Below are 72,089 nucleotides of genomic sequence, written 5' to 3'. Positions count from 1 at the left end.
CCCAGTCATTTTTGTTCAAACGCGAGAAGTTAAAAGCCCCAAATTGCAAACCCAGCCATGATAGTAAGAGCAAAGGTAATAAGACAATACAGCTCACCGCGGATGTCCTGCTCAGGCACCACGTCGAGCACCTGGAGCCGCTCCGTCCGCTGCGTGCTGGCAGTGTCGCTGCTCCCAACAACCTAGAAGAAGAGCAGAATTCGTGTTACGATCAACTACTGGTGAAGTAAAGTTGAGGCATAAAACTAACCCGTCAGTTTGTTTCATGTCTGGCATTTCTTGGGCGGCCTTGTCCTGATCATCGCTGCCACTGTTGTTGCCAGTCGTCCGCACACCGCCGATGAGTTTCAGCCTGTGTTGGTCGGAGGCGGAGGACCCGGCCACGCCGCTACAGTGGTGGAGGTAGGATAGTGGCGACGGGAAAAAGTCCTCCACCAGCGGACGAGAGGACGCAGCACGGCTGGCGACAGCGCTGCGAGTTGACGTGATTCCCGCCTCCTCCCCATCTTCCCGTCCTCCTCTAATGCATGGGGTAGTTTCCAGATCATGAAGATTAAAAGATATAATGCAAATGATGTATAAAATCTAGTGTTCTGACCCAGGTAAACTTTGCATCCTCCGTGCAAGCATGAAAGCGGCCATCCGAGAACCTTGAATAAACTGCAGGCCCAGAAATTCTAGTGCATATTTTTGGTGCATACATGAGCTGAAACAAACATTATATTAACGGTACGTACAGATAATATATACCTTTACCAGTTTCAGAACTATAGAATGCGTTAAAAGAGTGTTGTGCCTGACCAACTAATAGTCTAAGAAGTATGACAATGAATAAATTTAGGAAAGCATCGGTGATGTGTATTCATCAGATGAGTTTACTGGTCTCGCAAATTACTAACCATTAATTGAGATATTTATAGGTGTGGTAATAAAAATAGCAGAGCTATCCAACTTGCTTTATGGGCTGTAACACATAATTGGAAACCAGACCACTGTGATAGTTCACTCTAGTTTCCTGACTCGAGAATTTGCCAAAATTTTAACTCACGCAATTATGCGGGAGGAAGTACATGTAGAGCTTCTTACAGTAAAGATAAACATCTAGAGCTTCCTGCTTCAAAGTTCAACCACAAGATATTCCCACATTTGTCATACTGGATACCAGTAGATCCATATAACCAGCGGCGGAGCTAGGAAAAAACGATTAGGGGGGCCAAATGCGTGACCGTATTGATGAGAGGGGCCAAGTATTAGTAATCGTCACAAAATTTCTTAAAACCTGAAGGAAAATAAGGGTATTATGCTATACTTCCTGGGTCATGGGGGGCGCCATGGCTCCTGCCAGCCCCCCCTAGCTCTGCCACTGCATATAACATCTTTCTGTAATATTTGCTGATGTATAAATAGTTACCAAACTGGTAGCATTGGCGCACATTATCTATTTTGGCTAAATGCCTCACAAAATTGTCCAGCACCTGCATTGGAAAGAAAGAGTATGCATATCCAATTCATGAACTCAACAGGACATAACTGTCCAAATGGTTGAGAGAAGAAGCGAGTGTCGTATTTATACGAGTCAAGATTCTGAAAACCCATTAACTAAATCTATTTATATCAGAAAACAAGCAACCATTTAGACAGTTAGGATAGCCTTTTGTGAAATATACCTTAATGACAAAGATTAGTTTTACCGAAGTTTAGGGAAGTGGGTGCACGGCCACCCGACTGAACCAATAAGACCATGCAGAGTACAGGGAGATGACGCAATATTACTTTTTCCATTTCAGAGATATGCAAGAGATCATCATCAAGTAATTCAATGGTCCAAAATAACAAAAGGTCTAATCATCTTATTTCTTCCATTCCACTAAGAAAAAAGAATTATGAAGCAAGAAGTACAAATTAGAGGGATTATGTGACCTTCATGGGAAAGAAGAAGACACGAAAAGAGAAAAGGTAGTGAGCAATTTTACCATCGCCACGAGGCTCGGCAGGCCAACATTGGTTGGACCAATCTGCATCGCCCTCCATGAACAACATCGCCAAGATGTCTAGCTGCTTGTTCTAGCCGAAGAACCGCAGGTTCAGACCATGCCCTTCGATCCGCTGATGCCCGCCATCGCTGCCAAGACGGAGGCCAAACCACCTACCATGTCGTGTGCACGGCGGACTCGTTCCGGCCAATACGTAGTAGGCCCAACACGCGCGCGGTCGCCACGCGTGAGGTCGTCAGATTCAGATCCCCATCGGTCTAAGCATGTCCTCGCTCCTCCCCTAGCCCGGGCTTGAGAATTTAGAAGGAAGGGGGCGGCGAGGACTTGGACGTGCGGTTCTTGAGGTAGCCCCAGGACGAACGATGGGGAGGAGACAACCGCGGCCGAGTCAAGCGAGGAAGCAGGAGCCCGACTGCAGAGATTTCTGTGGGGAGAGACACGGGATCGACATGGAGGTGGTTTGGATTTGGAGGTGATGGGGCGTGGGAGTGGATCGGGTGGGACGTGCGTCCGAGGGTCTTTTTTTTTCTTTCGCTGGCCTCGAACGTGGGACGTTGTCTGCGATCTTTTTTAGCGCGGGGTGATAGGAGATGAAGGTCGAACCATCACGACGTTCGATTCTCCTTTAAAAAGCAGGATCGAACGTCGTGATGGTTCGACCTCCCTCGTACAACCCCGCTAGAAAAGATCGCAAAAGCAGCCCACGTTCCCTCGTGGACTTCCTCCACGCGATTTAGAAAAAAAAAAATGACCCACTCCCGTCCCACGTCCCACGTCCCCTCTCCCAGTCTCCCCTCACCTCTCGATCCCTCTCGATCTCGTGAGAAAAAACGCCGCCGCCGCCACCCCAACACTCGTCTGTCCCGATGAACTGCCCATCTCCATCGCCGTCCGACACTCGTCTCGGTCGCCGTCACGCAGCCCATGCACGCCGCCCTTGTACAATCTGCTCGCCTTCGCCACCGCAACAGCCTGGGCCGATCCCCTTATAGAGCCCATCTGATGGCAGCGCTGACCCATCTTTTGATGCTGCATGCGGCGACAATGGCAAGGCAACATCTTATTGAGCCTCCGGGAGATGGGAAGCGGGCCCGTCCTTCAACGAGGAGGTGTCACCGGAGGTCCCATCTGCCTCTTCCCTTCTCCTAGGCACCCGCCGACCCGGCTGACCCATTGTTAACCAGTGGAGGTGTTCGAGGAGTTCGTCCCGGGCCTGCACGTGGAGCATGTTAATGGCTCCATGCCAATCCTGCTGTTACTCAACATCGACGGCCGGCTGGGGGTTCCCTCTTGCCGTTGAGGCCTTCCACGACTGAGTCCACCGTGCCACCTGCTTTGGCTGGATCGGGGGTACAAGTATAACTACCAATAAGCTCTTTTTCTTCCCTCTCTCTGAAATTTTGTTTAGTTCTCTTCTTGATTTGGTTCCTAATACAGAACTCGAGCCCGATCTTGATTTCTTGGTTATGACCTGCACTCTTATTGTTGATACAAATTCAACGAATAACTTCTAATGGGGACGGAATAATAATTATATTGTTCTTCTATTCCACGACTTACTGTGATTTCTTCATGGTTTGTGCCAAGTACTGTGCAGGTTCATGTGCCCCTGCTAACTGTCGTGTTTTTCAGGATCAAGAAAAGGTATGAGCATGGACCTATAGTATTTATCTATACATTTGACATTTTGATTATTTCTCAAAAAAGAAAGTAAATCCATCATTGCTGATATGTAGATGTAGTAGCTTTTTTTTTTCAGTTTTGTTACGCCATTCTCTACATAGTCTTCTTTTTGTGATGCATAGGCCACAGGGGCAACAATCGGAGGAGAGTTTGGCAGATGGGGTGGGTAACTGACGAGGTTACACGGATGGCTCTAGCGGTATATCAGACTTTACTTCATATTTCTCGCTGACAATAATTTCCTCTTTGTTTTGGTTTTGCTCAGTATCCCATGTGTTAGTTCTGCATGTAATTTTATTTGGTTACTGAAACTAGGAGCAGTAGTACATCAGAGAGTTTACTGAAAATACTCCTACTACACGAGGTATTCCATATGGTTTTGGCAGAGAATGCAACTTATTTTTCTGATTTTTATCTGATATCCATATTTGTGTTTGTTGTAACAGCGATTCAATTTTTTGGAAAGGTAACAGCGATTCAATACCAAGGTCAGGATAAGGTGGAAGACTGTGTAAGCTCCACAATGCCGAAACTTTTGGTAACCATCTGTTTACTTCTTCCGACTATTCAGTGACCAATATATCCTGAAAATTAGCTATTATGATGTACTAAAATGCTGCTCAATCGATAGCTTTCTGTACACACACCTATCTAATATCTTTGTGTTGCTACTTATGATGATGTTGGATGTAGTACATGCCTTTTTGTTAATTCCAGCCTTAAGATGTTGCTCTCAAATTTATATAAAAAGTGAGTTCTATAAAATTGTTATGAAGTGTACTTTACTTGATCATAATAATTTCTACAGAGTATTTTAATGTTTTCAAATAAAAAGTATGTGTTGAAAGTAATAACATTAAGTATCTTTAGATTTTATTCAGTAAATCACTGCAGATAAACGTATGCCTATTTGTAGCATTTTATAGTGAGGTAGTGACATAGGCAAGTATATATGAGATGTACCTTGTGTTCACATAAACTTTTCCCAAGAAGGAAAATACTACAAAGGTCTTAGTGCTACATCATAGTTATTTTATTTATATTCATTATATACTCCCTCTGTCGCAAACTAAGTGTCTCAACTTAAGATAAAGTTGAGATACTTATTTTGGGACGGAGAGAATAGAATACATCTCATGCCTTGCAGGCTTGGCTCCTTCAGTATCAATTGAGTACTTCCGATTGTTCCACTATAACTATATTAGAGTCAAACATAATGTTGATATACCCGTGATTGATAAATTTAAGAAAATATGAGAGACCTGCACCCGCAATAATCAGGTTGAATTGGCTTTTGAGAAAATCACTGGAAAGTGGAAACCATGATGCTGATATACCTGTGACTGATAGTTCATGTAGTGCTGCATATTAGTACATCTATATGCTCTTATATTTCTTTACAGAGGGACTACCACTTTAGTATTCACTAAAGAGCACAAAAATCTACATTCTTCCAACTTAGGTTTATCTTCACTATTTGTTTTCTGGTTTTATTTTTTAGATTATAAACCACTTCTTTGGTTCGAAGGAAGAAATTCCATTGCTGCTTAGGACTTGGTGGTGAGTAATTTAAAAGGGCATGGTAACTATGACTATACATAACTATGCATGGCTTATTTTTGTTTTGAAACTACAACTACATATTAGATCTCATATGGATATACATGCACAAAGTATTTCATGTCTCCATTGTTAAAATAGAAAAACATAAAAAATGATGTTAAGTTTTGAATAGAACACACAAACTCAACCAAGTACATCCGTGAAATCCTATGCAGAAGCGAATATATTTTCATTTAAGCTAGGTATGCCGATGAACACCTTGAAGAGGATTGCTCTCACATTTGAAAAGTTTTACCAGTCCACTGTTGATGGGATTCTGAAGGAAGGTTTGTTCCAACATCTATCTCTGTCATTGGGCTGAACACGGCAGACCTAAGGGAATATTATATTTATAACCTTGGTCAGAAGCTTGGGAAGGGCCAGGTTGGGACGGCATACTTCTGCAATGAGATAAGTACATCTGAGCTGAAGGTTGTAGAGCTTGCAGGAATTGTCGTCAGTGCTTTGCCTATGTGCCATTCACAAGAATATTTTGTAAGTAAAAATATTCTAGAGAAATGATGTGATTCGTTAAATTTCAAATTTTTAAATACCTACTCCCTCCGTTCCGGAATAGATGACCCAACTTTGTACTAAAGTTAGTATAAAGTTGAGTCATCTATTTTGAAACGGAGGGAGTACTTTAAAGTAGGTTGCTGAAAGCAAGGAGTAAATGAAGCCGTCTGCGTGTGGCCAAGGCATGATACCGTTAGAAAGTGCATATGTATTATTCGACGTATGTGTTCAAGTGACTATTATTCCATTTCCAATCATGTGCTTTTGTCGAAATAAGTGGAGGGAGGTTAAGAAGATCATTGTCATTATGTCAGTAAGGTGATGAAGAGGGTGGATAGCGGTCTACAGATATAGAAGAGTGAAACATGTTTATCTTCTTTCAAAGTCATTTTCTGAATAAAAAAGTATTCATATTCTTTATTCCGTGGCAACGCACTGGCAATCATGGTCATTTTAACATATGGTTTCAGAAAATGTAGAGCAATATGAGCTTGTCATAGCAGATTTTTAGTTGGAAGAAACCATAGATTGAAGATGGACATATCAGATTGCCTGCTTGATAGGATACTTATTTAGTTATGTTGATGCAGTGATGCTTCCTTTGATGTGGATATGGGTTCTTTTTTTGTAATATTTGCTTACTTGCTTCTTAAAGTGAAATTTGTAGCGGAGGGAGTACAATGTATAGAGAAGAAGGTATCATACTATTTTGTGGGGTGAGTGCATTAAGGAGGGGTTGTCAGGGCTGCAAGAGGGCTTATCGTGGGTTCATTGATAACAGTGAGCAACTAGCAAGATTGGATATAACAATGGTGAATGGATGTTCCGTGGCAACACACGGGCATTCAGCTAGTAGTATAGATATCTCTACTATTAAGCGGATCGAACGTCATGATGGTTTGGCCTCCCCTCGGTTCGACCAACTTGTTCGATCCCCCTGCCTCCACCTCGTTCGATAACCCAACCCTCCACCCCTGCTCCTCCCACGATCCCACCCATCCCCGCACGAAAGAAAAAAAAAAAGAACAACCCATGTACGCACGTCCCACCGCCCACTCCCCTTCCCCAAATCCGTCTCCCTCGATCCCGTGGCCCTATCGCCGCCGCGGCGACCGGCGCAAGCTTCAGCCGGTCGTCCGGCCACAATCGTTTCCCAAAGAAAAAACACTCCGCACCCACTCTGACCCAGCAGCATCCGTTCCTTCCCATCTGTCTCGATCCCACCGCCCCCACACCCCGGAGGAGAGGCAGCGACCGACGGGATACGACGTCGATGCTGGTGGCGTGAGGACGGCCCAAGCACCACCACGACGGCAGCTCGCCGCTACGGTGGTATGTACTGGCGTCCCATCTCCAACTCCAAGATATGAGTAGGCGCCCGTGATTCCCACCCCTCCCCTCCCCTAAATTCCTAATCCCCCTCCCGTCTCGATCCCGCCCACGTTTTGATCCAGAGGCTATTGCAGCACTGGCTGCTTGGCGATGGAGGATCAGCATCCTGCACCACGAGAGCAGATTGGGTGTTGCTATGCCCGATTCCATTGCTGGATTGCTTGTGCTCTCCACGGCCACTGGGGTGGGTAGCGGGTGAGTTGGAGTTCGATTTTGTTATGGATGCGGCCTGTGGTCACAATTAGGGAGAGGTATTTAATCTGTGGGCTAGGATCTGCATTGGGATCTTGAGAATTATGTGTCACCAAAGCGGTGTATAGTTGTCAATCAATTCCGTGATTTGAAGTTTGCCCTTAATTAGAATCCTGAAACTCAAGAACGTGGGTTTATGTATTTTATCAGCCTAAATGAAATAAATCAGTTACTTTGCACAACCAAGTCGATATTGTGTTTAATTAGTAATTAGTGAAAAAATACTGCATACATAGTTAAGAAGTTTCATGAGCAGGTTCCATTGTCAAGACGAGGGCATTGTGGCATACAAACACAATGCTCTGAATATTCTGTTGCTTACAAGCTTGTATGTACTGCATGCACCAGGAGGGAAGGAACGCTGTGTGTGGAGTTATATATGATGGTACTTTTTTGGATTGTTCAATCAGCGGACTCTGGTTTTAACTCCTGACAAATTCTTGAAATCTTTAATCATGAGTATCATTTATCTTTTACACTCTTGTTTTCCTCACTTATGTCTGTCCAGGAGTATAGTCGATCAATTTGCTTGCTTACATATCTTTACGTAGGAATTTCAGTGTTGCTGGTATTACAACTTCATGCTATGGGGTGGGGATACAAGTGTGAAAACCTGGAGATCAATAAAAGGACAAGTTGTTTAGCATTTATCTACACTCTCGGCAGCGATCGCATAACATCGCCGGCAGGTTCTTCGTCAGTTCTAACTCCCTGGTCTGACATGAGATGTATATGTGCTTGGCAGTTGGCACTTGACCCAGCTGACATGTATGCCTGTGCAGATCTTTGGTGTCTGCGCCATATGCTGCTGGATGGCACAAGAGGTGTTCAAGCGAGTGAATGACATGTACGCCGTGGCGGCACAACCCTGTTTCAGGGAGAAAAGGACTGAGGCCCTATAGGTAACAACACATCATTCAGCCACGCGAAACAAACTTGTTAAGTACCTCATTGTTATACTGCACACACTTTCTGTAAAACTTAGCCATAACTATAAACAGCTGTGGGATAAATTGTTCTTGTACAAACAGGGGGTGGCTTTTTTATACAGTTTGGAGAAGACCCTTCTGTTAAAGAAGGTTATGATGGTACAGAGCACTCCGGAAACATACCAGCCGCAAACATGCTTTGATTGTCCAGTATATTTGATGCTGCAAAATCTGAAAGCTGCAAATGTAATGTTGAACTTCTCATTTCAAAGTGTTATGTAATGATGTTTTTTTCTCTTTTAACTTTATATTCTTTATCTCTTAATAAATGCCACGGTTATTAATTTAACTTTGGGATAAGAATACGATTTTCTGTCTCACTTCGTACATAGAAGCTTGAGCCTTTTCCCATTTGTGTTCTCGTCCATTTTTATCTTGCATAAATTTAGGATCGTTGTTTTTCCCTTGCTAAGCTATTTTGTACAATTTCATGCTTTAACCAGTAACCACTAATTCTTCTCATGCAGATACGTGGTGAAATAAATTATATTCCATGGCCATTGAATTTGATAATTATACAGGTTTCATCTTTTGACTCAAACATGTAGGGGTTCAAGAATGTTTTTTTCTAGATTAATTAGTACATATATTGTTTGAAAGCATTAGGTTTTTTGACTGTTAGAAAGTAGATATGAAGGAATATTAGTGGGTAGTTCAATGTGTTCTGATTGTAAGACTAAACTATATACCATCTACATATCTTTATTTAAACAAATAAATGCATTTGGATTGTATGATCCTCTAACAAAAGGAGAACTATTTGGATGCAGTTTTGGTTGAGTTGATTCTTGATAGTATCACCTCAATATGTCACCCATGCATACATGAGGTTTTTCCCGTTGCAACGCACGGGCACTCACCTAGTATGAGCTAATTGCAGCACGGGTACACGATGGAGCTCATTGCATCAATCAGTACTAGCTTAGCACCTCAAGCTTTGCATGCTAAATTTCTGTGGGTGGGGGACGATCCCACCGGCGCGTTGTCGTCGCCTGGATGACGTCCCCGCCGATTCCATGGCGGTCTTCGTGTCTAAGAGCACTGGCGCCGATGTCATCAGCGGCGTAAGGATGGCCGCGGCTGGCAAAGGTCTCATGCGCATAGTTCTCAATCGTAGTGAAGCGATGAAGACGGTGCTCGGACGGCCGTGCGTCTTGGAGCCATCCACTGAGTTTGATCAGGGCGAAGCACAAGGCCACAAGCGCTACATCACCCCTCTGGACGCACAACCATTTTATACGCGCCTTTTCTGCAACCGTGAGGTATGAGATTGCCTACGATTGCAAAACTGAATTTGCCAGTCCTTCGTCGTTTCTAAACTCCTAGCGAGCAACAGATTTGGGTCGGCGCGAACAGGGACTGGATGGCCTATCTGCAAGAGAACGGAGGCATCCAGTTGCACAACGTATGCACAGGAGATACGGTCCAGACGCCACCTTTTGAAGCCATAGGCCTTGTCAACGCGGAGGCACATGTCATACGAAATTTCAAATACGATCTCATAATGGCTACATTGAAGAAGATAGCCATTGCGCATCCACCCACCAGGTGGGACGGCTTCAATGGCTACTTTCTCATTGCCGTATTTGACAACATGATTGCCATCACCGGCTCCGAGATTAGCTCCAACGCAAAATCCTGGTATATGCTGGCCCCACCACATCTTCCTCCTCGTCGCTACCAAGATGCCGTCAACCATGCTGGGCGGATCTTTGCGGTTATGGACGATGGAACTTGTTTCACGTGGGATCCTCGTGCAAGCGGTAAGCAAATCCCTCCGTACTCTAGCTTCTTCAATGTTATCGTCGCTAAGGCGGTCCTTGTTCAAACACGCAGGTTCCATGCAGCCTCCTCTCGAAATTCAATCACCACATCTCAACCAGGACATACCCTACCAGATGAATGGAATAGTTGGATAATAGTTGGATTGTCGAGTGGCACCTTGTCCCCGATTGCAGAAGCTTAAGCAACATGCTTCTCGTGGAAACTGTTGTACAAGTGTCTGGAGGAGCGCCTGTCGTTCCTTACCTGGGTCGGAAACTGTGTGCGTACACGACGTCGAGCTGCGTGGTGTACAAGATGGATGGATGGGCTAGGGACCTCCGCGGGGTAGAATGGGAGCCGATCAGCGACGTAGGTGAGTACTCCATCTTTGTAGGGAATAGCTACCCCCGCATGATACATATATGTATCATGCGGGGGTTCATTCCAGCATGGCAGAACCGTCCATGAAAAAGCGACCGAGATCGGTTGTCCTCTCCATGAAGTGCGCCATGCGCCGGGCGATAAAGACGCAACTATGCTTAAGGAACGGCAAGTTATCCTCTCCATGGACGGCGGGTCGTATATGTATCATGCGGGGGTAGCTATTCATGGAGAGGACAACCGATCTCTGTCGCTTTTCCATGGACGGTTCTGCCATGCTGGACTCTGAAATGCCAAGCTGCACTTTCGGATGCGATACGGCCGCGCTTTGGATCGTGCCATCACTGCGCAACTTCGATGACCGGAACGAACCCATGGACAACGTGGACGCGGACGTGCTTTAATTCGCAGTAGGCTACCCAATGTAATAAGGACTATGTGTGCTTGTACTAAATTAAAGAATTGCGTACCAATATACCAATATGTATTTGAACTTATGGTTTATTTGATTAGTTTTAGGAGCCTTGGTATGTATCACACGCTTTCATCCGACGGCGGGTCGTATATGTATCATGCGGGGGTAGCTATTCCCTACGAAGATGGAGTACTCACCTACGTCGCTGATCGGCTCCCATTCTGCCCCGCGGAGGTCCCTAGCCCATCCATCCATCTTGTACACCACGCAGCTCGACGTCGTGTACGCACACAGTTTCCGACCCAGGTAAGGAACGACAGGCGCTCCTCCAGACACTTGTACAACAGTTTCCACGAGAAGCATGTTGCTTAAGCTTCTGCAATCGGGGACGAGGTGCCACTCGCCAATCCAACTATTCCATTCATTGTGGTAGGGTGTGTCCTGGTTGAGATGTGGTGATTGAATTTTGAGAGGAGGCTGCATGGAACCTGTGTGTTCGAACAAGGACCGCCTTAGCGACGGTAACATTGAAGAAGAGTACGGAGGGATTTGCTTACCGCTTGCACGAGGATCCCACATGAAACAAGTTTCATCGTCCGTAACCGCGAAGATCCGCCCAGCATGGTTGACGCATCTTGGTTGCGACGAGGAGGAAGATGTGGTGGGGCCAGCATATACCAGGATTTTGTGTTGGAGTTAGTCTCGGAGCTGGTGATGGCAATCATGTTGTCAAAGACGGCAATGAGAAAGTAGTCATTGAAGCCGTCCCACCTGGCGGGTGGATGCGCAATGGCTATCTTCTTCAATGTAGCCATTGTGAGATCTTAGTTGAAATTCTGTATGGCATGTGCCCCCGCGTTGACAAGGCCTATGGCTTCAAGAGGTGGCGTCTGGACCGTATCTCCTGTGTACACGTTGTGCAACTGGATGCCTCCGTTTTCTTGCAGATAGGCCAGCCAGTCCCCGTTCGCGCCGACCCAAATCTGGTGCGCCCTAGGAGTTTAGAAACGACGAAGGACCGGCAAATTCAGTTTCGCAATCGCAGACAATCTCATACCTGACGGCTGGAGAAAAGGCGCGTAGGAAGCGGTTCTGCGTCCAGAGGGGTGATGTAGCATTTGTGGCCTCGTGCTTCGCCCTGATCAAACTCAGTGCATGGCGCCAAGACGCACGGCCGTCCAAGCACCGTCTTCATCGCTTCACTTCGGTCAAGCACTATGCGCATGAGCCCTTTGCCAGCCGCGGCCATCCTTGCGCCGCTGAGGACGTCGGCGCCGGTGCTCTTAGACACGACGAACGCCATGGAATCGGCGGGGACGTCATCCAGGCGACAACGACGCGCCGGTGGGATCTTCCTGCCACATGTGCATCCCGTCCTGCTTATGAACCCTCTTAACATCCCCAGCTCCGGGCGCCATTTCTACCTCGCCATTGACCGCCTCCAGTTCAAGATGGTGCGTGTCCAACATCCCTGTTACCATGCATTTTTGGGTTCCTCCCAGCTGATACCTGTGTCCAGTTAAGCATCCACAGATTGTGCGCATTGAACAAGATTTTTATTCTTGTGAACCTGTGGTTGTTTTTGGTGTGCATAGGACACTACTGGAGCTCCTAGGTGTTGTCTCTGACCGCCATGGCCCGGTGCCCATTGCCATATGTGTTTCATCCCGGGATGAGCTAGATGCTGTCTGTGTTGCTGTTGCCAACCTCCCCTTCGTGTCCTTATCACCGCTGGTATGCTCAAGTTGGTTGGGTGCCAACTTCCATGTTCAGTTCTCTGATATACTTTGCGGTTGCATCATTGACTATTGTGGGATAACTAAGTGTATGATATACACAATTTGCACTGTTAATCGCTTAATTCTTCAAGGGAAAACATTGATAATATTGACACCTTCGTCTAGGAATTATGATTGTGCAATTGCAGATATTTTTATATTTATCCAACGAGCCCAGGCTTTCTTGCTTTTCCGTTACCCCTGCTATAGTAATATGAACATTGTTTCAGGTTCTCTTGATTGTTCATGATCCTTGCTGTGAAGTACTTTTGCTACTCCCTCCGTCCCACAATATAAGATCGTTTTTAAAGCTATGGTACCTTGAAAAACGATCTTATATTGTGGGACGGAGGGAGTAGTTAATAATATCAATCTGTGGATTTGTGTACACAGTACAGCGATCAAGATGAAGCTGAGCGTGCATCTGTTCTTGAGAAATCCCGTCGGGCAGCAATACAGCGAAATCAAATTGAAGATACTTCTATTGATGAAAGTCCCAAGCCTGAAAGTGTGGTCTTGAAGCAAAATATTACAGTTGTAACAGATGCTTGCTTGCCTTCGGCGGTGATGGGAGAGGCTCCCCTTATGTCTCGTGTGCTGATAAACTATGAATTGCCTACAACGAAGGTGAGCAGTCCTGATTTTTCATGATACTTTACCTTCAGGACTTCTGTGGCCCAAATACCCTTAGCTGTTTATGGTAAATTTTACCTTTCAGTGCTATCATGCTTTCATGCTGTTTCGTTGTGCACCATTGGTTCTAATCTGTAGATCATTTTGTCTTACCTGATGTTTGTGTCCGAATTTTTCAGGAGGCTTACTTAAGACATCTATCAGCATGCTTGGCAACAGGTAACTTAAAAAAATATCAATTGATCCGCCTTTTGGAAGTGCTGATGTAGTTGATGTACTATGATTGTGCAGATGGAATCGTGATTAATATGGTGGTTGGTGGTGAGGTGGCTCTTCTAAAGTCTCTGGAAGAAACCAGTGGATTTGTCATTGCAGAGATGCCAATACATGTAAATAAACTCTTCTTTACACTTGAAATCTGTTTTGCTAGTAATACAGTGAGCTCTTGTGGCCTAAACTGATTTTTTTTTTTTGCAATGCAGGTTTCCGAGATATTATGAGAGTTTCAATCCGCTTCAGAAATTACTGTTACACGTCAGGACTAACTACTCCAGTTTCTATTGGTGCTACTTTGACTTGTGAGATTACTCTTTGCTTGCTTCATATGTGGATTAGTCTTAAAATTAGGTTTCAGAATAATAGGATTGATGTTTATTACTTCTATTTACTGAGAAATGGACCCTTCTCTTTTACTTAAAAGTCCTTATCTGTCTATATACTTCTATTTCGTACATCGTTTCTATGTGCTTGTCAATTATTTATGGAATGAAGGTTTTCAGACTAGTACTACAATCAAACCTATTCGTAAGCAGTGGAAAATTACTTGCACTAACATCTGTTGGTATTGCCGTGAAATGCTGCAGCTATGTTAGAATTGGTGTGGCTTTGTTATATTATCCTTTCGAAAAATACATGCTATTGTCTGTTACTCCCCCCTAAAAGAAATATAAGAGCATTTAGATCACTACTTTAGTGATCTAAACGCTCTTATATTATGGAGGGAGTACAATTGAAAACACTAGATGTTGAGAGGGATCTACTCTTACAATTCACCATTATCGTTCATAATTTATTACTCCCTCTGTTCATTTTTATAAGTCATTTCAGACAACTGAAAATAGGCTGCTTTGCATGCTGTCTGAAATGTCTTCAAGGACTAATAAAAGTGAACAGAGGGAGTAATATATTTCAGATAGTATTCTTCTGGTGTTGTATTTTTCAATATATTCCTGTAAAAGATGAATAGAGTGGGCCCGTGCATCCATCTTTTATGTTTGTTCATTTGGCATACTCTGGAGGTGTATACTGTTGGTTAAATGTTATAACTAAAATCGATGATGTTTACTCTGCTTCCACCATTTTTTTTACGCAATAATACATGGAAGTTGGATAGGGAACACCTCAGATTTTCCTTCAAGCTGTCTAATAACGGAATATGGCATTGTTCATTTCAACGTGGTGCCTAGTGGTTGCTCTGCCCTCTACTGCAATTCAACGGAACCTGCTGGTGCCATTTATATTACTCCTGGAGTACCTCATTTTGTTTCCCGCTGTAGTGTACTGATGACTAAATGGCAGGCTGGAATTTTTTTGGTTTTGTTTGATGATGTTGCACAAACGATATGCTACTTCGTGCTAGATTTTTCTTTCGTGAGGAGCCATTCAATACAAATCAACACTCAGTCCACACTTGACCCTTGAATCAACTAAGTCACATACTATCTGCAGCGACGGCCTTTCGGCCAGACATTCAAGCATGTCAGTCCCAGGACATACTTGACTTGCTTGTCAGTTCCAGGATCGTCTGATTCCATAGGCATCTTCCATAGTTTAGAAAAACAATCAGCAGCAACAAGTAGAGAGGATGGCATGGAACTTGTGTGCAGGATCACCTATCTTGGTCGAACATTTATCAAATTGGCAAAGTCCATAGCTCAAAACCAAGTGTTGTACTATCAGATCGAAATGGACATTAAAAGTTAATATGCTCTGAAAAAACATGGGTGCAAAGGGAAAACACAAAATGCCTAAGAACCATATGGATTGGTTTATCCCGTCTACAAGACTGCAATGCGATAAGTTAGCTTAGCCTAATGAAATGAAACACAGGGTAACCTCAGGACGAACAAACTATGACCATGTAAAAGTATACTTTAATTATAGTGTCTGTGACTAAAATTGACAGCAAGATCTAATAAGTTGAGAGAAATTGGATGGACCAATCTTTTCAACAGATTGACATTAGTCACAAATTTATCACTGATTAACTCATGCGGAACTTTGTCTGAACAAAGCAATTTCACAGGTCCCAGCTTGTCATGCAAACATACTTTTGTATGAAGAGCAATCTGCAGGATTCTATTATGCGAGAGATAACATTCAGGATTATGATTTGAATGCAATCAAGGATGCATCATGGAAAACGTGTTTATGAAGTTGCCTTTTCATGGTCCTCGAGTAAATATTTTGCCACACCATCTTTTTTATGAAAAATAATCTCAAGATTCATCTTTGGAACTAAGGTATGCTCTTTCTCAACATTTCCCAAGACAAAAGAAATGAATGCCGACTTTGGCTTTGGATAAACATCGTAATACAACACAGTTTGATATTTATTACTTACCATAAGAAACAAGATTTGATTTGTCGTTTCCGTACCAAAGACATTATCTGTTGAAGAAGCTGATACCATCAATTGTCTCAACAAGTGTAGAAACAATCAAGTTATATGTCAAATGGTGGTTGTGGGAAACTGTGAACCACACCTGATTGTGTTGTTTGGCCAGCACTGATATCTCTATGGCGACGGTGCGTAGGCGAGATTTTCTGTTGTCTTTGCCCCCCTGGAGTTAGGTGGCCAAGGTTGCCAATGCCCGCCGTCACCGTTTTCTGTCTCCATGGCCTCCTCTCGGCAAGTTAACCCTCAACTAGGAACCACTAAACAATCAGAACTAAGCAAGCCATCCTCAAACTCATGGAAGCTTGGTGACATCACATACACGAAGAACATACACCAGAAATTATCTACATATGAGAACCAACTTGTGATTGGATGGTTAGGGGGGCAGTTGTACCCCTAGCACACCAGGGATCAAACCCCAGGTTTGGCACTTTGCTTCTCACAAAGGCAGAATATTTTCATAGTGGGAGATGCCTGTGGTGACTTCGTCAACGCAATACCCATCGGCTCAACCTTTTAGATATGCTCATAGGGGTATGGTGTGCGTATGTGCACTCATTTCGGGGTGAGTGTTTTGAGAATACGACAATGGAAGAGAAGGAAGCCAGAAAGAAATGGCACCATTATCAACCCAAACCTAAGCAGGCTTGGGTTCTCATGTGCATAGTTTAAGGGTATTTTATGGGTTCCGATAAATTCTTTTCTCCTCAGTGTCCGTTCTATATTTGGTTTTCATATCCAACACTATTTATATTTTGCTCTGTTTTTGCCCATACTATCAATGTCCCCCAGTCCTGATCTCCTCCCATGTCGCCCTCCAACCTCTAGTGTCGTCCCCACAAGCCACATATCCATATCCAACACCATGCTCCCCTATGAATTCCAAGTAGTTTTAGTACTACTTATGATATGATCAAATAGTTTTAATTTGCCAAGTTGAACCTCAAACCGTAACTAATCTCAGAATGCATATATTGTCGAGATGACATGGTCTAATCTCTAATGAGATGCTATACAAAGCAAAACCACCACATAAATTTTTGCAAAGTTGATGTTTGGAAGTTCCGCAAGAAAGATTGCGAGTTCGTTGCTAAGACCAAGCTAGTCACATCAAGCCTTAAAACATCCAAATCTGGATACATAGCATGGGCATAAACTGTAGTATGAGTACAGAGACCTATTAACTGCCGAAAATGGTGAGTCGTAGTTTCTGCTAGTCCACTCTCTTAATCACTAGCACTTTATATATAATGGTTATTATTCATTTTGTTTCAAATAAATCTGCTCAAACTTTCATAGCCCCAAACCTATAATGTGATCATCCTCATCCCTCCCTCTCAAGCTAGTCTAGTTCCGGGAAGTGAAACGTTATTTTGTCTACTTTCTCAAATACCGCTTAGCTTCATTTGTGAAGAGCTAGAAGTACTAAGTTGTCATAGTTTTATAATGCATATAGAATATGCTCATATGGCACAGGAGAGATCATAGTGAGTTGCCCCTGCGACATGAGCCACATGATTATCTGAAGATGGTCCACATTGTTGGGGAACGTAGTAATTTCAAAAAAATTCCTACGCACACGCAAGATCATGGTGATGCACAGCAACGAGAGGGGAGAGTGTTGTCTACGTACCCACACAGACCGACTGCGGAAGCGTTGACACAACGTACAGGAAGTAGTCGTACGTCTTCCCGATCCGACCGATCCAAGCACCGTTACTTCGGTACCTCCGAGTTCTTAGCACACGTACAGCTCGATGACGATCCCCGGGCTCCGATCCAGCAAAGCGTCGGGGAGGAGTTCCGTCAGCACGACGGCGTGATGACGATCTTGATGTTCTACCGTCGCAGGGCTTCGCCTAAGCACGGCTACAATATGGTCGAGGTGGAATATGGTGGCAGGGGGCATCGCACACGGCTAAGGAACGATCTCAATGATCAACTTGTGTGTCCTAGGGTGCCCCCTGCCTCCGTATATAAAGGAGCCAAGGGGGAGGGGGCGGCCGGCCATGGAGGGCGCGCCAAGGGATTCCTACTCCCTCTGGGAGTAGGATTCCCCCCCCCCCCCCAATCCTAGTTGGAATAGGATTCCTTGAGGGGGGAAAGAGAGAGAGGGGGCCGGCCACCTCTCCTAGTCCTAATAGGACTAGGGGAGGGGGAGGCGCGCGGCCCACCTTGGGCTGCCCCTTTCTCCTTTCCACTAAAGCCCACTAAGGCCCATATAGCTCCCGGGGGGTTCCGGTAACCTCCCGGTACTCCGGTAAAATCCCAATTTCACCTGGAACACTTTCGATATCCAAACATAGGCTTCCAATATATCAATCCTCGACCATTTCGAGACTCCTCGTCATGTCCGTGATCACATCCGGGACTCCGAACTAATTTCGGTACATCAAAATGCATAAACTCATAATAACTGTCATCGTAACGTTAAGCGTGCGGACCCTACGGTTCGAGAATAATGCAGACATGACTGAGACACATCTCCGGTCAATAACCAATAGCGGGACCTGGATGCCCATATTGGCTCCCACATATTCTACGAAGATCTTTATCGGTCAGACCGCATAACAACATACGTTGTTCCCTTTGTCATCGGTATGTTACTTGCCCGAGATTCGATCGTCGGTATCCAATACCTAGTTCAATCTCGTTACCGGCAAGTCTCTTTACTCGTTCTGTAATACATCATCTCGCAACTAACTCATTGGCTGCAATGCTTGCAAGGCTTATGTGATGTGCATTACCGAGAGGGCCCAGAGATACCTCTCCGACAATCGGAGTGACAAATCCTAATCTCGAAATACGCCAACCCAACATCTACCTTTGGAGACACCTGTAGAGCTCCTTTATAATCACCCAGTTACGTTGTGACGTTTGGTAGCACACAAAGTGTTCCTCCGGTAAACGGGAGTTGCATAATCTCATAGTCATAGGAACATGTATAAGTCATGAAGAAAGCAATAGCAACATACTAAACGATCGGGTGCTAAGCTAATGAAATGGGTCATGTCAATCAGATCATTCAACTAATGATGTGACCTCGTTAATCAAATAACAACACTTTGTTCATGGTTAGGAAACATAACCATCTTTGATTAACGAGCTAGTCAAGTAGAGGCATACTAGTGACACTAAGTTTGTCTATGTATTCACACATGTATTATGTTTCCGGTTAATACAATTCTAGCATGAATAATAAACATCAAATATGCCCTAGAGGCAATAATAAAGTTATTATTTATTTCCTTATGTCATGATAAATGTTTATTATTCATGCTAGAATTGTATTAACCGGAAACATAATACATGTGTGAATACATAGACAAACTTAGTGTCACTAGTATGCCTCTACTAGACTAGCTCGTTAATCAAAGATGGTTAAGTTTCCTAACCATGAACAAAGAGTTGTTATTTGATTAACAAGGTCACATCATTAGTTGAATGATCTGATTGACATGACCCATTCCATTAGCTTAGCACCCGATCGTTTAGTATGTTGCTATTGCTTTCTTCATGACTTATACATGTTCCTATGACTATGAGATTATGCAACTCCCGTTTGCCGGAGGAACACTTTGTGTGCTACCAAACGTCACAACGTAACTGGGTGATTATAAAGGAGCTCTACAGGTGTCTCCAATGGTAGATGTTGGGTTGGCGTATTTCGAGAATAGGATTTGTCACTCCGATTGTCGGAGAGGTATCTCTGGGCCCTCTCGGTAATACACATCATTTAAGCCTTGCAAGCAATGCAAACAATGAGTTAGTTGCGGGATGATGTATTACGGAACGAGTAAAGAGACTTGCAAGTAACGAGATTGAACTAGGTATTGGATACCGACGATCAAATCTCGGGCAAGTAACATACCGATGACAAAGGGAACAACGTATGTTGATATGCGGTCTGACCGATAAAGATCTTCGTAGAATATGTAGGAGCCAATATGGGCATCCAGGTCCCGCTATTGGTTATTGACCGGAGACGTGTCTCGGTCATGTCTACATTGTTCTCGAACCGTAGGGTCCGCACGCTTAACGTTACGATGACAGTTATTATGAGTTTATGCATTTTGATGTACCGAAGGTAGTTCGGAGTCCCGGATGTGATCACGGACATGGCGAGGAGTCTCGAAATGGTCGAGACATAAAGATTGATATATTGGAAGCCTATATTTGGATATCGGAAGTGTTTCCGGGTAAAATCGGGATTTTACCGGATTACCGGGAGGTTACCGGAACCCCTCGGGAGCCATATGGGCCTTATTGGGCTTTAGTGGAAAGGTGAAAGGGGCTGCCATGGTGGGCTGCGCGCCTCCCCCCTCCCCTAGTCCTATTAGGACTAGGAGAGGTGGCCGGCCACCTCTCTCTCTCTTTCCCCCTTGGGAGTCCTATTTGGAATAGGATTGGGGGGGGGGAGTCCTACTCCCGGTAGGAGTAGGACTCCTCCTGCGCCCTCCTCTTGGCCGGCCAGCCCCTCCCCCTTGGATCCTTTATATACGGGAGCAGGGGGCACCTCTAGACACACAAGTTGATCATTGAGATCGTTCCTTAGCCGTGTGCGGTGCCCCCTGCCACCATATTCCACCTCGACCATATTGTTGTAGAGCTTAGGCGAAGCCCTGCGTTGGTAGAACATCAAGATCGTCACCACGCCGTCGTGCTGACGGAACTCCTCCCCGAAGCTTTGCTGGATCGGATCCCGGGGATCGTCATCGAGCTGTACGTGTGCTAAGAACTCGGAGGTGCCGAAGTAACGGTGCTTGGATCGGTCGGATCGGGAAGAAGACATACGACTACTTCCTCTACGTTGTGTCAACGCTTCCGTTGCGATCTACAAGGGTACGTAGATCAGACTCTCCCCCTCGTTGCTATGCATCACCATGATCTTGTGTGTGCGTAGGAAAATTTTGAAATTACTACGTTCCCCAACAATATTTCCTTCACACATGGCCTGGTTTTATATGCTTACAGCTATATCAATGCCACTGGCAACTTCTAGGAAGAGGGGATATGAAGCCAACCCACTTGTTGGAATCTCATACAATGTAGATATTTCAAATAATCAGACATTCATATTTATAGATAGTGAAAGAGACAAAAAAAGCATATAAGCAAATTATAATATATTTAAGTGGCAAGTTATTTTTAGATGGAGGTAATTTTGTTTATACTCAATTTAGATTGAGAAGTAATTCTCTTTAAAATAATGGCCTAACTAAACTTGAAAATTAACAAACTTTCTATAACAAAATATAGGTCTCGTGTCATAGATATATATTTCTGATGAGAGATGTTTCAGTTATACTTTGAGATTGAACAATGTGAATATGCATTATGTCATTAAAATACAATTAAAATGTTAACATTATATGATAATCATATTGTATTAATAAAAAACTAGTTTTAAATTTAATGACAATCGTATACAAAAAACTAAAAATATTTAGTATAAATGGTTAATAAATATTTATTTTCGCTCGTATAAGATGTATGATTGTATGGATAGTTACCGACCCAAATATATGTTTTTTCAAACTATAAACAAAAAGTTGGCTTTTGGTTTATAGTTATCACTATAGTTTCTATATTAAAGAAAGTCAAAAAATAGTTTTCATAAATTAAGAACCAAATAAAATTGGTATTAAGAGACAAACAACAGGAACAAGTGCACATAACCCATTATTGACAAACTCTTCAACTTGGAGAAAGATATCTCTCGGATCGTGGAGGTTAGATATGAGTGTAACTAGAGTTTAAGTAACTGACTCATCCAAATAGCTATGATCTTCAAGTACGCCGTCAAATCGTTCTCGCTGGGATTTTTTTTGTCGATTTATGCATTTTTGTGGTGCCGGGGCTACTCATTTGACATGTGGTGTTGCAGTTTGCAAATTGGATTAAATGAATTTACATCTAACTATTTTGTCTAAAAAATTCCCTGTGTCGAACCCGAAATGGACGCACAGGTATGATTATTTTTAATTGTTCTATATATGATATACAGTGAAATGATGAATTGCATTAGTTTCTTGAATCTGTGATTCGTCAAGGCAAATTGTGTGGTAGCAAATACAATGTGCAGACAGATATGAAGTGAAAAATTGTCTGATAACTCACTTGTGTCATATAGACTTTTGTGTCATGATAACAAACATCATTGCCTATGTTTCTCTACCTCTACCATCTCAATCTTCTTTTCACTTGTAAAATTGTAGTTTTTGGGTAGAGCCAATCAAATATTTATAAAGCTTACAAAAAATGGTTAGACATTATCCTGTTAACGTCGGTATTCATCGCTGAAGGATTTGATGTGTGCGGTGTTCTACAAAATTCTTGCTACCCTCTGCAGCTGCTCTTTTCATGTTTTCTACAATATCAAGAGCGTAAAGGTTGTTTGTAACAGGAGAAATTATTAATTCGGTGTTTCATTTACTGACCTGAAGGAAAGAATAGGAGCATATGAAAGGTATGCTATCTATGAATCAGTAGATTAAAAAGAAAGCATGCCACCTACCTATTTGGTATCACTAACAATATTCTAATTCTTTTCTGTAGGATGGGATAGAATAACATAGTACAGATACACGTGTTCATATATACGCGTATACACTCACCCCTATGAATGCACACATGCACACCCTATCAATATGAGCACCTCTGAGAGACCGAGTCGCCATATTATCTTGAGATTTACGAAATCACCATAGGCGCCTTGTAGTCGATGGGAATGTCTTCTCCCATTGAACGCGCATCGCCAAAAATTCCGAAATAAATTCAGAAAAATGTGAGCACCGGGACATGAACCCTGGTGGGCTGGGGATACCATTTTCTTCCTAATAACCATCCAACCACAGGTTAGTTCGTGATTGGATAGAATATAGTTTCTATTGAGCACAAGTTGAAACCTGTAACAAGTTAAAGGATTAGAGAGCTTAGAGCATCTACAACCTGATAAATATAATTCGGCTCCTCAAACGCATGTGGATGTGTCCGGATGTGTCCGCGGGCAGTGACCGGGTACCCCTCATTTTTCCTTCGCTCATCTAACTACCTTATATTTGATACCTCATATCTATGCAAAGCATAAAAATAAAATCTACATACTACATAGATAACCTATAAGCTAGGCTACACTACTCATCGTCGGAGATGTCAATGACCTCTGTGCCGGCAGTGCCGGATGGCCCTGCCTTTGGGCAGATGGTCGCCGGCCTCACCTCGGACTCCTCGTCAGACTCTATCTCAGTGAGCTCCGCTCCCCGCTAATGGAGGACGTGGCAGTTTTCCTCCACCTCCGCATCCGACTGGATGGAGTCGAGGATGGCATGCTCCTCTGCCGCCTCCACCGCTTGGGCCACCTCTAACTCCGCTAGCGCCTTAGGCATGACGAAGCCCGCAACTGGAGGCACCATATCTGCCTTGGTTGTATCCTCCTCATCCTCCGGCTCAGCATCCGCCATGGCCCCATCCTGCTCCTCCTGCTGCTGCTCCTCCTACTCCTCTGGCTCCAGCGAGTATGGAGGTAGGCCGACTATGAAATAGGGCTTCGCGCCTAGCCCGGATCTACTCAAGCAGCTCCAGCCGCCGTTTGATTCGGCGTCGGGGCATGGCTAGCGGTGGATGACGAGTTGATTGGAATGTGGCGGTGGCGGATGGGAGTGGAAGGAAATGGGACAGTGTATGGTTTGGGTGCCAGCGTCCAGCTTAAATAGTCAGACTAGGGCCCAGAATCGCATCCACCATGTACTTCTTTCCAGTCATGCTCATAAGTTTATTGATGTTGGCGGTATGCTTCAGGATTAATTCTTTGCTGTCACGATCCTTGAGGCACCAGAGCGCTATCTGGGAAACCGTCCTATTATTGTTATCAACCACAGAAGCTGCAGCATAGTGTAAGCACCCCTGTGACACTCCAATCGTAGCAACTCTTTGGCCATACGGCACACGGATAGTCTTCCACACTTTCCCCTCCATGTCCACCCCATGAGCACGTACTCGTTGTTCATGTCCATTAGGCTGCCCATCACATACATCATACGGCCAACAAAGACATATTTACCACGGAAGAACGGCGCCACTTTCTCAACCATCCCACTATCCCTGCGAGTCCAGGCTCTTGCCCGCGACGAGTAGATGTTCACTCCTGTGACGTAAGCTTCGTGAAGGGCCTGCTCGAAGTGAAGAACATTGAAATGGGATGAGTCCGCCGGATCAAAAGCCAGGCCTGCGGTACAGCTATATCTGTTATTTTCTGGCGCCTGCAGCGTAGGAGGCAGCTCCACCCACCTCCCAGTGAGAGGATTGCACACGACAAAACGGAAATCATCCTCTGCCCAATTGAAAGGGGATAACTTCTCGTTGCAGCCACAGTAGAGGAGGAGGCCATTGCAGGCGTCCACCTGGACCATGTCCATGTACTTGTTAGGCTGTAGGGAAGGATCGAACGTGGCTGCGCCGTGGCCGGATATGCTGGCGAAGTGGTGGCCGCACCCGCTGCTGTTGACGGTCATGTAGAGAAAGCCGGCGAGGGTCTGTGGCAGCTTCGGATCCGGATGCCTGTCCAACGTCAACATCGTGTTTCTCTCGAAGATCTCCCCCTTCTCTTCCTCCTCCATGGTCAGGGTCTACGTCGTCGGGTCGATCTGCAAATGGAGAGAGAGAGGAGATGATCACCGGATGGGCGGCGACCGGTGATCGCTGCCGGCCGTGGTGAGTCGGAAAAGGTTCCTTGGTTTAGGTTTAGGGCGTCGACGACGGCGGTTGGCTTCTCGGAGGGCTGGAACAGGACGGCGTTTTCTCCCGTTCGCGATAGATCGCTACAGGGAGGAAAAATACCGGACCGATCGCTACAAAAAACTGAAGCTACAAATATCTGTGTTCTTCTACGAACTCACAAACACATTAGTCCCTCAGTCAATTTTGTCTTCAATACTTCAAAACCAACAAAGGATGGCACTAGATGCACTTACACTCTCCTTAGCATGAAACGATAAACAAACCACTTGTTGTTGTGACGATGCCGGCAAGCACTTTGAATCGAGCAACTGCTTAGTCCAAGCCACAGTGGCGAGCAACCGCGGCAGAAAGCATGAGGATGGCCATGGATACGGCCTTGGAAAACCATCGATACGGTATTAAGGACGCTCCTTATTACCCCCATTAAGCATGTAGCTGTGAACTACCCTTTGGATTGTGGAACCTTGTTCAAGTTAGGGAGGGGGCCGTAACACTATTTTTTGTTTGATAAACTAGATTCCACCCGTTGCGCCGCTGGCACAAAAGACAAACGAAGGCCATGTATTATTTGATAAATATTTATAATATAATTGTAGCACCAGGAAGGGGGGAAAGTTGGACCATGAGATAAATGAAGCTGAAAGGAATAGCATATGGGTATATCTTTCATTGGATAGACATATTAATAAGGGTATATCTTTGCAGCTTCGTTTGCTTGCCTTTTGCTCGCCTCTTCTCTATTCAGTAACTTGTATGCTTTCAACAAGGGCTTCTTTCATATGCGTTTCTTATGAACTACTTGATATGCCCATAGCTCATTCCATCTATCGACAAAAAGGCCCGACTGAGCCTTAGCATCAGGTTCCAATGAGAGAATTGTGAATTGATAAAGAATGTTCACTGTTCACACAAAGTTTCTTCGTGATTCCAAACATTACAAAGGGGATTGGTTCATCAAGCACCAGTCGACGCCGTACAACAAGCATAATGAGTTCATATTTTCCAAACACCGAAAAAAGCTCCTCACTACCAAAATTGTATAGCTTCAGTGGAGAGTCGCCCGCGCAATCTCTACGCTAAGCTATCGTATGCGCAAAAACAAAACAACAAAACTGCAGTATAGTCCTTGTAAGTACGACGGTGGATCAGTTGGCCGAATATTTCTTTGACAATGCGTCGAAGTGCTTCCTTTGCTGCGACCAAGAATAGCAAGAGATGTAAAGCTCGTGGTATACATTATATATACCAGTAAAACCACAGTGAAGTACTATCCTAAGATCAACCTGTTGTCGGCATTTTTACTGTACCTGTTCTGATACCGAGGGCTTTACTTTAGACAGAGCATGCTCAAAGTGCCGCAGTTTAATCTTATTAGTCAAGTCAGTACTCATCGACGAGTCCCCTTTAGCCAGGAATTCGCACCTCTCTTCCAATGCTGCCATGGCTGCTTCGTTCACCTGAACAAGGACGGCATGCTCAAATAGGTTAGTTCCATTTTGCACCTTCCTTATGCAAGATGACCACTTCTATTGATCCAGATATTCAATTGAGCTTGGAAAGCATTCACCCAAACAAAAGCAAAGCAAAGTACTAGTGCAGCTTTCGCAAACTCAAACAGCAGGGGAACTCCTTGAGGAAAAAACAGAAAGCTTACCAGTGATGCCAGGTCAGCACCAGTGAGATTATTGCACTCCTCTCGGCGTGCAATTGCGTTCAAATCAACATTTTCCGAGAGAGTTTTCTTTTCAGTATGTGCTTTCAGTATTGCAACCCGCTCATCAGCACCAGGTAAAGGTACAAAATGTTTCTTCCCAAATCTACCGGGCCGTAGAACAGCCTCGTCTATAACATCAATTCTGCAGCAGAAATAAAGCAGTACGTGGTATCAACCTTCCACTCAGGTATAAGCATGCACAAAGCAATCAGTAGCTGACAGTACCTGTTCGTAGCTCCAATAACATAAACACCATGACGCTGATCAGCACCATCGAGTTCAACAAGTAACTGCAAGCAGAGCATTTTGATTTTTGATTAACACAAAACAAAGAAAAGAGAAAAAGGAAGAGTTAGAGAATCTCTGTATAGCAAACATAGGTGACCAAGACAATGTTCAAACCTGGTTTAGGAGACGTTCAACAACCCATCCTCCCTCTTTCCCTCTTTTTGTTGTCAGAGCATCTATCTGCCAAATCACATGGAATTGAACACTTCATTCGAGCACAGTATAATTGGAAAAGCACCTTTACACCCAACAGATACAAGTCGCTTGACTACATGCTGCAAGTTGCTAGATAACTTCACAGTAGCTAGATGTACCAAGTATGCATATTTGTTCTAAATTAACTACCAAGTTTTCCTTGAAAGAATAAATACACAGGCAAATGACTAACGAGAACTTTTACCTCGTCAAAAAATAGGATGCATGGGGAGTTAATCCTTGCGCGGGTGAATATTTTCCTTACTTCTGATTCACTCTCCCCAACATACTTGTTCAGTAGCTCAGGTCCCTAAAGTTCAGGGAGAAGAAACATATTAGCAATATATACACAAAATAAATTAGAGAATATGGAAATCCCAAAATTAATTACCTTAATGTGAATAAAATTTGCCCCTGCATCATGTGCAACTGCTTTTGCTATTAGTGTTTTCCCACAGCCTGGAGGTCCAAACAGCAAAAACCCAGCTTGCATGTTCACTCCAAAGTCCTTGAAAGGCAGACAACAAAAGAGAACATGATGACAAAATTAAGTAATTTTTTTCAGGTGAAAAAATTAAGTATTTAAAGCACTCGATGAAGTGCTACAGCTTATAAAATCCAAATAAGAGCCACAGATGTCTATGAACTACCTTCAGTACGAATTCAGAAGTAGCTTAAACTTTTAAGCTGTGAATTACTATGATGACCCATTGACCAGATAACACGTAACAGACAGAAGAATGTAGTGTAGAACACAGCCCATGTGATTACCTTATAAACTTCAGGGTGCTTGATACAACGAACAATGCACCGGTCAAATTCTTTCTTTAACGAATCCAGACCTCCAACATCTCCCCATGTGACATCAGGCACAGAAGAAAATCCTTCCCTTCTCAATGATGGTTGAACCATTGTGGCTGCTTCCTTCAGGGATTGAAGTAAGAAAGCGCGTCAAAGATGGAACACACTATTAAAAAGCTAATAGCAGAGGACAAAAGGACAGGAAATATGGCAGACAACAGACAATGAAAACAATATAATGTATGATCAGACAGCAGGTGGTTAATAGAAGAAAGAAAAAATGACCACGTATGGCTTACCTCAAAGTCATCCATAGTGATACATAGGCTATCCATCTCACCTTCACTCCAAGGATGTCTCCACCAGTCCTGCTTGTTGTTTAGATCACCCCCACCACTCTGTTTTTTTCTTTCAACAATTATTCTCTTCATTGCCAGATTCCCTGCTTTATCTACTAATGCCTTCAAGTCTGCGCCAACAAATCCTGGTGTAGCCCTTGCTATCTTGAACAGGTCAAATTGGTCTTTCTCCAATGTTAGGTTCTGAGTAAGCATCTTCAAAATCTGTTTCCGTCCAATCTCATCTGGAACACCAAGAGATATCTCTCGATCGAACCTCCCTGGTCTCCGAAGCGCTTGGTCAACAGCATCAGGCCTATTGGTAGCTCCAATTACAATGACATAGCCAGGCTTCTTTTCAGATGATTGTGAGTCCAACTCACCACCATCTGATCCAACATTCTGGTGGAATTCATCCATGCATGTCATTAACTGTGTAACTATCCGTCGCTCCATTTCACGTTGCAAATTCTCCCTCTTGGATGCAATTGCGTCTATCTCATCTATAAATACAATTGAGGGAGCAGTTCTGTACGCCTTCTTAAACAAGACTCTGATATTTTCCTCAGAAGCTCCTGCACGAGTACAAGGGCTATGAGGCCAACTTCTAAATTGGTCTGACAGATAAAATTTATCTAGTAGCAGAACTGAATATATAACTATTGAAGACAAATGAGAAACAACTTAGAACAGTGGATGTATGAACTCCTTAAGTGTAAATTTCACACTCAGATCATGAAGCAGTAGTACTTGGGTAGTCGATGGTTGCAAATTATACCCTATTGATATGCACATACAAAAAAAATCCTCGCTTCTCAGGAGAGCATCAAAGCACCTCTGAAGAATTATGTTTACTTAATCCTGACGGGTGGGAAGATGGATCATCACCATGTATCTAAACCTTGAGGTCTTGCACTACCTCTTTAAGTACAATGCTTTGATGAACACTATATATTTCTTGAGAAAATATCTGTCCAACTATTGGCAAATGGCAATGCATAAAGCAAAGCTTGGCCAGGTGCTTCACTTTCTCAACTTTTTTTCTTATGAGGGAGCTTCACTACCACACCTAAGTTTAATCATTCAAACCAGCAAAACCAATTTCACAATAGGATATAAGATATCTAACTGAATTAAAGATCACTCGCACACAATACTAACTCGATCGCTAGCTATTCATGTGTCAGCAGTTCCAATTTCTAGGTGGAATACACTGAGGAGTTTGCATTACACAATACTTTAACATCTATAGAGTTCATCAGTTAACATGTATGTATAAATTTTGCTCATTGATCGAGGATGGGCTGGTATTCTGCAAGTTGAACCCCAAGAGAAACATTTCCAAAATCATCACTCCTTAAATACTGTTGCATTTCACTTGTTTCAAGCATGATACATGATGGGTAAATATCAAAGTAATTTTCATATGCATACACAAAGCTTCAGAACTTCTGCAAATTATAGTGCAAGGAATCAAATCAGATAGCATACCAGAGACACCAGATACGACTTCCGGCGCCGATATCTTGTAGAATGGCACGCCGGTCTCGTTGGCGATTGCGTGGGCGAGCGTGGTTTTCCCGCAGCCCGGCGGCCCGTGCAGCAGAATCCCCGCCACAGGCCGAACCCCAAGCCGCAGCGGCAGCTCCGGGTGGCACAGGGGAACCACAACCTCCATCATTAGCTCGTCAATCACGGACTCCATCCCCCCGAGATCAGAAAACCTGGGCCCCTTCGCCCCTCCGCCGACGCCCCCTTCGCTGGCCCCTGCCTCCTGCTTGGGGTCGCCGCCGCCGCCGCCGCCATCAGTCGTGACGCGCCGGCGGGGCTTCTCCGCGTTGAGCTCGATCTCGAGCTGCTGGCTGGCGGCTGCGGCAGGCTCCTTCCTGGGCGTGAGGGAGGCGTAGCGCGTGCGGAGCATGGCCTTGGTGACGTCGAAGACGGGGGGAGGCGAGGGGGCGCGGGCGTCGTCGTCGTGCTCGGAGTAGGAGGTGGAGGAGGAGGCGGTGGCGTGGGCGTCGTGGCGCCGGCGGCGGGAGGAGGGGGAGGAGGCGCGGGAGTCCATCTCGGAGTCGGATTCGTCACCAGGGGCGGGGGCGAGGGGGACGGTGAGGAGGGCGCGGCGGACGGCGGCGACGAGCGGGGCGTGCTGCTTGCGGCGCAGGTCCGGGTGGCGGGAGCGGAGCGCGGCGGCGACGTCGTCGGCGCAGCAGCCCGGCACGGCGAGCCCGGCCTCGGATATGACCCGCCGGAGGTAGGACTCGAAGGAGTTGGACCGCACCGCCCGGAAGTTGCGCGGGCGCTTCGCCATCGGCGGCGGCGGCGGCGGCGGCTAGGGTTTGGGATGGGGAGGCTCGGGTGGTCTGGCTGGCGCGGCCAAGGGGGAGGAGGAGACGGAGCTGTGATGTCCAAGGGAGAATATCATCAAAAGCCCCCTCCCTTTTGGCAAAATACCACTGTGGACCTTTTTGTACTTGATTGCGAACTTCTTTGTGGCACAGGGACTCGGAAGCAAGAATGGCGCAACTTTTTATTTTTAATTTTTTTTATGTGGTGACATGTTAACTAGGGCTCCTTTGATTCAAGCAAATTGTACAGGATTTTTGGAGGATTGAAATTCTTAGGAATTTTGCCTACATTGGTCCTTGATTTTTATGATTATATTCCACTATTGAAAGTGCTCATGCGTTGCACCGGGTTGCATTTTTTATTTTTGGATTATGAATTTTGTGTTTGAAAAGTCTCACATCATTTCCTCCGTTGACATCTACTTCAGCTCCGCACCGCTATCGAAGTGTAAATAGAGATGCAAACATAGGAAGTTTCAACAGATCGAGTGAAACTCCACACAGATTTGTCTCGAAGAACAATTTATAAATACACCAAGTTGAGAACAACATCCACAGGTTCCGTTAATAGCATGAGACAGTCAAACATGTGCAATTTTTTTACAATATCTTCCTAATTTATTGAAGAACTTTACAAACTAACCATATCAGTCTGTTGTCAAGAATAGCACATTAAATGCAAGTGATGATGGTTGTAGTTGCATAGTAAAAACCACAAAGCCTATGTTTGAACAATACCCTCAGTCCAAGTATATATGACATATAGTTACTCATTTCTTAAAGCGAACTAAAAAATAATGTATGTATCTTCCGAATCATAACTAAAGTTTAGCAAACACCAAAACTTATAAGTCTTTCGGATCAACTGTTCCCTGCTTTGACCTCGCCTTTTAATTTGACTGAATATCTACTTACACTCTTCAAGATTGTTCCTGTGAGTTTCTTTAAAATCTATTTGCGCACCCAGCTAGATCTATAGTTGTTAATGTATGGAATTTTTTTTATTGGATCTGTTTATCTCGGGGCTCTGACGCGTCGGCTTCATTTAGACAATTTTTAGAGCCAGCGTTTACTCCAGGGAATACTCTGTATATTGTTCAATCTCGGTGTAGGTCCAGTTTCTCAGAAACTGTTTCAATCAATGTTGGGCCCAAACACCTTAAACTTAGTAAGTAGCATTCTTCCTTTGTGAAATCTCGTACCATTGACGATGTATTGCGCTGCGTGTTGGTTAAGATGAAGCAAGGAGAAAATCATTGACGATGTATTGTGCTTCATGTTTCGGTCAATTTGTTGGATAACTGTACACGTATGTGTTTTCTCAAGCCCACTGATTTCAGCCTCTTTGTTTTCTTCAAACCTCGTGAGTAATTAATTGGTTGACTGAACATACTATCTGAGAAGGGATAAGGGAAGAAACCTCAACTATTCCCCTTAGTTCATGTTGTCTCTACAATTTACTATTGTATATGTAGTGCTACCTTAATTAAATTCTGGCAACTAAGCTCATGTTGTGCTTAAGATTAAATGCGATAATAATGGAAATGCAGGTGAAAAGTTCAGGGATATTCTTTAGAGTGCCTATTATGTGTGGCTTCGGAGGTGCTGAAGGAGATATATGGAGTCGATGATGGCATATGGAGTGCTGGAGTTATAATCTACATTCTGCTCTCTTGCGTTCCTCCTTTCTGGGCAGCAGGGCAGGTGCGTTTTGTGGCTGGTTATGTCGATCAATTTTGGGGCTGTGCTGGATGCAGAGCCTGTCAGATGAATATAATTATCCTACAGGAACCCTCGGTGTCTCCTTTTCTCCCTTGGTTTTAATTATATGAGAATGAGGAAGGTATATTTGATTTGTTCTTCAAGGTTCTATTCGTTTCTCATTTGATCCCTGGCCATCAATTTCTAACATGGATAAAGAATTACAATGAATGGGAGAATCAGACATATCTCTGTTACGTGAGTAGAGAATGCGAACGCGTATGCTGATTGGGGAAGGTCAACATGGTTCAGTTAGCATAATAAGCTCTGATGGAAACAAGTTTTCATGAACTGAATTGATTGAATGCCCTTAGCAAGTTCTCATTAGAATTACCTCTTCTTACAAGGATAAGAAACTTAAGTGTTCTTCATTTATTTTGTGCAGATCCACCTGTGAAGCATAAATTTCATTGTATCCAAGGAGATATCTTCTCGCAAAAAAAAGGAGATATCTAATGCTGTAAACATGGGACTCAACATGTATAGAGTCGGAGACACTGCTAAACTGTCATTTATGGGCGTCTACCAAATTCACTATCAGCCACTATAGTAGGACCAGCAGTATATTGAAAATTATTTGGTTTTATTAGTCCATCTAGAGATGCTATGCTCAGCTCTAGATTTGACACTTACGATATCCAATTACACTCCCGTGGCTTGTATGTTGCTGGAAGATGCTCATAATTCTGGTTGGGAACATTAACCTTTCTCTTAGAGACCATATTTGAAACGGTACTCTATCTACTAGTATATGCTAAGCTGTGTACAGATGTACAGATATCTGATTTTGTTCATTCTGCATTAGGTTGGGAGGATGTAGACTGAGAGCTATATGATGATTGAACAAAAGATAATGTGGAAGACATGAGAACTTTTAGGATGCTACAGTATAAAAATAATCGAATGTGCTCCCTTTTTTTTGGTTCTAGGATGCTATATAAAAATGGTCGAATAAGCTTGAAAAAAGGCAGCATGCTATTTCTCAGTATGATTTTAAAGATAAATATGGCTATCTGATTGTAAAGAGCAAGAGAATAAAATAATACATTTGTCAATGGGTCTAATTGGACTATAAATTATTGCCTATATACTGGGACCAAGCTGAGCAGGCCATCAACATCCTATTCCTGCTTATCTTTGTTCTCTTTGTATTTGTATTATTAATCTTGGTTTCAACTGCGTGTTGAGTGCAATCTTTACACAATCAACTTTTTATTGAAGGTTGCATTTGATGGTTTATTGGTTCTTCTGTGTTTCTAATTAACTTTATTAATTTTTAGGGTGGAAGAGCTTTTGAATTTAGATGGTAGTTGGAGGAGTGGGCCAGGTACTTAGCAAAAGCTTTAGCTGCTTCTTTTAGAACAGAGATGGAGCATGGGTGACCGACAAGATCCGACACAGAACATCAAGTAGTGTGATTAAGTCCAACAAGGAATAAAATGCTAGAGAGGGGGACCAGCCAAAGGGTGAGTATCTTGTGCACATGGTCCTTTTGTTGGCATCCTTATGTTTTGTGAGAAAACATCTGGAGCAATAAATATGGCTGACATTCTTAATTTTTTTGAAAATAATCTAAAAAATATACAACTTAGATGAGACGGGCCATATTTGCAAGATGGAACACCGGTGTCACAAAATTGAAGTTAAATTCATAACATGGTTCAAGAAAAAAGATGAATTCGATATTACACAACATTAGTTGGGTTTAAATTTGGTCCATTACCATTGTCGGCACTATTTTTGTTTTTCGAGTTGGGTCTCAAAAGGTACTTAATTTTTGTGACAATCGGTTCATTTTATGCCTGTCTGTGGACCTTTTCTCATTTTGTTTGAGATGTTTTTAAGTACAAACCGATGTCGGGTGCACTAAAAACCTGTTGCACTATATACTTACCAATGGCCGCAGTTCGCTGTCCAAAATAAACAAATTACCAATGGCCGCAGTTAACAATTTGGGCCTAATACTTGACATGAACTTAAACAATTTGCAGTGTGTTATTCGGGCTGATTGTTGCTACGAAGAATGGAATGATCATGCTATTGATAAAGAACACTCTCGGAAGTTGGATCTCTCATTTTGTGTTATTATGATTGCTGAAATTAATAGGCACATTACAAGGAATTGACGGGTTTTGTGTACCTTGTAATACTGACACACGCATGCACGTGTGAAGTTGAGTGATATTGATACTGTTTAATAATGGATGCTATAAGTTCTTTGGTGGCGAGCGATTTTCTGGTTTAGGAGACACCGAAACCGTCGAGAAAGAAAAAAGCCGAAGAGAGTTCGAATTTGTCGCTGTTTGATGAAACCAGATGCCACGGTGCTTAACACGTATTTCTGAATTAAAATAACAATTTGATAAATGTGTATATTTCTATTGTTTCATAGCAATGCACGGTCATCCGGCTTTTGCCCGCAGCAGTGCATGGGCATTCTCCTAGTCCAACTTGCTGCAGAGTGGTTGCTGATTCTCAACATCGTTTTATGTCTTTTTTAGGATATATAATAATATAATAATAAATCTGTTTAATGTCTTGGAAAACGAAACACACTTTAAAAAGAAGAAAAAACAAAGTTCTACTAGTATTTGAGTAGTGCTCGGACGAAAACTGCGTGACGTCCCGTGGTCTCGGCCTAATCTAGACTCTGAAATTTTGAGGTCTCATCCTCTGAGAAGCCAAGCGCCGCCGCCGGCGTCCCCATCAACCGTTGCCGACGTCGCCCTAAACCCAGGTACCCATCACCGATCACCACCCGGGTCGATTTTTCCTAGCCAGATCCATAATTTCCTCTCTCCATCTGCAGTCGTCGTGATCCCGGTGTCGCCTGCCTACGCCCTCCCATGGAGGAGAAGGAGGGGACCTTCGAGAGGAACACCAAGCCGAGGCTAGACGACCATCCCGGGGCGATGGCGGCCAGCCTGCTCACCGACGACCTCATCCTGGAGATCCTCTCCCGCCTCCCCGCCAGATCCCTCCACCAATTCAAGTGCGTCTCCGTGCCCTGGCGCGACCTCATCACCGACCCCACCAACCGCAGGAAGCTGCCCCAGGCCCTCGCCGGCTTCCTCTACATGGCCGTCAGCAACAATCGTCGGATCCACCACCACTTCGCCAGCGTCTACGGTGCCGTGGCCCCGTTCGACCCTGCACTCCATTACCTGCGCCCTAACAAGGACGAGGGCATAACCCAGGTGGACGCCTGCAATGGCCTCCTTCTCTACCGCCGCTACAAGAAGAACAAGGCGACCCCTTGGATAGAGGACGCTTGCCATTTTGTGGTGTGCAATCCCGCCACCGGGAGGTGGGTGGAGCTGCCCCATCCACCTCAACCACAGGAGCCAGCCAACAGCCGTAACCATACCACAGGCCTGGCTTTCGATCCAGTGGTCTCGTCTCATTTCCACGTTCTTTGTTTCGAGTACAACTTTCCAGGAGCTTACATCAAGGGAGTGAACATCTACTCGTCGAGGGCAGGAGCTTGGAGTCGCAGGGATAGTGGGATGGTCGAAAAAGTTATCCTGTGTAGTAAATGTGTCTATGTCGGTGGTATGCTATACGTTATAGGCAACCTGAAGCACATCAACGGCGAGTATGTGCTGGTCGGTGTGGACATGGAGGGGAAAGTGTGGAAAACTATCCGCGTGCCGTATGGTTGAAGCTTTGGTACGATTGGGGTGTCGCAGGGGTGCCTACACTATGCTATAGCTTCTGTCGATGATAACAATAAAATCCTGGTTTCTGAGATAGCGCTCTGGTGCCTCAAAGATCATGACAGTAAAGAATTGGTCCTGAAGCACACTGCCAGCCTCGATAAGCTTATGAGCATGACGGGGCTGGTGTACCAGGTGGCTGAGATTCATCCAGATTGCGACACCATTTTCCTGGTTCAGCTTGGAGGTGATACCTTGGTATCATATGATATGCGGCATCAGAAAGTTGGTTGTATCCTTAATCTTAAGAAACACAGTATACACAAATTTCTACCTTATGTTCCTCTGTTCTCAGAGTCATTAGCAGGTGCTGATGGGCACTAACTTTACCTTTGAACCACGCTTGTGCTTCCTTCTGGAATTGGCTATTCTGTCGGCCGAATTACTTGTTTGTGTACGTCTGAATCTGCTTCAATCATGCTGGTGCTTACACTCCGGCTTGCTTGATTTCCAGTTCAGAACAATGGCTGGTAAACCTACAGATTAAGTATATTGTCATTTTGAAATAACATTGTTACCCTTGTTCTTGTTTGCCTAGCACTCACAGTTGTTCTGGACATGTATTACTTCCATGAGGCTAAATTATTTTGTAATCAGCTTTCTTGTCCATAACAATCAGTTATTTGATTATCCTAAATCTTAAGTCATATTGTCAACCTTCTAGTGTACTAAAGGGTTCAATCAGACTGGTTACTCGTGCGATCTCTAGTTGACTTTGTGCATTCTGTATTTTGGCAAAGCAATACCTTTGCGCAAATTCTTTATTTTGTTTGCTGTGGCTAATGATTCGATAGATGCCACAGATAAATTATGCATTCTGTATTTTGGCAAAGGACTACCTTTGAGAAAATTCTTTATTTATATGTGTCGTACCATCGATGATTTGGTACAATTGGATCACCACATGGGTGCTTACACTATGCTATAGCTTCTGTCGATGATGACAACAAAGTCCTGGTTTCTGAGATAGCACTCTGGTGCCTCAAGGATCGCAATAGTAAAGAATTGGTCCTGAAGCATACTGCCAGCATCGATAAGCTTATGAGCATGACCGGGCAGAAGCATGAGGTGGTTGGGATTCATCCAGATTGCGATACCATTTTCCTGGTTTCATATGAACTTGATACATTGGTATCATACAATATGCGGCATCAGAAAGTTGTTCGTATCCTTAATCTTGAGAAAGAGAACGCACAACGGTTTCTGCCTTATGTTCCTCTGTTCTCAGAGTCATTAGCAGACGCAGATGGGCAGTAGCTTTACCTTCAAACCAAGCATGTGCTTCCTCCCAAGAACCGTCTCTTCTTCCGGCTGAACAATTTGTCTGTGTACTTCAGAATCTTCTTCAATCATGCTGCTCAATTTGCTACTGCTTACACTCCTGCTGGCTTGGTTTTCTGTTCAGAGCAATGCCTGGTAAACCCCACAGCTTAAGTATAATGTCATTTCCAAAGAACGTTGTTACCCCTGTTCTTGTTTGCCTAGCACTGGCTGTTGTTCTGGACATGTATGTATTAGCTCCAGGGGCTAAATTATACTGTAATCGGCCTCCTTGTCCATGAAAATCAGTTATTATGATTATCCTAAATCCTAGTGCATATTGTCAACCTGCTAGTGTACTACAGTCTTCAATCAGACTGGTTATTGCCTTACTCGTGCTATGTCTAGTTTATTTTTGCAAATGCTACCTTTGAGCTAGTTATTTTTATTTATGATTTCTGTAGATAATGGATTCAGTACATCTTTGGATCTGTTAACCACAGATAAATCACATTGTAATGTGCAAATATGAAATAAAATTGCAAGCTTTGATGCAAAAATTTCGTGCTGGGTGTATGCGCATTTGGTCCCTTCTCAGGTGATAAACCAAGGTAGTACTTAACATATAAGTTTGTGCTTCAACTATGAAAATAGGATTTTTGACAGGTGCCAGGACAGAGCATTTGTTGTGCTAGAAGGTAGTGGCCATAACATATAGGCCTGTCTGTCTGGCTTAGACGCTTAGCGTTGTGCACTCTTAACTTAACAGCCATATACTCCAGCCTGGGTAATGCAGCAGAATCTGCCATGTGGCTGTATGCATCGAAACTGTACCCGGCAAGGAAGAAAAATCACCGTGTACATCATCAGACTCCAAAATTCTATCGAAAATGGAAATCCTAATGTCAATTTCTTGCTGTGCTTTAACTACCATGGAAACCTGCAAGTTTGAGAATCTTATTTAGTAATAGCAAACAAATCAGCATACTGCCGGAGTGCCGGTGCTTCATGATTTGGTAGAAAGGCAAAAAAGCAGAATGAAGCAAAGGGCCCTGCATACACTGTGAAGACAGCAAGGCAGTGGATTGTTCAGTCCTTACTTAGGGAGGAGGAAATTTGCCAAAGCGCGCTTGCAGCTTGGGAGCCTCATACTCTAATTACACATGTAATTAATTAGTACTAGTGGATAACAGTGACCGAGCACAAACATAACATTGTTTCCACATGTTGGCAGTGGATTATTAGCTCATTCGATTCAATCTGCTGTTGTGCATTAATCACTCATCTTACTGAATGTGTAGTAGTACTACTGTTCGTTGTATGTCGAATGGTTTTCTTTTATCTAGGAGTTATTCAGTTCAGCAATTCATGGTCATATATGCCAATATTTTCAAACCGTGCATTTATATGTATATTCGATATAACTGACTGTGAGATGACATTAGCCTAACAAACACAACTGTACACATATAGCTCGTTACATGGCTTGATCTATCTGGGGAATGCTGGGAAAAGAAATATGGTGGTGGCCTTTTGATAGTATTGTAATCACTTCACTCTAAATGAATTAATACAAGAGTACATACAGTAATATCTATACCATCTCTCTCTGCTAGTGTCATATGTGCCAGTACGGTCCTAAACTGATTTAATATTTTTGCATGGAGTCCCTGATCACATGGTTAGTTATGTTGTTCTAGTCGCATTCGATGATTCTTACAGAGAGAAAAAATCAGTGATGTGTGGTTTTCCATTTGGTTCTTTTAGGTAAGATGCTCAAGTAAAATTCAGAAGTGATTAGTGGAGTACTTTTACAGGAAAAAACCATAGCCACGATTTGCCATTGGATGATCCCTCTGGCAGCTCCTTTGTTTTGATGCTGCACGCATCTTCGACACCCTTCCGGTAGATGGCCATGTCTTTCCCAAAGCACTATATTGGGTGAGCCTGTTTGTTGACTAAAATCAGAAGTGCTTCCACCGGAGCTGGTCCATGCAGCAATGGGAAGGTCCTTTGGCCCACTATGCAAGCCAGGACTCAGGGGGCGCTGTCTAAGCTCAGTCTTCAGATGTAAAACTTGCGAAATGAACAAGATTTTACTAGGTACGACAAGACAATGAAGTGTATTATTTTTGCTAGGTACGTCAAATGAGAAGAAAGAAAAAAAATGTTTCGGAATAGGCCCATCTTGGCCGACATAGGGGAGAAATAGAAACGTATTATTTTTCGCTGCTCCACAATTGAATCGAAGAAAGAAAAAGTGTGGAGCAGCCTAGCTCAGCCCACGCGTCAGAGAAACATAAAAGGGTGTGTGGTATATTGGTAGATAGATGACGGCCGAAACTATAATTGGACGGAAGAATCCTTCCTTCCTTTAATATTAGTATAATAATTAGTATATATAAAAAATGGATTAGGGTAACAAAGTGACAGGAATTTTATATCGGGGCAAAATTTCAATGACCCCATCGAGGCAATGACGGACTTTGCAACATCTGGTTCATGACCATGGATGGCACGGATCATGTTGCTTGCAGCCAACAACAACAATCAAACCATCAACAAAATCTAGGAGGTTGACGGCATCTCGACGAATATTGTTGTGAGTAATTGGAAATTTTCTTACAGAGCACGATGATTAATTTTTGAATGGATGCACATTTTTTTATAACTTGCATTTTTTAATAGGCACGCATTTTTGGGATTGGTGAACATTTTTTGAAATTAATAAACATTTTAATTGATGAACATTATTTTCTAATGCATGAAGATTTTTAATCAGCGAACCTTTTTTGAATCGATGAACTTTTTTGAAATTCATGATCATTTTTTATTTTGTGAACATTGTTTTAAAAATCCATGAACATGTTTTGAATTCACAGAATTTTTGTTAAATTCATAAACATTTTACTACTTCTGGAACATTTTTCAAAATTCACATTTTTTAATTTGGAACTTTTCTGAAATCCCAAATTATATAAAGAAGAAAAAAAGAAAAAACGAAATAAGAAAACAGTGGCGCCCCTCCCCGCTCATGGGCCAGCCTAATAGGGCGCACGGTTTCTAAAACATCTTTTAATATTCACACTTTCTTTTGAAATTTGGAACTTTCTGAAATCCCAAATCATTTTAAATAAGGAAAAATAGAAAAAATGAATAAAAACGAAATAAGAAAAAGGGGAGTCCCGCCCCACTAATGGGCCGGCACAATAGGGCACACCGGAGAGGAGCGTATAAATGGTAATATTCCTCTATGTTTCCAAACAACGATGTCGCTAGGTCGACTTGTTGTTACATTCATGCTCAACATTAGCAGGCAGGGGTTTGACTCCGTGGGGAAGCAGTTTTTTTATACTTTTTAACGTAAAAAACGGCGACGGACGGAAAAACATAAAACATACGAAAAATATGTGATGGATCAAAAAAGTGGAGAAACAATCCGTCCTTTTAATATATAGGGATTGACTATTCGTCACCCTGGGTGGGGAATAGTTATTCTTCACCCCCCTCTATTTTACTACCAATGCACTGTAATTTTAAGTTTCGTAAATTTTGTCTTATTTCTGACGTAAAAAGAGACCGTAAGAAAATATATAATCACCGTAAGAAATATTTTATGTTACGTAAAATTACAAACGTAAAAATATAGTGTAAAATATACATAAACTCTAAATTTTCTTGTCTTATGACCTACTCCCTCCATTCCTTTATCTAAGGTGTATTATTTCCAGCACGGTGACCAAGGCACATAATTATGCACTAGTTAGGACAAAATTACCCTTCTCTAATTTTTAGATTAGCGGCAAGTAAATCATTTAGGCTAGGAAAGGAAAAGATACACACAATCAGGAGAGAGATAGTTTCCTTTTCTTTCTCTACAATGAGAGATACATGCAATCGAGGAGAGATACTTTCAGCTTTATATGAAGTTATTCTTCACCCGAGGTAATTTTACGATCACTTCATAATTAAATTATATTTGAAATTAAAATAGTTACATTCTTATTGATTTACTACGTAAAATTTGGTATAAGAAAATGAAAATATAAGTCATAAGACAAGAAAATTTGGAGTTTATGTATATTTTACACTATATTTTTACGTTTGTAATTTTACATAACATAAAATATTTTTTACGGCGATTATATATTTTCTTACGGTCTCTTATTACGTCAGAAATAAGACAAAACTTACGGAACGTAAAATTACAGTGCATTGGTGGTAAAATATAGGGGGTGAAGAATAACTATTCCTCACCCAAGGTGACGAATAGTCAATCCCTATATATATATTCGTCACCCTGGGCGAGGAATGCTTATTCCTCACCCCAGCCTATCTCTCACGGACAGAACTCAAAATGTAAGAAACAAAAGCATGTGGGGTAAAGTTACAGCTTGGAAAAGGAACTTTTCTCTTCCGTAAAGCAAAGGAGAGCACCATAATATTACCTCATGCATGCCAGTAATTTTACATCATGCATGTGTGCAACCTATATGGCGCATAAAAGTGGAAGTAAAGAAATCAAATGATGTTACCGTAATTTTACGGAGTGAGTAGCTGATGATGTGTTCCTATTTTTTAGGTATGTCTGGCTATTTTATGGATAATAATTTATATGGAACTCTTTTTATGTGACCGAGGAGGGGATTGGCATCATGTAGTTGTGGTCATGTATTTTCCAATCTTTGTACAATGAAGATTTTCCAAATATCTTTGTGTGTCTCACGGTCTGCCTCCTCAAACATATTTCTGGGCGTCTTCTCCTGGTGAAAGAATAGAGATATCATGATCACTATAAAAAGACACTACTGTTTCTTTTCGCACTACTGTTTCATCTTCTACCACAACATTTTCCAGATCGAGAGATATGGCAACCAGAGAGAGCATTTTACAAAGAAAACCATGCACAAACATATCTCTTATCATGCAAACCGAGCAATACCCAACCATTTTGTTGGTGTGACCAGAATGATGATACATAGTCCAGCAAAAGCATGCGAGAAAAGCACACAAGTAGGTAGAGCCTTGCTAGCTATCCTTAACCCCAGATAAAACATGCGAAAAAGACTCATTTGTACAAATCAGTGGGAAGATATCTAAAAAAATTCTTGCAAATCAGTTTAAGTGGCATAATCTTGTTTTGTGTGGCAATCGCCCGTATACATAGTCCATTGTACGATAGTAGAATAATGACTTTGTTGTAGTGAGAAGAAACAAGAAGTTTTTAGATATTTGTCATACTCTGGTTTTGTGTGGCAATCACACATATACACAGTCCATTATACGATAGTAGAAGAATGACTTTGTTGTAGTACATTCTTCTCACTACAACAAAGTCATTCTTCCAATATCTTATAATGGACTATGTATACATGCGATTGCCACACAAAACAAGAGTATGACACTTGAACTGATTTGCAAGGATATTTCCTGGACCATGCTCTATATATTTGATATAGAATGGATTGAACAAGTAACTAATAAATATGGTCTGAGCTGGAGGCTACTAGACATTATATCATGAAGGAAAGAATAAGCCCCAATACTTGAGCTTGTAGGCACAATTTTTGATACCGGTTCAAATTTAGTAAGTTGACTAAATTAATTTCACTTGAAAGCGTGGTAAGTTTGCTACATACACAACTAATTTTATTATGACAAATTACTATGTTGACTGAAAACAAGGAGGGTAAACATGTGTTATTGTCTAGTAGCTAGTAGTTAAGTAGATCGAAGCTTAGTTTGGGAAACTGAAGGCGATGCAGTGCAACTGACCTTGTATGGAAAACTGGATATATATGACACCTATCAGATTATGATTTTATCGATGTTGCCACTGCACCCAACCTCAAGGCGGCTCGATGGCCTTTTTCCTCGATTCTTCATAAAAAAGACTAGCGTGTACAAGTAGTTGAACACTTCTCATATGAATATGACTATTTCGGAGCAGCAATAATACTGAACTTTGATACCCAAACGACAAAGATATCCGAAGGTTTTTCAAACAAAATCTCATGTTTCCCTAAATCTAACTACATTTACACATTTTGTAGAAAAAGGAGTGGGAAGTATTGAAGTAAGTACACAACAATAATCTTAGCATGCAGTGGTATGGTGCCTAAACAACAGTATTTTTTACAAGAAACTTTTGTTAATTTTACAATCATCTAACATAACCAAACAAAAGAATCAGGAGAAGGGGAGCCTGGGAGAGATGGAAATCTGAAAAACCTAGATTTTCGGGCAACGAAAAGGAAGAGAAGTAAGAGGATGATGGAGGAATACTTACAGGAGAGAACCAAGCAGTTGTTGATGCAGGTGTCACTGGCAATCGTTTATGGAGAGGGGAAGGTGGTGACACATAATCTCAGCTCGAAACGAGTATTTAGCTTGTAGGACAGCTATGCCCTAAAAAGTAAATATGGGGCTGAGATCAAAATAAAAAATATAATCCTTAACCTCTGCATATGGACAATCTATTCAAATTCAAATAACTGGATTTCTTACTAAATGTGACCAAACTGGAGCATGGAGCAGATACATCCCGTGGGAGAATAAATCAATACATGCTCATGGCATGGAAATCAGATCAGTCCACAATTAAATTCAGTTAACAACAGTATACCTATAACATTCTAAAATCATAACATAAAGACGAGAAGGTTGCTATTTTTACATGACATGGAAAGAAGATCATTCTATGATTTAATTCAGCTAACAACAGTATAACTAAGCTCTGAGAGAAATGCATCATCAAGCAAACAAAAATAAAGGAAGAAATAGGATTTAGATAGACAGCCAAGCACAAATGCAGATTTAAGCCAACATGTATATGTCTAGCCTATGAGAAACATTACATGGCATTTGAAAAATGGAAACATCAAGGTTTGCAACCATCAAATCAACAAGTTCTGTTTGAGGATTCTCCAATTATGTCATAAATTAAATGATTAATATAGGATTTCTAAAATAAATTTGAGATTCAGAATGGGAGACATGCTACTGCGGTACAGTAGCTGATTCCTAATTGGGAATAAACATATACAGATGCCAAAGCCAAACAATAATATATAATAAACCTACTAATGGGGCTTCCTGCAAAATACTCGTCCTGCATAACATGCCAATTAATCTAACCATCAGTACTTGACTAATCGGAAGAATACAGACGCACTCATGCACACACATACAGAGGGGGAGAAGGAAACAGGAAAAGAGAGAAACCTGTCCGGAGGGTAGCAGCTAGGACACGAAGGCCATGGAGCCTCGTCTAGCTCGTTAATGAAGTAAGGGCATCTTACGCGAGGTCTGCTTTCAAAGGTTGTAGGAAGGGGGTCGCTGTCGTCGCTACATACAGAGACTCCCTATTGTTATGCGGAACAAAAAGGAAGTGGGATGGATTCCGGCTCCGATGGGACGACAACAGGATATGGCAGGGCTCGGGGGCGGGGAATGGCAGGTAGGCCGGGCCATCGCCAGCGCGACGAAGGGAGCGGAGGGTGGAGGCGGGTCGTGTCACGGCCGCCGGCCGACGAGGAAAACGCTGCTCGCCTCGACGCTGCACCCAGCCAACAGGGCCACTCCCAGCGTCAGGCAGATCCGAATCCACCGGCAGCTGCCGTCGGCACGCCGCGGAAACCTAGTCGCTCATCTCCGAACCGCTCTCCGCTTCCATTCCCAAATAGCATCAGAAACTGGTGAATAAAAAACATTTGGTAGTGAATAAATTACTTCATCTTTTTTTTTGAAGCTTATAAATTACCTCATCTGGTGAGCGGTGCGGGCGGGTGGGTGAGATGGAGTCCAGTCGCCTGACGAGTGGCTGGGTTGATCGACTGGGGTGAGGAATTATTTATTCTTCACCCAGGGTCTTGAATAGGAGTAGAATTTTCTACAATAGCTTGCCACAGAACTAGTTAAGGGTTTTAACGGTGCAAAAGTTTTCAAAAATCCTGAAAAAATACTGAACCAACACACCTATAATATAACATGATCCAACGGAGGGATTAACAAAATACAACTGCATGTGTCCTGGACGAAAAAAACAAATAGTTCAGTATATATTTATGTCGCAGTGGAACCAACACACCTATAATATAACATGATCCAACGGAGGGATTAACAAAATACAACTGCATGTGTCCTGGACGAAAAAAAAAATAGTTCAGTATATATTTATGTCGCAGTGAGCTGAAATACTTGTTATTTTTGCCGAGGAAACATAAATGCATATTTTGAAAATCCCTCCGTTGGATCATCTTATTATATTAGAGAGATGTTCCCATATTTATTTCATATATTTTGAAAACTTTTAAACCGTTAAAAGTTTAGAGAGCCTAAACAAGTTCTGTAGCAAGCTATGGTAGAGAGCCTATATATATATATATATATATATATATATGTAGACTCGTTTGTATTTACAGAAGTTTTGGCTTCTCTGAAGTGTCTCTTAAAAAAATTGGAATGGAGAAAGTACCCTTAAAGTCTCATTTACAACATTTTTTTGAGACATGTCTCATTTACAACATGGCTCATACTCAACCGACTGGTTACTCGTGCGCGTCGGCCTTTCTGCGGCCGTCCAATCCGATTTTAATCGTAGAGTGTGCAGTGCAACATGGGGCCTGTAGCAAACACATGAAGCCCAAGATGGTGCTTGTTGCGGTCTGGCTAGGTGAATTTTCCGTCTCGCGTATTCTCTCATTTGCACGTCATGTGCCCCACCATCTGCCACTCCCAATATTATCCCCAACAATGAAACACTCGTCCACGCATTTCATCCCGAGAGAAACCCCATCATCTCCGTGTTTCCTTGATTTATCCGTCTCGCGTGCGCATGAAGAGAGAAATGCTCCCATGGTCGGCAACCCAGCTCCTCCAAAAAGGCTGACGGGTGCTACTGCGTGACATGGCGTAGTGCCGTGAGTGGGTGGCGCCACGATGGCGCCCGGTGACGCGGTCGGGCTGCAATGCTGCGAGCGGACTTCACCATGCAGGAATTCATCCGGTGATGCAACAAGGGTTATTGCGCTTCTTCGAGAGCATCGGAGTTTGCTGTGACGGCTACCAACGGTGGCGCCTGCCCAAGGTCTACATGCTTGACCCTCTCCCATTGTTATTGCATGAGGAGTTGCCCACATCGCGGTCGACCATCATCCTCAATCTGTGGAAGGAGCAGGAGGAGTGTCTGGACTTGACACCCTCCAGATGTTGCCGAAGGGCGATGGTGTGTTGCGGCGACTTTCTTTTTGAATGATGGCAGTTCAACATCACACGGGGTTGTGTGGGGTAGAGAAGGGTCACGTGTCGATGTTGCCAACGGGGGCCACAGAAGCTCGCCCAAGTTGCAAGGATGAGTTGTTGGGATCCGCCATTGTTGGCAATGGTGGTCGCCAGTGCTCGTTTGCAACACCAACAATGTTTGCAGAGTGGTCTTTCTCAACCTTGTTTGTGTGTTGCAATGGGTGATGGTAATGTCGACCGTGTTGTGATGGTAGGTGACTAACCTGACGGTCACACGGTACAAATTCGTGACCCGACTGCAAAGCTGGCATCTGGTCGTGCCATCCAGACTGACTCGCTAGCACGACTGACACGGCCCGTCATGGGTTAGCCACGACACGGGCTAAACGCGCCGTGCCTAACACGCGGCACGACAGGGGGCTGTGCTTGGGCCTAGAGGCTGGGCAGACAGGACGACATGACATGGCCTGTTTATCAAACTGGCGCCCGCTACCGCACCTTGTGGGTCGGCCCAGGAACACTCACGGGATTTGTAGCGCGAAAACCTCCAAAAAATTTGCTCCGACGAGGATTTGAGCTTGAACCGCTCAATTAAAGACCGCAGTGCCTAAGCACTCGTGCTACTATGACGTAGTGATTGATAACAACGTGAAATGTTTAAAACATAGCTCTCCTATTTCTTGCACATACATTTCAAGGGAAAAAACGTGATTTTTTGGAAACAAATCGAACAAAAGTAAAGAAAATACGAATTAGAAAAATTTCATGCATTAAAAAAAGTTCACAAATTAGAAAAAAGTTCATCAATTTTGCAAAAAGTTCATTGATTTCGGAAAAAAGTTCATCAATTTTTCAAAAAAGCTCATGGATTTTGAAAAAAAGTTCATCGATTTGAAAAAAAGCTCATGGATTTAAAAAAATCATCGATTTAAAAAAAGTTCAAAGATTTTGGAAAAAGTTCATCAAATTAGAAAAAAATTCATCAAATTTGGGAAAAGGTCATCGATATTAAAAAGTTCACTGAAAAATGAAAAAAATCAAAAAAATTATGAAAAAGTTCATCGATTTTCAAAAAAAAACCCATCAATTTGAAAAATCAAGTTGATAAAAAAAGTTCACAAATTTTAAAAATAAGTTCACAACATTGAATTGTTTTCATCGATTTGAAAATAAGGAAGAAGAAAAAAGGGAAAGAAAGAAAAAAGGAAAAAGTAGAAGGAATAAAAGAATAGGAAAGATAAACATTATCAGACAAGGTAGGATAGAGGCCCAGGTACCCATCACCGACCACCACCTCGGTTTTCCCATCCAGATCGATAATTTCCTCTCTCCATCTGCAGACCTGACCCTGTGCCGGTGTCCCATGGAGGCGGAGACGGAGGGGACCTTCGAGAGGAGGAACACCAAGCCGAGGCTGGACGACCATCCGGGGGCGACGGCGGCCAGCCTGCTCATCGACGATCTCATCCTGGAGATCCTCTCCCGTCTCCCCGCCAGATCCGTCCACCGCTTCAAGTGCGTCTCCGTGCTCTGGCGCGACCTCATCGCCGCCAACCGCAACAAGCTGCCCCACACCCTCGCCGGCTTCCTCTACAGGACCATCAGGAACGCTCGCCGCCACCACTTTGCCAGCGTCTCCGGCAGCGCCATCCCGTTCGACCCTTGCCTTCAGCCTAACAAGTACAAGGACATGACCCAGGTAGACTCCTGCAATGGCCTCCTCCTCTACCGCAGCTGCGCCAACAGGGATGATTTCCGTCTTGTGGTGTGCAATCCCGCCACCGGGAGGTGGGTGGAGTTACCCCCAAAGCCACAGGCGCCGGCGAGTACAAGTAGCCGTACCATAGGCTTGGCTTTCGATCCGGCGGTATCGCCCCATTTCCACGTTCTTTGTTTCGAGCAGACCTTGCAGGAAACTTACATGACAGGTGTGAACATCTACTCGTCGCAGACAGGAGCCTGGAGTCTTAGGGACAGTGGGACGGTTGAGAAAGTCACCCTCTTCCTCGGGAGTAGTAAATGTGTCTCTGTCGGCGGTATGCTGTACCTGAATGGGAAGCTGCACGTCCGCGGCGATTTTGTGCTGGTGGGCGTGGACATGGAGGGGAAAGTGTGGACAACCACCCCCTTGCCGTACCCTCGAATGTTTGGTATGATTGGATCGTCTCAAGGGTGCTTACACTATGCTATACCTCCTGCCGATGATAACAATGGAATCCTGTTCTCTAAGAGAGAAATCTGGTGCCTCAAGGATCGCAATAGTAAAGAATTGGTCTTGAAGCATACTGCCAACATCGATAAGCTTATGACCGGGCATAGTTATAGGGTGGTTGGGATTCATCCAGATTGCGATACCATCTTCCTGATCTCATATGAAGATGATACCTTGGTATCGTACGACATGCTGCATCAGAAAGTTGACCGTATAGTTAATCTTGAGAAAGATGACGCAGACCAATTTCTACCCTATGTTCCTCTGTTCTCAGAGTCATTAGCAGATTGACACGGGCAGTTTTTTTTTAACCTTCAAACCATGCTTGCGCTTCCTCCGAGAATTGGCTCTTGTGCCGGCTTAACTATCTGTCCGTGTGCTTCTGCATCTGCTTCAATCATGCCGGTGAATTTTCTGGTGCTTACACTCCTGCTTGCTTGATTTCCAGTTCAGAGTTCAGGCAATGCCTGGTAAACCTACAGATTAAATAGAACGTCCTGTCGAACTAACATTGTTACCCTAGTTCTCGTTTGCCTAGCACTGGCAGTTGTTCTGGACATGTATTACTTCCATGAGGCTAAATTATACTGTAACCGGCCTTCTTGTCCATAACAATCAGTTATTATGATTATCCTGAATCTTAGTGCATATTGTCAACCTGCAAGTGTACTAAAAGGTTCAATCAGTCTGGTTACTGCCTTACTGGTGTGATATCTAGTTGTCTTTATTCATTCAGTATTTTGGCAAAGAGCTACCTTAATACCAAAAATGAAATAGAATTGAAACCTTTTGATGGTTTTTTTTTAGTGCCGGGTGCATGTGTGTTTCTACCTTATGTTCCTCTGTTCTCAGAGTCAGTAGGTGCATATGGGCAGTAGCAGTAGTTTTACCTTCAAACCAAGCATGTCCTTCCTCTGAGAATTGGCTCTTCTCTCGGCTGAACTATTTATGTGCGTACTTCTGAATGTACTTGAATAATGCTGCTCAATTTACTGGTGCTTACACTCCTGCTAGCTGGATTTTTAGGTCAGAGCAATGTCTGATAAACCTACAGATTAAGCACAATGTCATTTCTAAAGAACATTGTTACCCTTGTTCTTGTTTACCTAGCACTGGACGTTGTTCTGGACATGTAATCTCTAGTTGAGTATATGCATTCAGTATTTTGGCAAATTACTACCTTTGAGCAAATTCTTTGTTTATGTTTACTGTAGCTAATGATTCAGCAGAGCTTTTGGATCTGTTGACCACAGAGAAATTGTATTAATAATTTAATATCAAAAATTGAAATAGAATTGTAGGCTTTGATTAGAAAAAAATCGTGCCAGGTGTATTCTTTGGCCCGTTGTTGTTATTTCAGGTAGGAACATATCATATAAGCTTCATGTATGAAAATATGATTTTGGCAGGTGCCAGGACAGGGCATTTAGTGTGCTAGAAATGTAGTGGCCAAAACATATAGGCTTGTCTTTCGGTTTAGACGCTTAGTGTAGTAACAGCCATATACTGAAGCCTGTGTAATGCAGTGCTGATGTGCCTTGCGGCTGTAAGTGTCAAAACTGAGCCCTGTAATGCAAGGAGGAAAAATCACCGTGGCAAGATGAAATTCGTAATGTCAATATCTTGCTGTGCACGAACTACCATGGAAACCTGCAAGGTTGGAAATCATATATATTTAGGAAAAGCAAAACAAATCAGCATATTGCTTGTGCTTCTTGATTCTGTGAAGAGGCAAGAAAGCAACATGAAGCAAAGAGCCCTGCAGACAGTGTGAAGACAACAGACAATGGATTGTTCATTACTCAATCACTGAGAGAAATATTGCCAAAGTGTGCTTGCAGCTTCGGAACTGTGCACTCTTGTATAATCTCCATTTCTTCTCTAATTTCGGGGTGAAGTAGTAGTGTAACAGAAGAAGCAGATCGGACCATTTCAGAGATTTCAATCCAAGTTTTTGTTTCCGAAGTTGCTCCTCTCTTGCCAAGGTACGTGTGTAATAGCGGCATTTGCTAGCTTCCTTTCTTCTTGTACTCTAATTATTCTGCCAAAACCTGCATGTAATTAAGTCAAACATGCTGATTGGTTAGATCGATTGAATTTGCTGCTTTGCGTTCATCATGAGTCTTTCTGGATGTGTAGTACTCCTGTTTATTGTATGTTGAATTGTTTTCTTTTAGCTACGAGTCATTCAGCTGAGCAATGGTTGTGTATGCTTACGCAGAGAAAAAAAAAATCAGTGATGTGTGGTTTGTCAGATTTTTTTTTCCGGCCTACAAGGTGCGGAATTGAAACTCAGAAGTGGTTACTGGAGTACTTCTACAGCGGCAACCATAGTCATGTTTTGCCATCGGCTGATCCCTCTGACAGCTCTTTTGTTCTGATGCTGCATGCGGCTTTGATACCCTTCTGGTAGATAGACATGTCTTTTCCAATGCACTGCATGGGTGCTCTTGTTTGTAGACTAACCTTCGAAGTTGTTCCACCCTGCTGATGCTCTCTGCAAAATAAGCTGCTCCATGCAACCTGACTGATTTTGTTAGCTAACTCAACCGACGGCACTGCAGACATCGATGAATGTATTCTGAGAGCATCTCCAGCCGTTGGCCCCCTAGGGGCGCCTAAAATCGCCGCCTGGGGGCGAGTCGGCGTAAAAAAAGGGCCTGGGGGCGAGTTGGTCCCCAGTCGCCGGCCCCAGGGCCGCCCCCAGATGCGTATAATTTATTCAAAAAGAAAATCGTTTGGCAAAGTTCGATTAAACACGGTGTCGGTGTCAAAACCGGCGGATCTCGGGTAGGGGGTCCCGAACTGTGCGTCTAGGCGGATGGTAACAGGAGACAAGGGACACAATGTTTTACCCAGGTTCGGGCCCTCTTGATGGAGGTAAAACCCTACGTCCTGCTTGATTAATATTGATGATATGGGTAGTACACGAGTAGATCTACCACGAGATCAAGGAGGCTAAACCCTAGAAGCTAGCCTATGGTATGATTGTTGTATGTTGTCCTATGGACTAAAATCCTCCGGTTTATATAGACACCGGAGAGGGTTAGGGTTACACAAAGTCGGTTACAATGATAGGAGATCTAAATATCCGCATCGCCAAGCTTGCCTTCCACGCCAAGGAAAGTCCGATCCGGACACGGGACGGAGTCTTCAATCTTGTATCTTCATAGTCCAGGAGTCCGGCTGAAGATATAGTCCGGCTACCCGGACACCCCCTAATCCAGGACTCCCTCAGTAGTCCCTTCAATGACGACGAGTCCGGCGCGCAGATTGTCTTCGGCATTGCAAGGCGGGTTCCTACTCCAAGTATTTCATAGAAGATTTTGAACACAAAGAATAGTGTCCGGCTCTGCAAAATAAGTTTCCACATATTGCCATAGAGAGAATAATATTTACACAGATCTAATCTGCTGACGTATTCCGTGGCGTGACATCACACCACGGCCAAGCCTTTATTCGAATCGTTTTTACTGTCCCACCTCAGCGCGTTTAGCGAGGCGGTTTCCTTGGCGCGTCTTGTCGAAGCAGAGATCGTGTCCCCTTATTCCGGGATTCTCATCAATACGGGCGTGGGTAACCCAATCGTGCCCGTTGGCGTGCTTTCTCGATTAAAGGCGAGTCCCAAACGGTTACGGGGAGGGCCCTTGGTATTCGACCTCTTATAAAGAGACCAAGGCCTTACTCCTTTTTTCAATCTCAAACGAGTTCGCCCGTTGCCTCGAGTTCCAGCACCCAAGGCTCCAGATTTCAGGCGCTTCGGATCTTCGACAATGTCCGGTTCCGACCTTCGAGGCTGATGGATGCCCTCCTCCATCACGGAGGAGGACGTGCTGTTGGGGAACGTAGTAATTTCAAAAAAATTCCTACGCACACGCAAGATCATGGTGATGCATAACAACGAGAGGAGAGAGTGTGATCTACGTACCCTTGTAGATCGACCGCGGAAGCGTTGACGCAACGTAGAGGAAGTAGTCGTACGTCTTCCCAATCCGACCGATCCAAGCACCGTTACTCCGGCACCTCCGAGTTCTTAGCACACGTACAGCTTGATGACGCTCCCCGGGCTCCGATCCAGCAAAGCTTCGGGGATGAGTTCCGTCAGCACAACGGCGTGGTGACGATGATGATGTTCTACCGACGCAGGGCTTCGCCTAAGCACTGCAACGATATGACTGAGGTGGAATATGGTGGAGGGGGGCACCGCACACGGCTAAGGAACGATCACGAGGATCAACTTGTGTGTTCTAGGGTGCCCCCTGCCTCCGTATATAAAGGATCCAAGGGGGGGGGGTGCGGCCGGCCCTAGAGGAGGCGCGCCGGGAGTAGGACTCCCCTCCCTTTTCCTTGTCCAAGTACGAGAGGTGGAAGGAGAGAAGGAAAGGGGGGCCGCCGCCCCTCCCTCCTTGTCCAATTCGGACTAGGGGGAGAGGGGGCGCGCGGCCTGCCCTGGCAGCCCCTTCCTCTTCTCCACTTTAGGCCCATGAGGCCCATTAACCCCCCGGGGGGTTCCGGTAACCCCCCGGTGTTCCGGTTTTATCCGAAACTTCCCCGGAACGCTTCCGGTGTCCGAATATAGTCATCCAATATATCAATCTTTATGTCTCGACCATTTCGAGACTCCTCGTTATGTCCATGATCACATCCGGGACTCCGAACAACCTTCGGTACATCAAAATGCATAAACTCATAATAACTGTCATCGTAACGTTAAGCGTGCGGACCCTACGGTTCGAGAACAATGTAGACATGACTGAGACAAATCTCCGGTCAATAACCAATAGCGGGACCTGGATGCCCATATTGGCTCCTACATATTCTACGAAGATCTTTATCGGTCAGACCGCATAACAACATACGTTGTTCCCTTTGTCATCGGTATGTTACTTGCCCGAGATTCGATCGTCGGTATCCAATACCTAGTTCAATCTCGTTACCGGCAAGTCTCTTTACTCGTTCCATAATACATCATCCCGCAACTAACTCATTGGTTGCAATGCTTGCAAGGCTTAAGTGATGTGTATTACCGAGAGGGCCCAGAGATACCTCTCCGACAATCGGAGTGACAAATCCTAATCTCGAAATACGCCAACCCAACATGTACCTTTGGAGACACCTGTAGAGCTCCTTTATAATCACCCAGTTACGTTGTGACGTTTGGTAGCACACAAAGTGTTCCTCCGGCAAATGGGAGTTGCATAATCTCATAGTCATAGGAACATGTATAAGTCATGAAGAAAGCAATAGCAACATACTAAACGATCGAGTGCTAAGCTAATGGAATGGGTCATGTCAATGAGATCATTCACCTAATGATGTGATCCCGTTAATCAAATAACAACTCTTTGTTCATGGTTAGGAAACATAACCATCTTTGATTAACGAGCTAGTCAAGTAGAGGCATACTAGTGACACTCAGTTTGTCTATGTATTCACACATGTATTATGTTTCCGGTTAATACAATTCTAGCATGAATAATAAACATTTATCATGAAATAAGGAAATAAATAATAACTTTATTATTGCCTCTAGGGCATATTTGTTGGAAATATGCCCTAGAGGCAATAATAAATTAGTTATTATTATATTTCCTTGTTCATGATAATCGTTTGTTATCCATGCTATAATTGTATTGATAGGAAACTCAGATACATGTGTGGATACATAGACAACACCATGTCCCTAGTAAGCCTCTAGTAGACTAGCTCGTTGATCAATAGATGGTTACGGTTTCCTGACCATGGACATTGGATGTCATTGATAACGGGATCACATCATTAGGAGAATGATGTGATGGACAAGACCCAATCCTAAGCCTAGCACAAAGATCGTGTAGTTCGTATGCTAAAGCTTTTCTAATGTCAAGTATCATTTCCTTAGACCATGAGATTGTGCAACTCCCGGATACCGTAGGAATGCTTTGGGTGTACCAAACGTCACAACGTAACTGGGTGACTATAAAGGTGCACTATAGGTATCTCCGAAAGTGTCTGTTGGGTTGGCACGAATCGAGACTGGGATTTGTCACTCCGTGTAAGCGGAGAGGTATCTCTGGGCCCATTCGGTAGGACATCATCATAATGTGCACAATGTGATCAAGGAGTTGATCACGGGATGATGTGTTACGGAACGAGTAAAGAGACTTGCCGGTAACGAGATTGAACAAGGTATCGGGATACCGACGATCGAATCTCGGGCAAGTATCGTACCGATAGACAAAGGGAATTGTATACGGGATTGATAAGTCCTTGACATCGTGGTTCATCCGATGAGATCATCGTGGAACATGTGGGAGCCAACATGGGTATCCATATCCCGCTGTTGGTTATTGACCGGAGAACGTCTCGGTCATGTCTGCATGTCTCCCGAACCCGTAGGGTCTACACACTTAAGGTTCGATGACGCTAGGGTTGTAAAGGAAGTTTGTATGTGGTTACCGAATGTTGTTCGGAGTCCCGGATGAGATCCTGGACGTCATGAGGAGTTCCGGAATGGTCCGGAGGTAAAGATTTATATATGGGAGGTCCTGCTTTGGTCACCGGAAGAGTTTCGGGGTTTATCGGTAACGTACCGGGACCACCGGGAGGGTCCCGGGGGTCCACCAAGTGGGGCCACCAACCCCGGAGGGCAGCATGGGCCAAGTGTGGAAGGGGGCCAGCCCCAGGTGGGCTGGTGCACCCTCCCACAAGGCCCAATGCGCAAGGGAAGAGGAGAGGGGGCAAACCCTAAGGGCAGATGGGCCTTAAGGCCCATGCTCCCTGCGCCTCCCTCTCCTCCCCCTCTTGGCCGCCACCCAAAACCCATCTAGGGCTGCCGCCCCCCCTAGGGGTGGGAACCCTAGAGGGGGCGCAGCCCCCTCCCCTTCCCCTATATATACTTGGCCTAGGGGGCTGCCCATCACACGCGATTCGATCTCTCGTTGGTGCAGCCCTGCATCCCTCTCTTCCTCCTCTTCTGAGGTGCTTGGTGAAGCCCTGCAGGATTGCCACGCTCCTCCACCACCACCACGCCGTTGTGCTGCTGCTGGATGGAGTCTTCGTCAACCTCTCCCTCTCTCCTTGCTGGATCAAGGCATGGGAGACGTCACCGGGCTGTACGTGTATTGAACGCGGAGGTGCCGTCCGTTCGGCACTTAGTCATCGGTGATTTGGATCACGACGAGTACGACTCCACCAACCCCGTTCACTTGAACGCTTCCGCTTAGCGATCTACAAGGGTATGTAGATGCACTCTCCTTCCCTTCGTTGCTAGTTTCTCCATAGATAGATCTTGGTGACACGTAGGAAAATTTTGAATTTCTGCTACGTTCCACAACAGTGGCATCATGAGCTCGGTCTATTGCGTAGATTCTATGCACGAGTAGAACACAAAGTAGTTGTGGGCGTTGATTTTGTTCAATATGCTTACCTTTACTAGTCCAATCTTGATTCGACGGCATCGTGGGATGAAGCGGCCCGGACCAACCTTACACGTACGCTTACGTGAGACCGGTTCCACCGACAAACATGCACTAGTTGCATAAGGTGGCTGGCGGGTGTCTGTCTCTCCCACTTTAGTCGGATCGGATTCGATGAAAAGGGTCCTTATGAAGGGTAAATAGCAATTGGCATATCACGTTGTGGTCTTTGCGTAGGTAAGAAACGTTCTTGCTAGAAACCCATAGCAGCCACGTAAAACATGCAAACAACAATTAGAGGCCGTCTAACTTGTTTTTGCAGGGTATGCTATGTGATGTGATATGGCCAAAGGATGTGATGAATGATATATGTGATGTATGAGATTGATCATGTTCTTGTAATAGGAATCACGACTTGCATGTCGATGAGTATGACAACCGGCAGGAGCCATAGGAGTTGTCTTTATTTATTTATGACCTGCGTGTCAACATAAACGTCATGTAATTACTTTACTTTATTGCTAACCATTAGCCATAGTAGTAGAAGTAATAGTTGGCGAGACAACTTCATGAAGACACGATGATGGAGATCATGATGATGGAGATCATGGTGTCATGCCGGTGACGATGATGATCATGGAGCCCCGAAGATGGAGATCAAGAGCAGCAAAATGATATTGGCCATATCATGTCACTATTTGATTGCATGTGATGTTTATCATGTTTATACATCTTATTTGCTTAGAACGACGGTAGTAAATAAGATGATCCCTCATTAAAATTTCAAGAAAGTGTTCCCCCTAATTGTGCACCGTTGCGACAGTTCGTTGTTTCGAAGCACCACGTGATGATCGGGTGTGATAGATTCTAACGTTCACATACAACGGGTGTAAGACAGATTTACACACGCGAAACACTTAGGTTGACTTGACGAGCCTAGCATGTGTACAAACATTGCCTCGGAACACAGAAGACCGAAAGGTCGAGCATGCGTCGTATAGAAGATACGATCAACATGAAGATGTTCACCGACGTTGACTAGTCCGTCTCACGTGATGATCGGACACGGCCTAGTTGACTCGGATCATGTAATCACTTAGATGACTAGAGGGATGTCTATCTGAGTGGGAGTTCATAAGATGAACTTGTTTATCCTGAACATAGTCAAAAAAAAGGATTTTGCATATTATGTCGTAGCTCGCGCTTTAGTTCTACTGTTTAGATATGTTCCTAGAGAAAAATTAGTTGAAAGTTGATAGTAGCAATTATGCGGACTAGGTCCGTAAACTGAGGATTGTCCTCATTGCTTCTTAGAAGGCTTATGTCCTTAATGCACCGCTCAGTGTGCTGAACCTCGAACGTTGTCTATGGATGTTGCGAACATCTGACATACACGTTTTGATAACTACATGATAGTTCAGTTAAACGGTTTAGAGTTGAGGCACCGAAGACGGTTTTGAAACGTCGCGAAACATATGAGATGTTTTGAGGGCTGAAATTGGGATTTCAGGCTCGTGCCCACGTCAAGAGGTATAAGACCTCCGACGATTTTCTTAGCCTGCAAACTAAGGGAGAGAAGCTCAATTGTTGAGCTTGTGCTCAGATTGTCTGAGTACAACAATCATTTGAATCGAGTGGGAGTTGATCTTCCAGATGAGACAGTGATGGTTCTCCGAAGTCATTACCACCAAGCTGCTAGAGCTTCGTGATGAACTATAATATATCGGGGACATATATGATGATCCTTGAGGTATTCGTGATGTTTGACACCACAAAAGTAGAAATCAAGAAGGAGCATCAATTGTTGATGGTTGGTGAAACCACTAGTTTCAAGAAGGGCAAGGGTAAGAAGGGATACTTCATGAAACGGCAAACCAGCTACTGCTCTAATGAAGAAACCCAAAGTTGAACCCAAACCCAAGACTAAGTGCTTCTGTAATAAGGGGAACAGCCACTGGAGCAGAATTACCCCAGATACTTGGTAGATGAGAAGGCTAGCAAGGTCGGTAGAAGTATATTGGATATACATTGTGTTAATATGTACTTTACTAGTACTCCTAGTAGCACCAGGGTATTAGATACCGGTTCGGTTGCTAAGTGTTAGTAACTCGAAATAAAAGCTACGGAATAAACGGAGACTAGCTAAAGGTGAGCTGACGATATGTGTTGGAAGTGTTTCCAATTTGATGTGGTCAAACATTGCACGCTCCCTGTACCATCAAGATTAGTATTAAACCTGAATAATTGTCTTTTGGTGTTTGCGTTGAGCATGGACATGATTGGATTATGTCTATTGCAATGCGGTTATTCATTTAAGGAGAATAATGGTTACTCTATTTATTTGAATAATACCTTTAATGGTCTTGCACCTAAAGGAATGGTTTATTGAATCTTGATCGTAGTGATACACATTTTCATGCCAAAAGTTATAAGATAGTAATGATAGTACCACTTACTTGTGGCACTGCTATGTAAGTCATATTGGTATAAAACGCATGAAGAAGCTCCATGTTGATGGATCTTTGGACTCACTCATTTTTGAAAAGTTTGAGACATGCGAACCATGTCTATTGGTGTATATGCATAAAGAAACTCCTTGCAAATGGACCATTTGGACTCACTTGATTTTGAATCACTTGAGACATGCAAATCATACCACATGGGCAAGATGACTGAAAGCCTCGGTTTCAGTTAAATGGAACAAGAAAGCAACTTGCTGGAAGTAATACATTTTGATGTGTGCAGTCCAATGAGTGCTGAGGCGTGTAGTGGATATCGTTATGTTCTTACTTCACAGATGATTTGAGTAGATGTTGAGTATATTTACTTGATGAATCACGAGTCTGAATTATTGAAAGGTTCAAGTAATTTCAGGGTGAAGTTGAAAGATCGTCGTGACAAGAGGATAAAATATTTATGATATGATCATAGAGATGAATATCTAAATTACGAGTTTGGCACAGAATTAAGACATTGTGGAAATTGTTTCACAACTAATACAGCCTGGAACACCATAGTGTGATGGTGTGTCCGAACATCATAACTGCACCCTATTGTATATGATGCATACCATGATGTCTCTTATCGAATTACCATGATAGTTTATGGGTTAGGCATTAGAGACAACCACATTCACTTTAAATAGGGCACCACGTAATTCCGATGAGATGACACCGTATGAACTATGGTTTAGAGAAACCTAAGCTGTCATTTCTTAAAAGGTTTGGGGCTGCGACGCTTATGTGAAAAAGTTTCAGGCTGATAAGCTCGAACCCAAAGCGGATAAATGCATCTTCATAGGACACCCAAAACAGTTGGGTATACCTCCTGTCTCAGATTCGAAAGCAATAAGGGATTGTTTCTAGAATCGGGTCCTTTCTCGAGGAAAAGTTTCTCTCGAAAGAATTGAGTGGGAGGATGGTGGAGACTTGATGAGGTTATTGAACCGTTACATCAACTAGTGTATAGCAGGGCACAAAGAGTTGTTCCTGTGGCACCTGCACCAATTGAAGTGGAAGCTTATGATATTGATCATGAAACTTCGGATCAAGTCACTACCAAACCTCGTGGGATCACAAGGATGCGTGCTACTTCAGAGTGGTACGTAATCCTATCTTGGAAGGCATGTTGCTAGACAACAATGAACCTACGAGCTATGGAGAAGCGATGGTGGGCCCGGATTCCGATAAATGGCTCGAGGCCATATAATCCGAGAGAGGATCCATATATGAAAACAAAGTGTAGACTTTGGAAGAACTACTTGATGGTCGTAAGGCTGTTAGGTACAGATGGATTTTAAAAGGAAGACGGACAATGATGGTAAATGTCACCATTAAGAAAGCTCGACTTGTCGTTAAGATGTTTTCCGACAAGTTCAAGGAGTTGACTACGATGAGACTTTCTCACTCGTAGCGATGCTAAGAGTCTATTGGAATTATATTAGCAATTACTGCATTATTTATGATATCTTGCAGATAGGATGTCAAAACATTGTTTCCTCGACGATTTTTCTTGAGGAAAGGTTGTATGTGATACAACCGGAAGGTTTTGTCAATCCTGAAATATGCTAATAAGTATGCAAAGCTCCAGCAATCCTTCTAAGGACTGGAGTAAGCATCTCAGAGTTGGAATGTATGCTTTGATGAGATGATCAAAGATTTTGGGTGTATACAAAGTTTATGAGAAACTTGTATTTCCAAAGAAGTGAGTGGGAGCACTATAGAATTTCTGATGAATATGTGTTGTTGACATATTGTTGATCAGAAATGACGTAGAATTTCTGGAAAGCATATAGGGTTATTTGAAAGTGTTTTCAATGGAAAGCCTGGATTAAGCTACTTGAACATTGAGCATCAAGATCTATAAGGATAGATCAAAACGCTTAATGGTACTTTCAAATGAGCACATACCTTGACGTGATCTTGAAGGTGTTCAAGATGGATCAGTCAAAGAAGAAGTTCTTGCCTGAGTTGTAAGGTATGAAGTTGAGACTTAAAGCTCGACCATGGCAGAAGAAAGAGGAAGGACGAAGGTCGTCCCCTATGCTTTTGTCATAGGCTCTATACGGTATGCCATGCTGAGTACCGCACCTGATGTGTGCCTTGCCATGAGTCAGTCAAGGGGTACAAGAGTGATCCAAGAATGGATCACAGGACAGCGGTCAAAGTTATCCTTAGTAACTAGTGGACTAAGGAGTTTTCTCGATTATGGAGGTGGTAAAAGAGTTCGTCGTAAAGGGTTACGTCGATGCAAGCTTAACACCTATCCGGATAGCTCTGAGTAGAGATACCGGATACGTATAATGGAGCAACAATTTAGAATAGCTCCAAGTAGAACAATTATTTGGAATAGCTCCAAATAGAACGTGGTAGCTACATCTAGGAGATGACATAGAGATTTGTAAAGCACACATGGATCTGAAAGGTTCAGACCCGTTGACTAAAACCTCTCTCACAAGCAACATGATCAAACCCAGAACTCATTGAGTGCTAATCACATGGTGATGTGAACTAGATTATTGACTCTAGTAAACTCTTTGGATGTTGGTTACATGGCAATGTGACCTGTGAGTGTTAATCACATGGCGATGTGAACTAGATTATTGACTCTAGTGCAAGTGGGAGACTGTTGGAAATATGCCCTAGAGGCAATAATAAATTAGTTATTGTTATATTTCCTTGTTCATGATAATCGTTTATTATCCATGCTATAATTGTATTGATAGGAAACTCAGATACATGTGTGGATACATAGACAACACCATGTCCCTAGTAAGCCTCTAGTAGACTAGCTCGTTGATCAATAGATGGTTACGGTTTCCTGACCATGGACATTGGATGTCATTGATAACGGGATCACATCATTAGGAGAATGATGTGATGGACAAGACCCAATCCTAAGCCTAGCACAAAGATCGTGTAGTTCGTATGCTAAAGCTTTTCTAATGTCAAGTATCATTTCCTTAGACCATGAGATTGTGCAGCTCCCGGATATCGTAGGAATGCTTTGGGTGTACCAAACGTCACAACGTAACTGGGTGACTATAAAGGTGCACTACAGGTATCTCCGAAAGTGTCTGTTGGGTTGGCACGAATCGAGACTGGGATTTGTCACTCCGTGTAAGCGGAGAGGTATCTCTGGGCCCACTCGGTAGGACATCATCATAATGTGCACAATGTGATCAAGGAGTTGATCACGGGATGATGTGTTACGGAACGAGTAAAGAGACTTGCCGGTAACGAGATTGAACAAGGTATCGGGATACCGACGATCGAATCTCGGGCAAGTATCGTACCGATAGACAAAGGGAATTGTATACGGGATTGATTAAGTCCTTGACATCGTGGTTCATCCGATGAGATCATCGTGGAACATGTGGGAGCCAACATGGGTATCCATATCCCGCTGTTGGTTATTGACCGGAGAACGTCTCGGTCATGTCTGCATGTCTCCCGAACCCGTAGGGTCTACACACTTAAGGTTCGATGACGCTAGGGTTGTAAAGGAAGTTTGTATGTGGTTACCGAATGTTGTTCGGAGTCCCGGATGAGATCCCGGACGTCATGAGGAGTTCCGGAATGGTCTGGAGGTAAAGATTTATATATGGGAAGTCATGTTTTGGTCACCGGAAGAGTTTCGGGGTTTATCGGTAACGTACCGGGACCACCGGGAGGGTCCCGGGGGTCCACCAAGTGGGGCCACCAACCCCGGAGGGCAGCATGGGCCAAGTGTGGAAGGGGGCCAGCCCCAAGTGGGCTGGTGCGCCCTCCCACAAGGCCCAATGCGCAAGGGAAGAGGAGAGGGGGCAAACCCTAAGGGCAGATGGGCCCTAAGGCCCATGCTCCCTGCGCCTCCCTCTCCTCTCTCTCTTGGCCGCCACCCAAAACCCATCTAGGGCTGCCACCCCCCTAGGGGTGGGAACCCTAGAGGGGGCGCAGCCCCCTCCCCTTCCCCTATATATACTTGGCCTAGGGGGCTGCCCATCACACGCGATTCGATCTCTCGTTGGTGCAGCCCTGCATCCCTCTCTTCCTCCTCTTCTGAGATGCTTGGCGAAGCCCTGCAGGATTGCCACGCTCCTCCACCACCACCACGCCGTTGTGCTGCTGCTGGATGGAGTCTTCCTCAACCTCTCCCTCTCTCCTTGCTGGATCAAGGCATGGGAGACATCACCGGGCTGTACGTGTATTGAACGCGGAGGTGCCGTCCGTTTGGCACTTGGTCATCGGTGATTTGGATCACAACGAGTACGACTCCATCAACCCCGTTCACTTGAACGCTTCCGCTTAGCGATCTACAAGGGTATGTAGATGCACTCTCCTTCCCTTCGTTGCTAGTTTCTCCATAGATAGATCTTGGTGACACGTAGGAAAATTTTGAATTTCTGCTACGTTCCACAACAATATTTCCTTCAGTCTCCCACTTGCACTAGAGTCAATAATCTAGATTACACAGTAATGATTCTGACACCCATGGAGTCTTGGTGCTGATCATGTTTTGCTCGTGGAAGAGGCTTAGTCAACGGGTCTGCTACATTCAGATCCGTATGTATCTTGCAAATCTCTATGTCTCCCACCTGGACTAGATCCCGGATGGAATTGAAGCGTCTCTTGATGTGCTTGGTTCTTTTGTGAAATCTGGATTCCTTTGCCAAGGCAATTGCACCAGTATTGTCACAAAAGATTTTCATTGGACCCGATGCACTAGGTATGACACCTAGATCGGATATGAACTCCTTCATCCAGACTCCCTCGTTTGCTGCTTCCGAAGCAGCTATGTACTCCGCTTCACATGTAGATCCCGCCACGACGCTTTGTTTAGAACTGCACCAACTGACAGCTCCACCGTTTAATGTAAACACGTATCCGGTTTGCAATTTAGAATCGTCCGGATCAGTGTCAAAGCTTGCATCAACGTAACCGTTTACAATGAGCTCTTTGTCACCTCCATATACGAGAAACATATCCTTAGTCCTTTTCAGGTACTTCAGGATGTTCTTGACTGCTGTCCAGTGATCCACTCCTGGATTACTTTGGTACCTCCCTGCTAAACTTATAGCAAGGCACACATCAGGTCTGGTACACAACATTGCATACATGATAGAGCCTATGGCTAAAGCATAGGGAACATCTTTCATTTTCTCTCTATCTTCTGCAGTGGTCGGGCATTGAGTCTGACTCAACTTCACACCTTGTAACACAGGCAAGAACCCTTTCTTTGCTTGATCCATTTTGAACTTCTTCAAAATCTTGTCAAGGTATGTGCTTTGTGAAAGTCCAATTAAGCATCTTGATCTATCTCTATAGATCTTTATGCCTAATATGTAAGCAGCTTCACCAAGGTCTTTCATTGAAAAACTCTTATTCAAGTATCCCTTTATGCTATCCAGAAATTCTATATCATTTACAATCAGTAATATGTCATCCACATATAATATCAGAAATGCTACAGAGCTCCCACTCACTTTCTTGTAAATACAGGCTTCTCCGAAAGTCTGTATAAAACCAAATGCTTTGATCACACTATCAAAGCGTTTATTCCAACTCCGAGAGGCTTGCACCAGTCCATAAATAGATCGCTGGAGCTTGCACACTTTGTTAGCTCCCTTTGGATTGAAAAAACCTTCCGGTTGCATCATATACAACTCTTCTTCCAGAAATCCATTCAGGAATGCAGTTCTAACATCCATCTGCCAAATTTCATAATCATAATATGCGGCAATTGCTAACATGATTCGGACAGACTTAAGCATCGCTACGGGTGAGAAGGTCTCATCGTAGTCAACCCCTTGAACTTGTCGAAAACCTTTTGCGACAAGTCGAGCTTTGTAGACATTAATATTACCGTCAGCGTCAGTCTTCTTCTTGAAGATCCATTTATTCTCAATTGCTTGACGATCATCGGGCAAGTCAACCGAAGTCCATACTTTGTTCTCATACATGGATCCCATCTCAGATTTCATGGCTTCAAGCCATTTTGCGGAATCTGGGCTCACCATCGCTTTTTCATAGTTCGTTGGTTCATCATGATCTAGTAGCATGACTTCCAGAACAGGATTACCGTACCACTCTGGTGCGGATCTCACTCTAGTTGATCTACGAGGTTCTGTAGTATCTTGTTCTGAAGTTTCATGATCATTATCATTAGCTTCCTCACTAACTGGCGTAGGTGTCACTGAAACAGTTTTCTGTGATGCACTACTTTCCAATAAGGGAGCAGGTACAGTTACCTCGTCAAGTTCTACTTTCCTCCCACTCACTTCTTTCGAGAGAAACTCCTTCTCCAGAAAGTTTCCGAATTTAGCAACAAAAGTCTTGCCTTCGGATCTGTGATAGAAGGTGTATCCAATAGTTTCCTTTGGATATCCTATGAAGACACATTTCTCCGATTTGGGTTCGAGCTTATCAGGTTGAAGCTTTTTCACATAAGCATCGCAGCCCCAAACTTTCAGAAATGACAACTTTGGTTTCTTGCCAAACCACAGTTCATAAGGGGTCGTCTCAACGGATTTTGATGGTGCCCTATTTAACGTGAATGCGGCTGTCTCTAGAGCGTATCCCCAAAATGATAGCGGTAAATCAGTAAGAGACGTCATAGATCGCACCATATCTAGTAAAGTACGATTACGACGTTCGGACACACCATTATGCTGTGGTGTTCCGGGTGGCGTGAGTTGCGAAACTATTCCACAATTTTTCAAATGTACACCAAACTCGTAACTCAAATATTCTCCTCCACGATGAGATCGTAGAAACTTTATTTTCTTGTTACGATGATTTTCAACTTCACCCTGAAATTCTTTGAACTTTTCAAACGTTTCAGACTTATGTTTCATTAAGTAGATATACCCATATCTGCTTAAGTCATCTGTGAAGTTGAGAAAATAACGATATCCGCCACGAGCCTCAATATTCATTGGACCACATACATCTGTATGTATGATTTCCAACAAATCTGTTGCTCTCTCCATTGTACCGGAGAACGGTGTTTTAGTCATCTTGCCCATGAGGCACGGTTCGCAAGTACCAAGTGATTCATAATCAAGTGGCTCCAAAAGTCCATCAGTATGGAGTTTCTTCATGCGCTTTACACCGATATGACCTAAACGGCAGTGCCACAAATAAGTTGCACCATCATTATCAACTCTGCATCTTTTGGCTTCAACATTATGAATATGTGTATCACTACTATCGAGATTCAATAAGAATAGACCACTTTTCAAGGGTGCATGACCATAAAAGATATTACTCATATAAATAGAACAACCATTATTCTCTGATTTAAATGAATAACCGTCTTGCATTAAACAAGATCCAGATATAATGTTCATGCTCAACGCTGGCACCAAATAACAATTATTTAGGTCTAATACTAATCCCGAAGGTAGATGTAGAGGTAGCGTGCCGACCGCGATCACATCGACTTTGGAACCGTTTCCCACGCGCATCGTCACCTCGTGCTTAGCCAATCTTCGCTTAATCTGTAGTCCCTGTTTTGAGTTGCAAATATTAGCAATAGAACCAGTATCAAATACCCAGGTGCTACTGTAAGCATTAGTAAGGTACACATCAATAACATGTATATCACATATACCTTTGTTCACCTTGCCATCCTTCTTATCCGCCAAATACTTGGGGCAGTTCCGCTTCCAGTGACCAGTCTGCTTGCAGTAGAAGCACTCAGTTTCAGGCTTAGGTCCAGACTTGGGTTTCTTCTCTTGAGCAGCAACTTGCTTGCCGTTCTTCTTGAAGTTCCCCTTCTTCTTTCCTTTGCCCTTTTTCTTGAAACTAGTGGTCTTGTTGACCATCAACACTTGATGCTCCTTTTTGATTTCTACCTCCGCAGCTTTCAGCATTGCGAAGAGCTTGGGAATAGTCTTGTTCATCCCTTGCATATTATAGTTCATCACGAAGCTCTTGTAGCTTGGTGGCAGTGATTGGAGAATTCTGTCAATGACGCAATCATCTGGAAGATTAACTCCCATCTGAATCAAGTGATTATTATACCCAGACATTTTGAGTATATGCTCACTGACAGAACTGTTCTCCTCCATCTTGCAGCTATAGAACTTATTGGAGACTTCATATCTCTCAATCCGGGCATTTGCTTGAAATATTAACTTCAACTCCTGGAACATCTCATATGCTCCATGACGTTCAAAACGTCGTTGAAGTCCCGATTCTAAGCCGTAAAGCATGACACACTGAACTATCGAGTAGTCATCAGCTTTGCTCTGCCAGACGTTCATAACATCTGGTGTTGCTCCAGCAGCAGGCCTGGCACCCAGCGGTGCTTCCAGGACGTAATTCTTCTGTGCAGCAATGAGGATAATCCTCAAGTTACGGACCCAGTCCGTGTAATTGCTACCATCATCTTTCAACTTTGCTTTCTCAAGGAACGCATTAAAATTCAATGGAACAACAGCACGGGCCATCTATCTACAATTAAACATACATAAGCAAGATACTATCAGGTACTAAGTTCATGATAAATTTAAGTTCAATTAATCAAATTACTTAAGAACTCCCACTTAGATAGACATCCCTCTAATCCTCTAAGTGATCACGTGATCCAAATCAACTAAACCATGTCCGATCATCACGTGAGATGGAGTAGTTTCATTGGTAAACATCACTATGTTGATCATATCTACTATATGATTCACGCTCGACCTTTCGGTCTCCGTGTTCCGAGGCCATATCTATATATGCTTTGGCTCGTCAAGTATAACCTGAGAATTCCGCGTGTGCAACTGTTTTGCACCCATTGTATTTGAACGTAGAGCCTATCACACCCGATCATCACGTGGTGTCTCAGCACGAAGAACTTTCGCAACGGTGCATACTCAGGGAGAACACTTCTTGATAATTTTAGTGAGAGATCATCTTATAATGCTACCGTCAATCAAAGCAAGATAAGATGCATAAAAGATAAACATCACATGCAATCAATATAAGTGATATGATATGGCCATCATCATCTTGTGCCTGTGATCTCCATCTCCGAAGCACCGTCATGATCACCATCGTCACCGGCGCGACACCTTGATCTCCATCGTAGCATCGTTGTCATCTCGCCAATTTTATGCTTCCATGACTATCGCTACCGCTTAGTGATAAAGTAAAGCATTACAGCGCGATTGCATTGCATACAATAAAGCGACAACCATATGGCTCCTGCCAGTTGCCGATAACCCGGTTACAAAACATGATCATCTCATACAATAAAATCAGCATCATGTCTTGACCATATCACATCACAACATGCCCTGCAAAAACAAGTTAGACGTACTCTACTTTGTTTGTTGCAAGTTTTACGTGGCTGCTACGGGCTTAAGCAAGAACCAATCTTACCTACGCATCAAAACCACAACGATAGTTTGTCAAGTTGATGCCGTTTTAACCTTCGCAAGGACCGGGCGTAGCCACACTCGATTCAACTAAAGTTGGAGAAACAGTCACCCGCAAGCCACCTATGTGCAAAGCATGTCGGGAGAACCGGTCTCGCGTAAGCGTACGCGTAATGTCGGTCCGGGCCGCTTCATCCAACAATACTGCCGAACCAAAGTATGACATGCTGGTAGGCAGTATGACTTATATCGCCCACAACTCACTTGTGTTCTACTCGTGCATATAACATCAAACCATAAAACCTAGGCTCGGATGCCACTGTTGGGGAACGTAGTAATTTCAAAAAATGTCCTACGCACACGCAAGATCATGGTGATGCATAGCAACGAGAGGGGAGAGTGTGATCTACGTACCCTTGTAGATCGACCGCGGAAGCGTTGACGCAACATAGAGGAAGTAGTCGTACGTCTTCCCGATCCGACCGATCCAAGCACCGTTACTCCGGCACCTCCGAGTTCTTAGCACACGTACAGCTCGATGACGCTCCCCGGGCTCCGATCCAGCAAAGCTTCGGGGATGAGTTCCGTCAGCACAATGGCGTGGTGACGATGATGATGTTCTACCGACGCAGGGCTTCGCCTAAGCACTGCAACGATATGACCGAGGTGGAATATGGTGGAGGGGGGCACCGCACACGGCTAAGGAACGATCACGAGGATCAACTTGTGTGTTCTAGGGTGCCCCCTGCCTCCGTATATAAAGGATCCAAGGGGGGGGGGTGCGGCCGGCCCTAGAGGAGGCGCGCAGGAGGAGTCCTACTCCTACCGGGAGTGGGACTCCCCTCCCTTTTCCTTGTCCAAGTAGGAGAGGTGGAAGGAGAGAAGGAAAGGGGGGCTGCTGCCTCTCCCTCCTTGTCCAATTCGGACTAGGGGGAGAGGGGGCGCGCGGCCTGCCCTGGCAGCCGCTTCATCTTCTCCACTTTAGGCCCATGAGGCCCATTAACCCCGGGGGGTTCCGGTAACCCCCTGGTGTTCCGGTTTTATCCGAAACTTCCCCGGAACGCTTCCGGTGTCCGAATATAGTCATCCAATATATCGATCTTTATGTCTCGACCATTTCGAGACTCCTCATTATGTCCGTGATCACATCCGGGACTCCGAACAACCTTCGGTACATCAAAATGCATAAACTCATAATAACTGTCATCGTAACGTTAAGCGTGCGGACCCTACGATTCGAGAACAATGTAGACATGACTGAGACAAATCTCCGGTCAATAACCAATAGCGGGACCTGGATGCCCATATTGGCTCCTACATATTCTACGAAGATCTTTATCGGTCAGACTGCATAACAACATACGTTGTTCCCTTTGTCATCGGTATGTTACTTGCCCGAGATTCGATCGTCGGTATCCAATACCTAGTTCAATCTCGTTATCGGCAAGTCTCTTTACTCATTCCGTAATACATCATCCCACAACTAACTCATTAGTTGCAATGCTTGCAAGGCTTAAGTGATGTGTATTACCGAGAGGGCCCAGAGATACCTCTCCGACAATCGGAGTGACAAATCCTAATCTCGAAATACGCCAACCCAACATGTACCTTTGGAGACACCTGTAGAGATCCTTTATAATCACCCAGTTATGTTGTGACGTTTGGTAGCACACAAAGTGTTCCTCCGGCAAACGGGAGTTGCATAATCTCATAGTCATAGGAACATGTATAAGTCATGAAGAAAGCAATAGCAACATACTAAACGATCGAGTGCTAAGCTAATGGAATGGGTCATGTCAATGAGATCATTCACCTAATGATGTGATCCCGTTAATCAAATAACAACTCTTTGTTCATGGTTAGGAAACATAACCATCTTTGATTAACGAGCTAGTCAAGTAGAGGCATACTAGTGATACTCAGTTTGTCTATGTATTCACACATGTATTATGTTTCCGGTTAATACAATTCTAGCATGAATAATAAAAATTTATCATGAAATAAGGAAATAAATAATAACTTTATTATTGCCTCTAGGGCATATTTCCTTCACGTGCTAAAGTTGAGAGAGGCCAGGTTCTTGACCGGCAAAATTTCGCATAGGCTGCCTGCTCAAGGACAGGTCATTCCCACTCCCAAGCCCGGCGAGTGCGTGGTGTTCATGTCTCACTTCCTTCGGGGGTTAGGCTTCCCAATGGATCCCTTCATGAGGGGGCTCATGTTCTATTATGGGCTGGAATTTCACGACTTAGCTCCGGAGTCCATCCTCCATATTTCCTCATTCATCGTCGTGTGTGAAGCATTCCTCCGTGTTACTCCCCACTTCGGATTATGGCGCAAGGCCTTCAAAGTAGAACCGAAGATGATCGAGGGACGGCACGCAGAGTGCGGAGGCGCGGTTATAAGCAAGAATGCTGATGCTCCATGGCCCGAGGGCTCTTTTCAAGAGGAGTTCGGCTTATGGCAACAAGAGTGGTTCTATATCACCGCTCCCAGGGGCACCAAGTGGGTGCCACCACCTGCCTTTCCCGGGTCCCCCTCCACAGCTGGCGTCATGGGTCAATAAAGGACTAGACTGGGGGCAATCCAGGGACGTGCCCTTGTTGCAGGGTCGTATCAGGGATCTCTTAGAAAGGGACCTCATCCTGGTCAAAGTGACGCAGGTCATGCTGATCCGCCATACCCTGCCCGGCAAACGTCGTTCCCTTTGCCTGTGGGAGTTTAATCTGGAGGGATCGCGAGCTCTCCAGCATTTTATGGGCGCAACGCCCGCGGAGATGTATAAACTGTTCTTCGGATCACAAGCAATGTGTCCGGATTTGACCGAGGACGCAGGTCTAAGCTGCAATCGCCCGGATACTCAAGTATGTAGCTTGTGTCCGGACTCGCTATCCGTATATTTATCATAAACTTGCCCCTGAAAGAGCTGTCCTTTTAAACAGGAGTGGGTAGCGAGAGCAAAGCTGATCAGGTGTCCGGCTCCCCTCCCCGAGACCAGGCCGGATCCCGTGCTAGTCAGGATGTTGAAGATTGTGCCTTTGGAGGAAAGCAAGGGAGGGGACAAGGAAACTATGGCCTCCTTGAAGGAGGCTGTTCGGAAGGGAGGAACCGAAAATTCCTCTCCTCAGGGGAAGAAGAGGACCGCCTCTGAAGACCCGGAGACCATGGCCTCAAAGCGGGGGAAGAAATCCTCGTCAGAGGGTCCTATGCTGGGGAATACCTCGGCCGAATTATCCCCTCAAGGGGATCAGCTCTCCAGCGAGCCGTAAGTAGAGAAAGATTTTCTTCTTGAGAAAAGTAACCAAAATTTTACCTTGTAGTTCGGACCTCAGCCCTTCTCAGCAGAGCTCGTCTTCGGGGGATCTTCTTCTAGAGATGATGGAGAGCGGAACGCCTCCCCCTACCGTACCGCCTAGCGAGGCGGGCGACCCTGAGGTATCGTCGCGGAGGGTTTCTCGGAATCCGGCAGGGCCAGAAGGTAGTCGTATGGGCCCCGAAAGCACTCCGCGTCCGGCCTTCGAAAAGGGCCATCGGACAAGTCCGGCACCGTCCAGTGCGCGTTTGGAGGAGCTGAAGGATCTGCTAGGGCGAGCATCTATCTCAGAGGAGCACCGTGCCTTGATGGGTACGGTGATTGAGAGGATTTCATCCGCGGAGAGCGGATTGCACGAGGCCATCAAGAGTTTACTCACAGGTTTTGAGGTACGTGAAATAGTGTACGCTTTTTGACAGTTGCGCATAAATAAGATGCGCCCTGTGTAGATAGTAGCCCCTGGGACTCTGTGCGTTGTCAAAAGTGACGGCGCGCAGAGGATCATAGTCCCAGGTATAATATGCCGCCTTCATATGTAGGAGGCGAAGTGTCCGGTGGTTAGCCGGACTGATGAATTTGCCGAGCTAAAGCGGCAACTTGACGTGGCAGATGCCGATATCGCGCTTGTCAACAAGTGGCTTGACGAGGCACAAGGTATGTAATTCCTCTGGCGGCACCTGGTAAGAGGAGCTTTATGCCACTATCTTACAATGTGTGTGCTTGCCGCAGATGGTGCCTCTGCCATGGAGAATCTTCGGGCGGAACTCGCCCGAGCCAAGGAGCAAGCCAGGAAAAGTGATGCGGCTGCCGGAAAGGCAATGGAAGAGCTGAAAGCCG

General features: G+C 44.1%; 4 protein-coding genes, 1 long non-coding RNA gene and 1 pseudogene across 6 annotated transcripts; 4 read left to right on the top strand and 2 right to left on the bottom strand.

Moving 5' to 3' along the window:
- Positions 1–8,227: 8,227 nt before the first annotated feature.
- LOC147957033 (uncharacterized) lies at positions 8,228–9,487 on the top strand. The gene is made up of 3 exons (XR_015609673.1): positions 8,228–8,341; positions 8,471–8,614; positions 8,896–9,487. It is a non-coding gene; the product is annotated as an uncharacterized LOC147957033 (long non-coding RNA).
- Positions 9,488–12,289: 2,802 nt separating this feature from the next.
- On the top strand, positions 12,290–14,155 carry LOC147957032 (uncharacterized). Its single transcript, XM_087535944.1, has 6 exons — positions 12,290–12,444; positions 12,584–12,722; positions 13,160–13,393; positions 13,579–13,618; positions 13,691–13,788; positions 13,882–14,155. The coding sequence occupies exons 1-6, from the start codon at positions 12,290–12,292 to the stop codon at positions 13,897–13,899; spliced, it is 684 nt and encodes a 227-aa protein (XP_087392070.1). The 3' UTR covers positions 13,900–14,155.
- A 9,765-nt stretch (positions 14,156–23,920) lies between these two features.
- On the bottom strand, positions 23,921–24,697 carry LOC147957031 (uncharacterized). The gene has a single exon (XM_087531553.1). It carries the CDS (start codon positions 24,695–24,697, stop codon positions 23,921–23,923), a length of 777 nt encoding a protein of 258 aa, XP_087387679.1.
- Positions 24,698–25,678: 981 nt separating this feature from the next.
- On the bottom strand, positions 25,679–30,553 carry CDC48C (cell division cycle 48C). The gene is made up of 10 exons (XM_087534799.1): positions 29,646–30,553; positions 28,116–28,729; positions 27,787–27,939; positions 27,407–27,523; positions 27,221–27,325; positions 26,935–27,000; positions 26,758–26,822; positions 26,473–26,674; positions 26,126–26,275; positions 25,679–26,011 (listed from the first exon to the last, which is right to left on the bottom strand). The coding sequence occupies exons 1-10, from the start codon at positions 30,463–30,465 to the stop codon at positions 25,964–25,966; spliced, it is 2,340 nt and encodes a 779-aa protein (XP_087390925.1). The 5' UTR covers positions 30,466–30,553; the 3' UTR covers positions 25,679–25,963.
- Positions 30,554–34,899: 4,346 nt separating this feature from the next.
- On the top strand, positions 34,900–37,266 carry LOC125530071 (F-box protein At1g47340-like; annotated as a pseudogene). Its single transcript, XR_015610809.1, has 3 exons — positions 34,900–35,000; positions 35,073–36,105; positions 37,039–37,266. The product of XR_015610809.1 is annotated as an F-box protein At1g47340-like (transcript).
- Positions 37,267–47,845: 10,579 nt separating this feature from the next.
- LOC125530070 (F-box protein At5g07610-like) lies at positions 47,846–48,985 on the top strand. The gene has a single exon (XM_087537099.1). The coding sequence runs from the start codon at positions 47,846–47,848 to the stop codon at positions 48,983–48,985; it is 1,140 nt and encodes a 379-aa protein (XP_087393225.1).
- Positions 48,986–72,089: the final 23,104 nt, after the last annotated feature.

The sequence above is a fragment of the Triticum urartu genome, chromosome 7A, assembly GCF_056163025.1.
Source record: "Triticum urartu cultivar PI428250 chromosome 7A, HENAU_Tu73, whole genome shotgun sequence".
Taxonomy (NCBI): domain Eukaryota; kingdom Viridiplantae; phylum Streptophyta; class Magnoliopsida; order Poales; family Poaceae; genus Triticum; species Triticum urartu.
This window is presented reverse-complemented; position numbering and strand designations above follow the sequence as displayed.

Bases quoted from the DNA above. Each gene is read 5' to 3' on its own strand.
- LOC147957032 (XM_087535944.1), top strand. From the start codon at position 12,290: ATGGAATCGGCGGGGACGTCATCCAGGCGACAACGACGCGCCGGTGGG. The intron at 12,445-12,583 runs GCGTGTCCAACA...TGGTGTGCATAG, and splicing joins CGCCTCCAGTTCAAGATGGT to GACACTACTGGAGCTCCTAG. The intron at 12,723-13,159 runs GTATGCTCAAGT...TTGTGTACACAG, and splicing joins TCGTGTCCTTATCACCGCTG to TACAGCGATCAAGATGAAGC.
- LOC147957031 (XM_087531553.1), bottom strand. From the start codon at position 24,697: ATGGAGGAGGAAGAGAAGGGGGAGATCTTCGAGAGAAACACGATGTTG.
- CDC48C (XM_087534799.1), bottom strand. From the start codon at position 30,465: ATGGCGAAGCGCCCGCGCAACTTCCGGGCGGTGCGGTCCAACTCCTTC. The intron at 26,823-26,934 runs GTTTGAACATTG...CTCTGCTTGCAG, and splicing joins TTGAACGTCTCCTAAACCAG to TTACTTGTTGAACTCGATGG. The intron at 26,276-26,472 runs GTAAGCTTTCTG...GTCCTTGTTCAG, and splicing joins GTGCTGACCTGGCATCACTG to GTGAACGAAGCAGCCATGGC.
- LOC125530070 (XM_087537099.1), top strand. From the start codon at position 47,846: ATGGAGGCGGAGACGGAGGGGACCTTCGAGAGGAGGAACACCAAGCCG.